This window comes from Cibotium barometz, chromosome 36, assembly GCF_041138505.1.
Source record: "Cibotium barometz isolate CiBa-2024 chromosome 36, ASM4113850v1, whole genome shotgun sequence".
Taxonomy (NCBI): domain Eukaryota; kingdom Viridiplantae; phylum Streptophyta; class Polypodiopsida; order Cyatheales; family Cibotiaceae; genus Cibotium; species Cibotium barometz.
In genome coordinates, this window is record NC_141081.1 from 51,007,998 (window position 1) to 51,080,086 (window position 72,089).

Consider the following 72,089-nt stretch of genomic DNA (forward strand, 5'->3'; position numbering starts at 1 on the left):
ATGCGAATACTCCACCCAACCCCCTATATATAGGCCCTTGGCACCTTCTATATATAGCCCCTATACATGCATGGAGGGCTCCTAGCCCTAGGACTCTTGTCCTCACATTACCCCCCCTTGAAGAAATGTTTTTGTCCTCGAAAACAAAGGTAGGGAACCACTTCTTAAGCATGGAGACATTCTCCCAAGTGGAACCATCCTCAGGTCTATCTTTCCACTTAACTACTAACATCTGTTGTCTAACCTGGTGTCTAGTGCAAAGCTCATGAAAATCCAAAACTCTTTCGGGTTCATGAGGAACGCTTGGTGGTTAAATAAAATCGATCAACACACCTGTGTCTTGACTCTATACCACTCTCTACGTTGTCTGCTAACCACCCTGCATTAAGCATAGTATACTCTCCCTCTTTGTTAAGCTTTCCATGTTGAAATGCTATAGGATCTACCAAGTATGCTTGCTAGGACTCTGTTGTCACCTCAATGCATGCTATAGGATCTACCAAGTATGCTTGCTAGGACTCTGTTGTCACCTCAATGCATGCTATAGGATCTACCAAGTATGCTTGCTAGGGCTCTGTTGTCACCTCAATGCATGGGCCCATGTCCATGCCACACGTGTCTTCTTTAACACTCTCAATAGCTTCGCAATCCTTAAAACTAGATTCACTCTCTTCAATATAAAACAAGTGTATCTTTCTAGGTAGTGCCCCATCAACTAAGACAAAATCAAGGTACCAAGACACAGGTTCCTCTCCAGTACCATTGATGAGAGGAGTGGCTTGCTAGAGGACTTTCTCTTGGAAGACATTTCCACACTTGCAACAAGAGCCACTATTTAGACATTATTCATAGTTTTTTTTGTCCAAAAGATAAGTACATAAGCTACACATTTTTAGTTAGGAAGATATTGATGTTAGGATAAAAAGCCTTGAGAGGGGGAGCCTATGGCCCTATGGCCATAGGGGGATCCTTGGTGAATAGGTGGGGGTGATGCATCTTATGAAGATATGAACCTTTTCAAAAGCCTCCACAAATGCTGTGGTTGTGTACTATATATACCACTCTCTACGTTGTCTGCTACTAAAACCACCCTCCATTAAGCATAGTATACTATCCCTCTTTGCTAAGTTTTCCATGTTGAAATGTTGCATGATCTACCAAGTATGCTTGCTTGGACTCTATTGTCACCTCAATGCATGGGACCATGTCACCTCAATGCATGGGACCATGTCCATGCTACACGTGTCTTCTTTAACAATCTCAATAGCTCCGCAATCCTTAAAACTAGATTCACTGTCTTCACCATAAAACAAGTGTATCTTTCTAGGTAGTGCCCCATCAACCAAGACAAAATCAAGGTACCAAGACACAGGTTCCTCTCCAATACCATTGATGGGGAGTGGTTTGCTAGAGGACTTTCTCTTGGAAGACATTTCCACACCTGCAACAAGAGCCACTATTTAGACATTATTCATAGTTTTTTTTGGTCCAAAAGATAAGTACATAAGCTACAAATTTTTGTTGGATAGGTGTCATCTCCAGATGGTCTCACACTAGTGGCACACTCTTTAGCCTCTAGGCATTTTTGGGATTTATAACATTCATTTCTATTTTTTCCTATTTACACACATTTTTGGGTGGAGGAAAGGGAGGAGGAACTTTCCTATATATATGAGGCATTGTAGTTCATTTCTAATAAAGTTGGCTAGTGGTTCATTGATGAGTTCTTGAGTACATTGTCTCTTCTCTCATCTCTTCTTTCTCACATGGTATTAGAGCAAGGTGGTGGCGCACATAGAGCCTCCTTATCCTTCTTCCTCTCTACCTCTAGCCCTCTTCAACAACCCCGCTTTCAATTGCATTTTTTCATTCTTGATTATCTGCTAAACGGATGCATTTTTGAGGATTGTGCTCGTGAAACCTACTGGAATCATCGTGGTCTACAACTTTGCAGAAAAAAGTTTTCACAAATTCCTCACCGTTTTTGAGTTATTCTTCGCAGACTGCCTGCATGCAGAATTTCTGCTTGTATTTTTTGTAGAAGCCCTTACATGCTTGATTATCTGCTAAACGGATGCGTTTTTGAGGATTGTGCTTGCTAGACCTACTGGAATCATCGTGGTCTATAACTTTGCAGAAGAAAGTTTTCACAAATTCCTCACCATTTTTGAGTTATTCTTCGTAGACTGCCTGCATGCAGAATTTCTGCTTGCGTTTTTTGCAGAAGCCCTTACTCATCATCCTTGCACTCATTCAATGATGCAAGAGGCTTCAAACCAGCCCGTTACCATCCTCTACAAGTGTGTTTTTAAAGCACTTCAATCCGAGTCCTATAACTCTACTTGCGGTGAAAACATTGCCAACTAGTTTTCCCTACATGCGGTAGCGTTTTTTTGGAGGCTTCTTGTGGAGAGATTTCTTGGCTGCATTTTCATCATCAACTTTAGCTCTCTTCATGGTGTTTTGAGGTACATATTCATCCTCTTTTCTACACCTTTCTATCGGCTGAAAATTCCACTTTGCTACACACTTTGTGTTTGCGTTTTTGTGGACAATCAACTCCTCCATACTCCTTCTACCTAAGGCTACATTCTCAGTCCTCTTTTGGTGGTTTCTACGAAGTCTATTGGTTCATATATCGGCTGCGTTTTGCGGCTGCATTTTTGCACTATCTTTGTGCATATTTTGGAGATACTTCCTTGGTGGACAACCCATCTATTGGCTGCGTTTTTTGGAGGTACAACACTTCTTCCCTTGTGTTTTCCCACCCTCCACTCCCTATGGGATCTCGGAAGTCCTCTACTCCAAAAGACAAAGGCAAACTTGAAGATACTATGGATCCTACATCTCCTACGATGGTTGGGGACCGGCAACTACTACAACGGAAGTTGGTGCAATTCCTTCTTCAGTAGGTGCTTCTACTTTCTCTTTTCCGTCGTATCCATTACCTTCTACGGATCCATACACTCTTTCTTCTTTGTCCTTTATGCCTTCCTATCCACATACTTCTATGCCCTCTATGGTATATCCCCCTACATCATCTATGCCTTTTATGGCAACTTCATCTACTATGATTCCTTCTTCTACTACTTCCACTACTACTCCTCTCCCCACTCAATCATATCAGCCCTTTAACCCATTCACTCAATCTTTGAGCCTTCCAAGTCTTTCCGATTCACAAAAGCTTACCCTAAACAACTACCACACTTGGTCCTTGTTTATGCAACTTCTTTTGGAAAGCGCTGGGGTGTGGTCTATAATCACTTCTCCTCATATGGTGCCTTCTCAATATCAAACCTATATGGATGCACAGGCCAAAGCTTTACTTGTGCATGGCATGTCTACATCGGTTGTCTACATCGGTTGTGTCTCAATTTCTCTCTACAAGGAGTACGGCTCAACAATTATGGCACGCTATACAAATGCAATATGAAAGACTTTCAACGGTTAAGATGGCTAAGTTGGAAGAAGATTTGGATAAGCTTTCTATCTCCAAATCCGACAACATAGTGGAGAAGCTTGGAGAATTCAATCGAATCAAGCGGCAATCATAGAGTTTGGTACATTGGTAATCAATCCGGTCCACAAGCTACTTGGTAAATTGCCTTCTTCTTTTGAATCGTTCAAAGATAACATCTTTCTTCGAGTTCCTTTCCCTTCCTTTGAAGAGACTATGGGTCTTCTTCATGATAAGTGCATTACTCGCCCCGCAAGCAAAACAAAAAGGACTCGGCTTTTGTAAGCCAAGGCAAGGGCAAAGGCAAAGGCAAAGGCAAAGGCAAGGGGAATGATCAACGCAAAGGCTCTAATTTCAATGCTAAAGATTCTTCAACCAAAGGCGCCAAGGACAAATCAAAGGATTCTTCCAAGGAGTGCACTTTCTGTGGTCGTAGTGGCTATACAGAGGATCGTTGTTTTGCTAAGAAGGTGGCATCCAAGAAGGTAAAAGCTGAACTTGAATCCAAATCTAAGGGTTCTTCTACATCAACATCTTCTCACGACAAAAACAAAGACAAGACGGAAGACGGTAATGCCAAGATTGCATATGTTGCTATGTCTTCTACTTCTTCATGTGACACATCACTTGTGGTAATCAAAGATCTTGATACGCATACTGCGGATGAGTGGATTGCCGATAGTGGTGCTACCTCTCACATGACGAATAGTTCTTCCTTATTGGAAAACTATAAGTCTATCTCTTCATCAGTACACATTGGTGATGCTTCGTCTCTCCCTGTGATTGGTATTGGTGATGTTTCTTTTGGAGATGCTATCTTACATGATGTTTTGCATGTGCCTAAGATGTCTGCCAACTTATTTTGCATATGCCTAAGATGTCTGCCAACTTATTTTCTATCTCTAAGGCTACTTCTAAAGGTCTTGGGGTTTACTTTGATGATGAAGTGATTGAAATCATTGATAGACAATCACTTTCTTGTCTGGCACATGGTTCTCAAAATGCTGGGCTTTATCATATAAGCTCTTTTACAGCACAGTTGTTGCCACCACATGAGTCTCATCTTCATCAATTATTTGCTTCTCCTAAAGCACTTGTTTCTAATGAAGATAGTGATCTATGGCATTTCCGCTTTGGCCATGTTCCTCTTGCTACTTTGCAACATCTTGTCTCACATGACATGGTTACAGGTCTACCAAAGCTTCAGAAACCTCGCCATCATATTTGTTCTTCTTGTGCTCAAGGAAAGCAACATCGGGCTTCTTTTCTAGAGGAGGCTACTCATAGGGCCACACGCATACTTGAGCTTATTCATGCTGATCTTGTAGGACCTATGGAAGTACAATCGCTTGGTGGATCCAAGTATTATATGCTTCTTGTGGATGACTTCTCTCGTAAATCACGGGTTATTTCTTACCTGAGAAGTCTGATGCTCTTTCTCAAATTCTGAATCACCTTGGATGTTCAGATGTCTCTTCTCTCATCTCTTCTTTCTCACAATTTTTAGTTAGGAAGATATTGATGTTAGGATAAAAAGCCTTGAGAGGGGAAGCCTATGGCGCTATGGCCATAGGGGGATCCTTGGTGAATAGGTGGGGGTGATGCATCTTATGAAGATATGCACATCTAGCTAGAAAAATACTTGTGAGGGAGAGTCTATTGCCCTTTGGCCATAGGGTGCATCTCAAGCATCTCTATGTATTGAATATATGCATATTTAGCTAAAATATTGCTTCTACAAGGAAGCTTATTGCCCATTGTCCATTGTCCATAGGGTACATCTCAAGCATCTCTATGTATTGAATATATGCATATTTAGCTAAAAGATTGCTTCTACAAGGAAGCTTATTGCCCATTGTCCATTGTCCATAGGGTACCTCTCAAGAGATAAAGGAGCCCCATGTTAAGTGCAAAAATCTAGCTAAAATAATATTTGAGAGGGGATTCTATGGTCCTCTAGGCATAGGGTACCCCTCTAGAGTGACTATTGAGTGTATGTAGCTAGAACAATGCATGAGAGGGGTAGCCTTTAGGCTTCAAGTAATAGGGTGCCTGTGAAGAGTTACTATGGAGTGGTGAAGCACCATGTCAAGAGATACAAATCTAGGTAGACAAATGCTAGAGAGCGGGACGTGATGCCTCTCAAGACTTTACTATAAAGAATCTATGAGACTGGCTAGAAAAAAGCTTGAGAGGGGGAGCCTATGGCCCTCTGGCCATAGGGTGCTTGTCAAGAATGAAAATGTAGGGGTGATACACCCTATGAATGGATGAATAGTGAGGGGATCTTATGGCTCCTTGGCCATAGGGTTCCTCTCATAGAGTGACTATGGAGAGGTGAATCACCATGTTAATAAATGCAAATCTAGTGGGAAGATTGATTGGCCCAAGGTGCTTACTAAATAGGGTGTCTCTCAAGAGTTATAATAAAAATGTGATGCACCATGTAAATAGAAGAAGATCCAAGAGGAAGAATAGTTGTGAAGGGGATTCTATGTCCCTTTTACCCTAAGGTATCTCCAAATAGTGAATATGGGGAGGTGATATACCATATAAAGAGTGAATATGGGGAGGTGATATACCATATAAAGAGTGAATATGGGGAGGGAATGCCCATGAACCTAGCTATAGTGGGGGACCCTATGGCTCTCTAGCCATAGGGTGCCTCCCAAGAGTTAATTGGAGTGGTGAAGCACCATGTAGATGGATTAAAATATAGGTAATAAAATCTTGGAGATGGGGACCCTATGGCCTTGTGGCCATATGATACCTCTTAAGAATTACCATGAAGAGATTATGAGGCTAGCTAGAAGAATGCTTGAGAGGGGTGGCCTATTGTTGTTTGGCCATAGGGTGCCTCTCATGAAGGACTATGTAGGGGTGATGCACCATGTGAAGGGATGCACATATATCTAGAAGCATGGTTGAAAAGGAGAGCCTATTGACCTATGTCCATAGGGTTCCTCTAAATGTATATGTGGGTGATGACCCTACAAAGGGATGGAAGAGTGAGCATGGGGAGGCGATTATGCAAGAGTGATTGTGGGGAGGTGATTCACCATGTAAAGAGAGCTTGAAATGTTGGACTTTATGGATGTCTTTTCATAGGCTACCTCTCAAGAGTGACCAAGAAGAGACTATAGCTAGAAGAACTCTTGAGAGTGGGACCCTATGGCAATGTGGCCATAGGGTGCCTCCCAAGAGTTACTATGAATTGGTTAAGCACCATGTCAAGGTATGCAAGTCTAGGTGGAGGAATGCTTTGAGAAGAGGAACCTATGGCCATAATACCATAGGGTGCCTCTTAAGGCTTACCCATGAAGAGGCAATGGACCTAGCTAGAGAATGATAGAGAGGGCCCTCCAACCATAGAGTTCCTCTCAAAAATTACTATGTAGGGTTGATGGCCCATATAAAGGGATGCACAACTAGCTAGCTAGAATCATTTTCAAAAGGTAGATCATATGGCCTTGTCGCCATAGGGTGCTTATAGAGTGATAATGGAGAAGTGAGGCACCTAGTAAAGGGATGTAAATGTAGTTGGAAGAATGGATTTTAGGGGGAGCATATGGCCCTTTGGCCGTAGCGTACCTCTAAGAGTGACTACAAAGAGCCTTTAGATCTAGTTAGGAAAATTCTTGAGACGAGTAGCCTATGGCCCTATGGCCATAGGGTCTTTTTGAGAGTTACTATTATGTAGGGGTGCTGCAACCTCTAAAGGATGCACATCTACTTTAAAGAACGCTTTAGAGGTGGAGCCTATGCCCAAAGCATGCTTCGCAAACATAGCTATGGTGGGATGATGCACCCTATGTTTGAATGCAAATCTTTGAGAATAGATTGCCTCATATAGGAATGATTATGGAAAGTTGAGTGCTTGGTTGCGAGGGGATTGTTGGAAGAAGACTTGTGAGGGGATCTCATGGCTCCTTGGCCATTGTAAGATCCCTGTTCCCACCGAGCAACAGATTCGGGATACTAGCAGCGGAAGTAGCACTTCTCGCGCGGGACAGGGGTCCCACATTCGGGGCCTCACCCACGGATATCCGGATAAGAGACTAATCCGTCGGTTGTTCCAAAACCGAACCCGGAAAAACTTCCTTTACCGGAAAGCACCGACGATTCCACCAGGATAACTTTTTACTCTAACGTAGTCAAGATCATTTCTGATCGAACTGATCCAATTACGTCTATAAGATACTTGGTCAGATCAAGGGAGAAACTTGCACTTGGATCATTGGGATCAACGCTTTTTTCCCCATTCAAGAGGCACAGCCGTTGATTCCTATCTATAGAACAGTTACTGTCCGGGATTTATTTTATCTATCGTAAAAACAAAAGTTTGAGTCTCGATTTACGGATCCATCAGTCCAGCCTAACCCCATCCGATCCCATGGGTTAGCCAACCGCCCAACCACTGTAGTGATGGGATCCAATTAAGAATTTGGTTAGGTTTTGTCCCGGGTACCAAGGAAAAGAGTTCCAAGGCCCCCTAGCCGGATGTTCATGCAAAAATAAAACTAGTCACACCACTCACACACCCAATATGAAATTGTCTTTTCACAGATTCAACCAGTTTAAAACAATCCTTTAATAAAACCATAGTATCACTGATCACAATCTTCCAATTTATCTAATTGATTCTTAATTTCCCATCATTCCTTCATCAGAGTATATATGGCATCATTGGCAACTAGAACGCTCAGGGGCCGTTTCGATAGTTCCTAGCCCTTAATACTTGGCAATATAATCACTTATCAAGATGGACTCTCGTTGAAGATCAGCAAGATCAACCAACAGATCCATATAAGGAGCCATGGACTCATCCATTGAAGACCAGCAAGGTCAATCAACCAGATCCATGCCCGATTTCAAAAAACAACTCCTACTCTTGTTCCAATATCTTCCTCGACGCACGCGTGGGTATCCTAGGCGACCCAGAGCCCGAGCACCGTATGGTCAGCACCCTCTAGGATCCTTCGCAGGTGACCTAGCGCTTCACTCATAGGCCGCTTCCTTGGCCCCTCATCCACCGTACCGGAAGCTCACCATTTTAATCGCACCGAGGCTGGTCAAGACCTCGGCCGACCTTGCTACGCGAGACATCCTTCATTGACTCTCCGTCAGCAGTTGCAACTTTATCATCACGACCTTAATCACAAGACGGTCAAAATGCTCCCCCCAGCATTCTTGACATAAAACAATCATTTACAAACAGCATTTACAAACAGCATTTACAAACAGTTTACAATACAATTTCTATTTTAACTTTCATTTTTCCACATTATCCCTCATCAATCTACATTACTTATTCCATATTCCATTTATATGTATACTCATCCCCTCACATCATTTCCATCTCACCACTTCAGATTCCTTCACATCACATATCGTATATTCACATCCATACATCCACATCTATATGCGTACATTCATATCTACATGTATACATCTACATCTCTATGCATACATCCACATCTCCATTCACATCTACATCTATACATCTACATCTACATGCATCCATCCACCTCCACATCCACATCTACATCTATACATCTACATCTACATGCATACATCCATATCTCCATTCCCATCTACATCTATACATCTACATCTACATGCATCCATCCACCTCCACATCCACATCTACATCTATACATCTACATCTACATGTATACATCCACATCTCCATTCCCATCTACATCTATACATCTACATCTACATGTATACATCCACATCTCCATTCCCATCTACATCTATACATCTACATCTACATGCATCTATCCACCTCCACATCCACATCTACATCTATACATCTACATCTACATGTATACATCCACATCTCTATTCACATCTACATCTATACATCTACATCTACATGTATACATCCACATCTCCATTCTCATCTACATCTATACATCTACATCTACATGCATCCACCCACCTCCACATCCACATCTACATCTATACATCTACATCTACATGTATACATCCACATCTCCATTCACATCTACATCTATACATCTACATCTACATGCATCCATCCACATCTCCATTTACATTCTCATCTACACATCTATTTCTACATGCATACATCCACATCTCCATGCATACATCCACCTCCACATTCACACTCACATCCATACCTCTACATCTACATGCAAAAATCCATATCTCCATGCATAATAATATTCTTTTAATTAATCTAGGATGATAGTTCCTAGAATATGGTAGGAAATTATTTTATGCGTAATTTCTATAAAAATTTTGCCATAGCTCCGCTACTATGACTGATAAGTCTCAATTTTTTCTAAGGGATAAGGTTTATCATTAAGGAAATAATTAGAATGGTCTCTAATTGGATCATCAATCTATAATGGATTGAATCATCGATATACATAAACTAAAAGTATAGAAAAAAGCCATTAATTTGGCCTCAAGCATAGCTTAATCTTGGATTAAGGAAAAGCCTTATGAAAAGCTTCATTTGGATTGAAAAGGGTCATGAGTATGACCATTTCTTAAGTGAGAGAGAGAAAGACCATTAGAATTAAATAGAATTTTATGTAATTCTTTACTATCATTAATTAATTAACTTCAATAGCATTTCAAAAACCATATCAATTAAGCTTCTCAAGCTTGAGAGGGGTTGAGAAGAGAGAATCATTGAGAAATTATAGAAAAGATCAAAATTCACTATACTTATCTTATAATTTGCTTGATTCTTTGATCACGGTAGAGGCCCCCAACCAATCAATTGGTTTAGTATGTTGATGGAGCCACCAATGGGGATTAAAGAAAGAGAGAAGTATCAAAAACTAGTGAATTATTAAAGAATTCACAGTTCTTGGCTTAGATAGAGTAGAGTAACAATGCATAAGACACTATATCTTTTTCAACAAGGGAAGGCTTCTATTTATAGGAAAAATTGAGCTCCTAACCAAACAAACTGATTCTAGAATTTTCCAAGTCAGTTTGGTTGAATTTGGACTAGATTTGGACCTAGTTTGGTTACTTTTTGATTTGATTTGGTTCCATTTTGATTTGGTTTGGTTCAAGAGAGATGAAAGATAAAAATATCACATTATTTTTGAGTTTAAAACTCATTCAAGCATTCTTGAGCAATCAAGGAGATTTTCAATTCTTCCAAGAGGATTATTACAAAAAAGTACAAGGTACTATTCATTGTTTATGTTTCAATTTCTTGGTAATTATCCTTTTTGAATTACTCCATTGATATGATATTAGTGCATGGATTAGTGCATTAATAAGAATGCTAATTATTGTGTAGGTAATTAGTGCATTTAAATGAATATTTCTTGGTATTAGTGTATTAATGTGAAGGTTAAGTTGTGTGTAGTTAGATTGATTAGCAATCAATGACTTCATTAGTAAACAGACACATCAACATAACCTTGAAGTGCGACGGGAGATTAGTGGTTTGAGGATGATGATGAGAGTACACGCCAAGAAGACAAATCTGCACGATTGAATGACACTGATATGTGTGTGTGTGTGTGTGTGTGTGTGTGTATGTGTGAGTTTATGTGTGTGTTTGATGTGTGGGTGCGCAAGGAGGAGAGAGGGAGAGAGGCAAGAAAGGTGTCTGTGTGCACAATTGGAGAAAGGGATGAAGAGGGTGACAGGGAAGTAAAGAGAATGGGATAGAGGCGGCTAAAATCGACAAGATCAGGACGCGAGTGAGAAAAGGGGGCCCGATTGACGGTGGCGTCAATGGGTGCACAACAGAACATGGGAAGGGAGCACGACAACGGTAGGGACAAAGGCGGCTCAAATTGATAAGTTCAGGTCACGAGGACGTACACACATCTCACGTGATATGTAATCTTTGCAGCTGTACCTAGGTCGCGAGGACATCACATTTGGTGCCTAGGGAGGTGTATGTATTGCTATTGGGGAGACCTTGTGCTTTGTGATTAAGGACAAAGGCATCATAGTGCCCTAGAGAGCAGAGTGGATGATTATGTGCATAGGAGAGGACAAGGTTGGATTTCTTAATGTATATGCTCCTAATGTGCCGGTCGGTGGCCAAATTAACATTTGGATGCTGATTGGAGACTCCTTACCCACAGCTGAGTGTTGGTGCATGGGACGAGACTTCAACGTGCTACAGGATAGGCGGGGTGGTAGCTTAGCCACCATTTAGGGTGCTAAGCCAGCAACTTGGGAGATACTATGCTTTGCCTTAAGGATTTTAGATGCTTGGCATGTGGAAGGATTTAGCGAGACCTTTCGGAGTTTCTCCTTCTCATGTTTGGACAAGAGGGTGGGGGATGCTAATCTCTCTCACATTGATTGTTGGTATGTAGATGGGTGGGCATGCAATTGGGGTGGGAGACTATTCGGATCCTAGCAAGGGGTCAATCTTGGTAAACCACCAACATGAAGAAGATTAATTTAAAGTTTTTCCCTGTGTAATATCCTTGATCTTGAAGCAATGTTTTGTACAGGTTCATGGAAGTGAGATTTGGCACGTTTTGTGTTCAAATCTCACCTCTCGTCGGATAGATCATTGTGGTCTCTTGGGATTGTTCCTACGACGTTAAAAGCCTCTCTCTCTCTCTCTCTCTCTCTCTCTCTCTCTCTCCACATAAGTATGCCTCTAATACGTGCTTGCTTTTGTCTTCCACCTTGATGTCGGACCACAACTCCTTTAGCTCATCTATTCGATTATAGATACACATCTATAAGCGATTGTAGATACACATCCATATTCTTTACCTTGTAACGACCTTGTAACGACCAAGCACTAGCAAGCTGAATATCAAATGCCCCTTCTTTGTCGTCAACCATGGTGGAATGTTGTAGTTCACAAACAACTACGGGGGGCCACACACTATATGTTGTCGAGTGCTGACCAAACGGATTAACTCCATCCATTGCCAAAGCAAGCCGCAAATACCGAGGGCTCTTTTGCAAAATCTAGCCAAGTCTCTTTGATGTGTTTCCATGCCATGCAAACTGCAAGAATGCGTTGCACACCATCCGTGGAGTGGTTTTGGGAGTGCCAAGACATAAGGCTTGCAATTGATTTGCACCTGAACATGTGTTGAATGCGTGGTATTAGTGGAAAATGCCTCAAGACCTTCTCCGGCATAGTTTCCCCTCAAAGATCTTTACGATATCTGTAAGCACCACACTTTGGACATTTTTCCAAGTCCTTGTACTCACTTTGAAAGAGGACACAGTCGTTGGGGCAAGCATGTGTGGAATTATAGTCTACGCCCAACTTTCGGAGTATCTTTCTTGCATCATCTCTGGAGCTCGGCATTGTATTCTGAGACGGCAATATGTGATTCTTCAAAAGCCTACATGTCACACCACGTTGAACATCGAGCAAGCATTGCAACAGTCGTTTGTTTAAAACATGCACACACATTACCTGAATAGCTATGTGACGCTTTTATCACTCCAACCAAATGACCCTTGAAGGTTTAGCAACGTAAAAACTGTCTTCAGGATGGGAAATCCTCAAGCCTTCATATAAGGGTGTACGAGCCTCTTGCTTCATACCCTCGGCCACAGGATCACTTGCCTCAAAAACTGCCTGGAGCATGTCATCCATCTCTTGTTCGAGCATCTCCACGTGTGGATATTTATTGGCATTCACATCAGGAGCCATAGGCATAGCATTTTGCAAACCTTTAGTGCCCGCCACTTGCTTGGACCGCATGCAAACCCACCTAACTGGTTGCAGGACTCTTGTCGCTTCCCCAATGTTGGAGTCCTATGAGAAGCATAGCCCACATATAAATTTAAAGATACACAAAGTCTTTAGACATCCACGTACTACGATCAATTTACCGATGAAATATATTGTGCAACCACTTGATCAATAATGGTGGGATCAAACTGTCCGTATTCCTCCACATGCTGCATCATTACACGACGTTGTCGTAGCACTGCCCATTTGCACTGGTTGCAAGGACATAACACTTGGTCCAGCTCTAAGGTGCACACATGTATGCCCTACATGAGGCCTTCCCGTCATCTCATATCCCCTCGAATCCATATAAAGTACCGAGGGCCTTCTCAAAGCTGGCTGCTGAGGGGCCCAACCTTAATCTACTGTAAGGATTTGGCGCTGAGTCAGCTGCCAACTAGGCGTGCAAAAGGCGGGAGCTTTTGGCGGTGTCAGGTGTGTATCCTAAACTGCCCAAATCCGACGTGGGTTCAATTTATTGGTTTGGGCACAATGGCGGTCTGTAACCGGCCTAAACCCTAGGTTGTTTTCAACTGCAGAGATTCTCATTCTCCATTGATGAGGCGGATTCTAACGTCCAGTGCCCGTATCCAGTTTCGGCTTCTCTCATCCTCGGCCCGCCACACCTATGCTTCACCACAGGGGGGTGGCTTCCGGGATGCGCCCCACGTCACCACAGGCATGCTTCACCACAGGGATGCCTTCTCTCTCCGTCGACTTCTCACATCTTCCTCTACCCCATCCTCCTCCGCAGGCCTTCCTCTCTCATCTTCCCCTTCCCCTACCGACCCACCCCAAGGGTCCTCCGCAGGCCGAGGGGAAGGAGGGAAGCCTCAGGATCTAGTACGTTTTTTGAAGTATCTGTTGAGGTTGAAGTTCTGGTGTTCAGTTCTGGGCCTTGTTTTCACGGTGGTGGTTGCGAATGAGGGTTACTGTGTATATCTGGCATGCCGGGGAGATGCCCCAAGCATGATTCATCGGGAAGACCGTGTGTGGATCCCTTCTACAAATATGGATACTAAAGCTCTGCTGGACGAAGACCCAGATGGAGTTTTCTATATGATGGTTGGATGGCCTGGAATCGGTAAGACTACACAGTTATGTGATGCTGCAAGGGATAGGGGAGCAGCAATTTATCTTGACGGGGCTGCACAACAGTCTTTCAAAGCCATACAGGCGACTATCAATCAAAGGTACAAAAGTCTTCGTCTCAGTTTTATGTCATGGATGCGTCCTGAGTCAGGACTGGAAATCCTTGGCGAATTGGCTTTCTGGGTCAAACTATTTAGACGAAAGCAGCTGGTCTTCATAGTTGACCATATTGATAAGCTGGCTGAAGCAGATGTTTTACAGCTAGTTTCATGGGCGAAGACGCAAGCTGATGGTAAGCGCGTCACGGTAATCTTGGTGGGGTCTGAGCAGAGTACCAGGCTAATTTCCAACTCTGATACCAGAACCAGAGGTCAACTTGTGATGTGTTATCCTCCAAGCGCTCAGGAGGTAAGGGAGGCTCTGAGAAAGTTCATGAGTACCCACCCAGATAAGTATAACCTGGATGTTGAGAAGTGTCTCTACCTCCGAGGGACATGCCCAACTGAGTATCGGCATGGCAACCTCCTCGCCACAGAAGAGTATTTAATGAAGCAGTTCAGAGAAAAGCATGCCAGATTTGAGAGGCAACGCAGGGATTTCCGTGATGTAGGTTTTTGGTTCACGCTTTTAGTGGCAGGGTCTAATGGCGTGTCATTGGTGGAAGACAGGTCATTGGTGGCTCTCCAGGAGTACTATGTCCCTGACGTAGACAAGGTACTGTCTGAACCCTGCATTCTGTCTTATAATGAAAAGGTGTACTTTATCTCCGGCCGCAGCCGGGAAATGCATGCCGCTTTGGTGCTTCAGGCCTATGGAAAGGAGGTCCTGGAAATCTCTGCAGAAGTCGAAAGGCTCTCTGCAGAAGTCGCAAGGCGCTCTGCAGGAGTCGCAAGGCTGTGGTTTTGGCAACGTTCAGATATGTCACAGAAACTGGTGACAGAAAAAGAAAAGCTGGTGATGGCAAAGGAGAGGGTTGCGAAAATTCAAGAGTGCATGTCTAATAAGTCATATGAGGCTTATGGCCCTTTATATCAGACAGCATGACCAGTTAAGGCTGAGCCGGTGTGAGTGGTGTAAGTGAGACACCAGCAGAGGAGAAAGGGAACAAGAGTGCATGAAGTGGAAGAGCACATATAGTTCAATCTGTGATGCATGTAAGTTTGCCCTGGCACATGTTTTTTTTTGGGATAGATATCTCAGTGTCTCCTTGGGTTGCACATGTTTTTTTTTTTGGGACAGATATTTCAATGAGATATCCTTGGGACAATCAAGCTTGACATCTTTCTTGGATGTTTGGTATAATGTTAAACGTGGTGCAATTTGATGGCTTCACTTGTTATAGGCTTATTTAATCATTCATATGTATGACTTGGCTTTCATTTTGGGATGTTGGCAGTGTTTTCTACATCATCATGATTGATTTCAACTTTTGGAATGTTTAAAATGATAAAAAGTAAGTTCATCTTTGGTATTTCAGCTTTTGGAATGTTTAGAATGATACAAAGTAAGTTTTTGGGGAGCTGAAAAACCCACTTAATTCTTAGTTCAAGGCTCTTTTTGTAAATGTGGCTGGTTCCATCTTAAAGTAGGGGTTGATGTTCTAACTCAAAGTAAACTTTGTTTAGTCTTTTAAGTTTGATCTGTAACTCTTTCTTGCTCCAACTGATTATAGAGTTAGTTTAGTTCTTTCCTATGTTTGTGTTTCTTTGTTGACATAGAGTAGTCTTGGAGTGCTAGACTCTATCATGACTAAGTATGCCCATCACCTTTGGAGAGTGATAGAAACTCAGCTCGTTGGTTTTATAAAGTATATTCTTTTGAAATAACCTTATACAAACCTGCACCTACTCTTGGGCACTGATGACGTGAGTGGGGATGTCGTAGCTTATTGTCCACGCTATGCATGATAGAGTTGATGAACCTACACTTCATGTCTGGACAAACATTGGAGTTAAAGGTTGCACTTTCGAGTCCTATTCTCTTTAAAGTTTAGCTTAATGTTTTGTTCTTGTTTGTAAGTGCTCTAGGACTAGAGTTTATAGTTCTTTGTTTTGCTATTTTGCGTTATTGATTAGTATCTCAGTAGAGTAGTTTTAAGTTCTTATTAATGATCAAGTCTTTGTATGATTGTGTGTGTGTGTTTATGTTTATTTTTGGAAGGTTTCTTCAATTAGGTAATTGTTTTGTAAAAAATTTTCTTTTTCTAGTTTTTGTTGTTTTGTTTGTTTTGTTTTGTTTTTGTTTTCCAACAACTACTACTCTCTCCCTCGTGCTTGCGTTCTCTTTTTTCATAGGCAAAAGCAAAGCACAGTCCTCTTGCTTTGTGTGTTTGTGCCCCCTCCCTCTTGTTGCCTTCTTTCATAGGCGGCACAAACAATAGAGAGTTTGCATTGTAGAGGCAACAGGCGCAATGGTTGTTTTTGTTCGTAGTATTTCGTTAGTCAAGCTCGTCTTGCTGAGCCCTTGACGCCCCTCTCATGCTTTATCTCTCTTTCTCACTCTCTACGCAAGGGGCATGCTTGACGGAGAAGCTCAACATGATTGGATACCTTAGTCTAGACTATAAGGTATGGTCAGGAGGCTAATACTTTTTGCAATAGCACAATTAAAGAGTATGTGGTAGGTTCTTTAGGTTTTGTCTTTTGCTATACATCTCCCCTTCAACATCCCAAAGGATTTATAATGGTAACACTTCTTTTGCAGTTGCACAAAAAAAGTTGTGGTAGATTTATGTAAGACGAAGGTCCACTCAAGGTCATGCTTTATGCTAACTAATTAGCCTAGGCTTGTTTATACGGACTGCTTGGTGGAATAAGGTCGTACACATGTGATTCAGGCCATGGTTTTTTCAAAAGATCGAAAAACATCATGTATGCGATTGTTATATGAAGTCTAGCTTATATCCAACTGGATACAATTTAAACCTTGGAAATCGTTCATGATGATACAATTTAAACCTTGGAAATATTGAAATTTAGTTTTTCTTTTTGGTAAAAAACTGTTCTTACAGGAGGGAAAAAAGGCAAACTAAGCCCAAAGTCAATACTTGGCATACTTTTCACTTAAGAAGTAAATAAAAAATCAATCTCTCCGATTGGAGAAATTAATACAAGTTCCTTTCGAGGGGGGGCGACCTCATAAATGCAACCCTCAGTACTGTGTTCTTGTTGCAATCTTTTCTTTTACGTGAATCATTAGCTTTTCTTTCACAGTTATTGATTAAATTAAGTCTTTGCCAAGAAATACGATTACATTGGTATCAGAGCTTAGGCTTTCTTTCTTTTTGGAGAAAGGAACAGTTCAGGTATTCCATGAAAGGTTAGGTCTGTACATAACCTAAAGTAAGAGGAATTGGGAGCTATTACCCTTCTTCCTGTTGTGCTAGAGATTGGGGGGAGCTCCTATCTTAATACTGCACCTCTTTGGAGGGTACCTATGGTTTTAGCAGTATTGGGAGTTATTACCCTTCTTCCTGTTGTGCTAGAGATTGGGGGGAGCTCCTATCTTAATACTGCACCTCTTTGGAGGGTACCTATGGTTTCAGCAGTATTGAGCTTGTAGAAAGTCTCCAAAGACTAGCCATCTGGGAAGTCGCACTGTTACGCCCCACTCCTCTATTTTAGCTTATAGACGGAACTCTCGCCAACTGGTGTGGGTATCGAAAAGGACTATATTTCTTGATTCCTGAAGTGAGAGAACTATGGGATTTGAGGATCAATAGGCTAATAACATGGAATGGCAAAGAACTAATCTTCTTAATGACGATGAAGCTAATGAGAGTATAAGGACAATTAGGTATTATGCACGTCGGTTGCAAGAAGCACAGGATAATCCAAATCTACGAGCAACTGTGCAAGCCCAATTACAAGTCAATGAGTTGATTCCTCCTACTCGAGAAGAGAGAGCTCGCTCTCTAGAGCGGTGGGAATCACCACAAGATGGGCATCTCATACTGAAAGGAGACGAAGACATGCCTCTGGAAGAAGCCAAGAACCACAACCAAGAGAAGAGAAGGCTAGTGATAACCATGATGAGCAACATGAAGGGGACAACTCGGAACGTCGTGAGCACTCTGATGAAGAGTTGCCACCAAGACGACGGCGTCCGAAGCGCTCCCCTCCTCGTACCACGAAGCGAAGACGTCACAGCCCAAGATCTAGCTCTTCCAGACACAGAGAAGCGATGAGAGGAGGCATCCTCCTCATAGAAGAAGGAAATCACCTTCTCCTCCTTCTCCATCCAATTCTTCCAACTCTTTTTTTAGAGCACACGAAGCAAGTTCTTCTTTTAGAAGAAGAGGGCGTAGACATTTATATCCCACCTGGAAGAGATCTGCCCGCCTCCAAAAGTTCAAGGAAGGAGGGAAAAGCATCACCTTCCTTTCTTACGATGGAACTTACGAAAATACGGATAAAGTACTCAGCTTTATCCACCAATTTGATGCGGCCTTTGGAGGTGAGCACTTTACAAATCAATCTAAGCGCTCAGAAATGTTGCTATGAATTTCCACAAGTCTGTTAGACAATGGTGGGCTAGTCTATGAGCTCAAGGTCAAGCACCAAAGTCTTGGAGAGAGTGCAAGATTGCTATCCTGAAGCAATTCCTCACCGATGATGCAAAGGAAGTTGTCCTCACAGCATGAGGAGCTTCAAGGTGGAGCAAGGGGAAACTATCCAAAAGTATGTGGACAAGTTTTGGGATTTGCATCTCAAAGCCACTATCTTCAAGCAGATAGATTTCTCTGAGCAGAAGCAGCAATTCTGTGCGGGGCTTCCTGAAGATATGCACACTTATGTCAACGCCCAGAAGCCCAAATCTACCTCTGAGCTTATACACCACACGATGGTAGCAACTAAGACCTATAAAGGTCAAAACCGCCTCTCTCTCGAAGAGATGGAACGTTACCGAAGCGAGAATCGATGCTTTAGATATGGGGAACAAGGTCACTCTTATCGAGCCTGTCCTTCGAGATCGGCTAAAAAGGATAAGCCCTAAGCATCCATGATTCTCACTCGGGAGAACCAAGAGGCCAAAGAAGACGAAGTATCACGCCAATGCTATGCATGGGCAAAGTATGTGATCAAGATTGTCTCATCATGTTTGACCCAGGCTCAAATCGCAACTTCATATCAAGGGAGTTAGCGGAGAAGTTGGGCATCCACACACATGAAATGGGTCTTACTATGGATGTTGATGGTGCTTTTGATAGTCCAGTAGTCCTAGTCACTCCCTTGATTGGAAAGCTCCGACTGCATGTGCAGGGCTATGTTGATCAAGGGGATTTCTTCATTTCCCCTCTTAAGAACCAAGATGTTTTGTTGGGTGTGCCATGGTTTCATAGGATGGCAGCTCATCTTAAGTTCCCAAAAAGAGTAATTGCTATTAAGCATAAAGGTAGAGAGACTAACTTAGAAGTTAACGACAAGGGACATACGATTCCTATTCTATCTATCTAAGGAAGCTTTACATAAATCAATAAAGTTTGCTATTTCTGTGTATATGATTTTTGTCAAAGATTCTTCTAAAGTTGATAACTCTCTCTTGTCGGAAACAAGTGATTCATCAAAAGTAGATACAAATTTAAAGTTGTTTCTAGATGAATATTCAGACCGTTTTACTGACTCTATTCCAAGTGAACTACCTCCCTCATGAGGGGTAGATGATCATAAGATAGAGCTTATTCCAATAAGCGCACCACCCAACAATACTATCAAGAACAGGTTCCCGGTTCCAAGGATTGAGGATCTATTTGATAAGCTTCAAGGGTCTTTCGACTATAGTAGGATAGATCTCAAGAGCGGTTATCATCAGATCTGCATCGTACCGGAAGATATTCATAAGATCGTGTTTCGCACGACGTTTGGTCTTTATGAGTTTCTTGTGATGCCATTTGGACTCACAAATGCACCAGCCACATTCAATCGAATGACGGAACATATTTTTCGAAAGCATCGAGGTTACCTGGGGGTATTCTTTGATGATATCATAGTCTACTCCAAATCTTTAGAAGAGCACAAGGAACATCTCAAAGTAGTTTTTCAAGAACTGTGAGATAATAAGATTTACATAAATAGCAAAAAGAGTGAATTCTTTTTGCAAGAAATAAGGTATTTGGGCCATATTATCTCTAAAGAAGGGATCTGCATGGATCTCGAGAAGCTTAAGGTAATAGAAGAATGGCCTCAACCTATGAATCTTCCTGAGCTAAGAAGCTTTATTGGCATGTGCTCTTACTATCGAAGATTTATAGAGAAGTTCTCTTTGATAGCAGGTCCTCTCCATGATTTAACAAAGAAAAAGGTTAAATTTCAATGGATTGCTAAGGAAACAAAGCCTGTTCTAGTGCTTCTGGATCTCTCCAAGCCATTTGAGGTCCACTGTGATGCATGTGGTAAATGCTTAGGGGTTGTTCTTTTACAAGAGGGACATGCTGTTGTAGTCGAAAGTCGCCACTTGCATCTTGAAGAAAGAATCCTAGGCATCTATGAAAAGGAATTACTTCCAGTAATTCATGCCTTGGAAGCATTATCTTCTGGGTACGCCCTTTATTATCCGGATAGACCATCAAAGTATCACGTACTTTATGACACATACCAAATTGTCAGATAAACAAATGAGGTGGGCTAATTTTCTTTCTAAATTTTATTTTTATATATCTCACATTCTAGGTAAGCATAACATGTAGTGGATGCTCTCTCATGATGACGACCAAGAGCAAATGTTGTATCTGTAGCATATCACCAGGATCTAACAAGCATGTTAGATCATGACGACCAAGAGCGAATGCTGTATCTATAGGATATCACTAGGATCTAACAAGCATGTTAGATGCGTACGCTACTGATTTAGACTTTGTTGATGTAATGTCTAAACTAACTAGTGGGCAGAGCCAAGATCCATATATAATAAAAGATGGATTTCTCTTACATGCTCACAGTTATGTGTGACAAAGAAGCTCTGAGAGAAGGTTATGAATGAATCCCATGCTCCTCCTTATGCGGGACATCGCGGAATTCAAGCTACCATAAGTGCTATGGATACATATTTCTACTGGCCTTCAATGAAAAGGACATTCAAGAACATGTTTCCCAATGCTTGATATGTTAGAAGATCAAGTACGATACAGGCAAGCAACAAGGGTTGCTACAACCATTGCCAATACATGAAGCTCCTTGGGAGAGTATTTCAATGGACTTTATTTTTGGTCTTCCTAAGTCCAGACAAGGAAATACAGGTATTTGGACAATAGTTGACAGGTTTAGTAAACAAGCACATTTCATACTTGTCAAAAAGAGCATTAAGTCCCATCATGTGGCTAACCTCTTCATTGCTCAAATCTTTAAGTATCATGGGCTACCTAGCTCTATAGTTTTAGATAGAGACCCATGCATTCTGGAAGGGGCTCTTTGATAATTTGGGAACTAAGCTTAACTTCTCCTCTGCTTATCACCCTCAAACGGATGGGCCGCCATTGTACCTTTAGTGTCCAGTCTGGCCGCCCATCACTAACACTAACTAATATTGTATAGTGTATATCATTCTTGATTATTATTTAGTGTGGATAAGGAATAAGCAGGCTACTTCTCCTGCACCTACATCTGTGTGTGCATCTCTCCTCTCTCTTGCTCTATGCTCTCCCTAGCTCCACAGTATATTGATGACATGTTGATCATAGATCCAAATGAGGAACATATTGTTGTATTTTAGTCCCAATTGTGATTAGCTTTTGAGATGTTTGTTGCACTATTACTTGGGCATTGAGTTTAAGTCACATGTTGATGGGGATATGACTTTGGTGTGAAGATTTGGACTTGAAGACTGCTGTTAGCTTGTCGCCACTCCAATGGAGCTAGGCTTACGTCTTAGTCTTCATGATGTTGGGGACCCTTTTGATGCTAGTCTCTATCAGTAGGCTGATGGATATCTTTTTAATGTGTATAATAGTCGGCTTGACATTCAGTTTGTAGTTGATTAGATTTATGCATAGCCTAAATACAATGCATTGATAGGCTATTAAGCAAATCTTGTTGCTATTTACATGGCACAAAACACCTTGGCTTGTTTTTCCCAAGGGGGGATCATCAAAGGAGCGAGGATTGCATGCTTTTACAGATTCTGACTAGGCTGGTTGTTAGGACACACGCGTGTCCACTAGTAGATTTTGCTTTTTATCTTGATCATTCATGTATCTTAATTCTCATGACTCAGCAAGAAGCAACCCATTGTGGCCACATTTCGTTGCGAAGTTGAGTATAAGGTAACATTCACAAACTACCGTTGAGTGTCTTTGGCTCATACACCTTATGGACTAATTTGGGTGTTGGACAATCCTCGTCCACTATCATCTTCACTGACAATCAGAGCACATTGGCAGTTTTGAGAAACCTAGCTTTTCATGCTCACACAAAGCACATTGATGTGCACTATCATTATGCTGTTAGGGAGAGACTCTTAACAGGAGAGATCGGCATGGCTTATGTGCCAATGTAGAACAACATTGGGGATCTTTTCATAAAGGCTCTATGTCATGGGAACTTTCAAGCTTTTCACAAAGCTTTAGGCTTACTCTCCTTTGTGGACTAAATGTTTGAGTTGGCACCTACCCTATACATACCAACATCCTTTCTCTTAGGTTGTTGCCCCTTGGTTTCCTATGCTCTTTGCTCCCTACTCCCTAAGAAAGTCTTCGGCATTTGAGTCTACTTTTGGTCCCCCTTTTTGATTTCATGAGGGTAGTTACTGCTTTCCAGAAACTTGCACCTACTCTTGGGCACTGGAGGCAAGTATGTAGTAGCTTTTGTCTAGGCTATGCATGATAAGGTATTACTTCATGTTTTGTCTAGGCTATGCACGATCAGGTATTACTTCATGTTTGGACAAGTAGTGAAGTTAAGGCTGTACTATGTTGGGTTTTGAAGATGCAGGCTTATAATTCATCATTCAATGCTTTGTTTTTGGAGTGCTTTAATTTGTAGTTTGGCATTTAATTTAGGAATTAAGATAATGTAAAATTCTTTGTTTTTCCAGAATAATTTTAGTTAAATGCTTTAGTGTTTCTTCTTTTGATATTTTTTGTTTGAGTTCCCCTCTCTTCGTTAGTTGCTATGTTCTCTCTCTCATCTTCTAATTAGTAAGTTGAATTATTTTAAAACCTTATGAAGGTGCACACACACACACACACACACACACACACACACACACACACACACACACATTGACATTGATACATACAATTTGTGTGTACTACATGTGTTTTAGCATTGACATGCATGCATATAGACATACACGAGTGTTTAGTAAATAACATGCACACACACACACACACAAACACACATATATTTATTTTTATATTGACACATACACATTTTGTTATAGCATACATACATGAGTGTTTATTTTTATATTGACACATACACATTTTGTTATAACATACATAATACATGAGCATTTAGTAAATACGTACATGTCTACTCAGGCTGTAAACCTAAATGAAGTAAGAGGATTGGTTGTAGCAGAGCGAGGAGGAGGGATTGCAGGCGCCATCTCCTCCCCACCATGGTATGTTTTCTTTTGATGTAGCTCTCTTGCGTTTCAGGTGTGTGTACGAGGGAGCAACTGGGTCAATTGTGTTTGTGTTTTTGTGTGTGTAAGAAGGATTTGTGTGTGTGTGTGTGTGTGAGAGAGAGAGAGAGAGAGAGAGAGAGAGAGAGAGAGAGAGAGAGAGAAATTTGCTAAGGCTTTGGACTTGTTTTCATGATTTGTAGCCCTAGTCTAGGGTTTCTGGAGCTGCCCACCTGTGAGATGATATTAACATTCACACTGAAATGGTGTATGACGTGTTTTACCTTTTCAATAATAATAGCTATTGTGTGTGCATGTACGCATGTTTGTTAGACTCCTTGCGGCAATCTCATTCGTGTGACTACACAATGTTAAATCTGAAAGGCCAACAAAACAATGTTGTAGGAGTGAAATTCAACCTTAATGGTTGAACTGGGCAAAACAATTGCACCTACGAGTGTTTGGAGGTTTCTAAAAACCATTTTGTAATACTGGAGCTTCAAGCTTTCAGATATGGGGTCTTTTGGTGATGAGCTTGTCTGAGGCTCAGAGCATGAAATGATAGATTATGCTTTCACATGTGTTTTTCACTGTTGTGAGCGACAAGCTCAAAGCATACTCTTGAGAAATGCATGCAGCTTATCCGTGTATGATGTCCAACTAACATGCTCATAGTACATGATCTCTTATGTGATGGGTTTGAGTGCATACTGGAACGCATGTGGCTTATTAATGTATGATGTCCAACTAACATGGTCATAGTATATGATCGCTTGTGTGATGGGTTTGAGTGCATACAGGCTTTCCATGGCCACCACAGCTTGTGGCACGTCAGAATGATAATAACGCGGTTGTGATGGCGGCTCGTATGTGTGATAGGCCTATGGAAGTTAACCTTTCGATTTTGGAAAGAACATAAGTAATCAATAACTCTGTGTGAAATATAATACAAACTATACTCACATGGCATTCTTATCCATATTGTTTTCAAAGATTGACATCGTGTTGTGCATGCATCCTCTAGAGGTGGACCAATGTTTAGAGTGTTTTTAGCTATTAGAGACAGGCTGTTACATCAATGCGATTAATTGTCTGTGGCTTTGTTCCTGAATACCACCATTTTGGATAGTCAAATAACTTTGATCAGGACGTGCTTGCCCAGCATGGCTAGGGGTTCATGTTGTGATTGTCACTATGTGTGGAGCTATTCATCAATAATAAAAAAGCTACATCTTAAACAAAAGCAAACTACTTGCTTGACAACCTTGCAAGAATAATAACCTATCTACCACTTAATTGTTGAGGTTTACCAGAATGCAGGAGACCACTTTTGTAAGAGCCTTTTACTATATTTTATGGCTGGTGTGGATACGTTGGCAGGCACCTGCAGGCTGCAAATAGACATGCTCTTAACTATTGTAAGGCAAGACAACACAGACTAGCACAAGGCCAACCTTTGCCACTCTACAACCCGATCGTATCATGTGTACTAGTTATGTATAGGGATGGCTTGTGTCGAAGGGGACATGCAAAGTACATCTTGTGTGTCCTATTTCTTGACTTAATTTGCTCATGATCTCGGGAAGTGATGATGGGAGTACCTTGTCCATGTCATGGATGATCTCATATTTCATATTGTAGTTTTCTTGTATGAAGCAATTAGTCTTGTAAATATAGAAGCCTGTGTCATTTCCTTTTTAGGTTTGCCATTTTGTCTTGTGTCTGAGTGGTGAATTATGTTCGGTTAGATTTAGAGCCTGTCATTCATATTACATAAGAAGTTTTGGGCATTTTCTCATGCCAGATAACATGTACAGTCTTGGTTTTTTTGGGCTACGTAGACAATTTGATGAATCAAAATGTTAAGGTATGTGATGAACTAGAGCTTGAGTTGCTTTCAAGTTGTATGAACATGGTAGACTTACGCACTATCTGCTTGTTGCACGATAGTTGATCTCCAAGAAAAATCGGGTGGAAGTCTACAAGAACCTTTTCAAAGGTACAAATATCGGCTATTGATGATAATGGACCAGCGTCTCTTGTCGTATTGAGTTTTTGGTCTTTTCAAGAATACATTTGGTTTTGTGACGTACCCAACTCTCTAATCGTATGCGTGTCCAGAGGGGGTACTCTATGGGAAGAAGGACTTCAATCTACCCAAGCATTCTGACATTGATGTTCCGAACTTGCAAGTTATAAAGCTTATGCAGAGCTTCAAGTCCAAGGAGTATGTGAAAGAGAATTTTGCGTGGATGCACTATTACTGGTACTTGACTAATGATGGCATTGAGTACCTTTGAACCTACCTCAACCTGCCTTCAGAAATCGTTCCTGCTACTCTGAAGAAGTCTGCCAGGCCCCCAGGCAGGCCTATGGGTGGACCTCCGGGTGACCAACCAAGGTGTGTGACTGGGTTTTTACTTGTTTTATTCGCTTGTATATAAAATTGTGCTAATTTTCTTTCACCAATCTTTGGGTTTTGATGTTACTCTCTCTCTCTCTCTCTCTCTCTCTCTCATACACACACACACACACACACACACACACACACTCTCTCTCTCTCTCTCTCTCTCTCTCTCTCTCACTCTCCAGCACATCTTGAACTCGTGTTTTGGGCAGAGGGCCTCCCCATGAAGGTGGTGACAGGCCAAGGGGATGGGTATCGCGGTGGCCCTCCACGCGGTCCAGGTGGATTTGGTGACAAGGGGGGAGCACCCGCGGGGTTCCAACCTTCATTCAGGGTATAAGTATTGCACATGCCTTGTTTTGGTTCAGTTGTTGGTTCCTTGTTTGGCATTCTTTCCTTCATAATCGTCTTATCGCGCGTGCGTGTGTGTGTGACTGCATTCATTTCTTTCTCACTTCTGGTTGATCGTCTCTCTGCGTTGTGTAAGGGTGGTTGCTACGACATTTTGTTTTTGTTTCGTAGTGTTTTTCGTGCAAAGAAGTGCACTCATTCCACAGGTGCTTTTTGTGTTTTCCAGGGTGGTCCTAGTGGACGACCAGGTTTTGGACGTGGAGGAGGAGGATTTGGTGCAGCACCTTCTACTCTTACGGAGTGAAATGAAAATAAAATTATGTATCATGCTACTATCGTTAATGTAGAGCTTAGCTTAAGAGTCGGCTATTATTTTCAATGATGAGTAAGCAACACAGTGTTTTGGTTTTGTTATTAAAGAGTAATCAATTTTGCTCTTTCAACATAATGGCATTGTACAATTGCACTTAGTGGCTAGTAATTTTGAAGTTAATATTTTGGGAAGTAAGCATTTGTAGAGCTTAGCTTAAGAGTCGGCTATTATTTTCAATGATGAGTAAGCAACACAGTGTTTTGGTTTTGTTATTAAAGAGTAATCAATTTTGCTCTTTCAACATAATGGCATTGTACAATTGCACTTAGTGGCTAGTAATTTTGGAGTTAATATTTTGGGAAGTAAGCATTTGTGTCTAGGAATTTTGGGAGCTCGTCTCTGCAGAGAAGAGCAAGATGAAGGTTTTCGTGCTCGTCTCTGCGGATGAAGGTGTTGGTTGTTGACGTAGAGCTGTTTACTCAATGGAAGTTAGCGCCTATGGTAAAGAATTTTGTTTTTTTGTTTGGGGGGGGGAGTTCGGTTATAGCAGGGTGCTCTAATAGGTTGGTGTGGTGTGCACATTCACACGTGTAGAAGTCTTATCATCATATCATATCTGTTTCTTTTAAGTTGCTTTTACTACTGTTGGTTATATGAGAAGTTATATATATCCGTGATTGGTAATTTTTTGGTAAAACAAACCTCAAAAACAGAGAGAGAACAATAGTATGGAATATATATGTGGGGAAGATCTTGACGAGTAGATTTCAAAAGTATAATTGATGAGATTAGACTGATTCTAGAGAGATTAAATAGCATCCTTTGTGAGGTTTCCACCTCACTATTGAGGTTATGCATATACAACTTTTTCCTATGCTCTTGTACAACCAATCTTATGTTTTTATTCTTACTTTGGCTTTCTTCTCGAGCAACCAATTTTCTTTTCTTTGTTTTCATGAAGTTATCTAGCATGGGAGTGTATTTTGGGTAGAGAAAGTGGGGGTGGGGAGAGAGGGTGCATGGTCTTTGCATGTGTGTGTATGAGTGGCTTAGAGTGTGTGTGTATGAGAAGGGGAAGGAGATGGATCTGGAAAGAGGAGCTTGTGTATGTGTCATTGGGGTCTGATACAGAGGAGCATAAAGGCGATGGTGGTTTAGGAGAAGAGTGGTATGCGTATCAAGGCGCAATGCAGAGGAGCACAAAGGCGATGGCTTAGGAGAATAGTGGTAGTTGTATCAAGGTGAGTTGCTTATAGTAGAAGGGGAAGGAGATGGATCTGGAAAGAGGAGCTTGCATGTGTATCTTTGCAGTGTGATGCAGAGAAGTACAGAGGAGCAGAAAGACGATGGTGGCTTGGGAGAGGAGTTTTCGTTGTATCAAGGTAAGTCCGGAAGGGCGGAGAGCTGTGTGGTTGGGATGTGATGCAGAGGAGCACAAAGGACTGGTGGCTTAGGAGAAGTAGTTGTATCAAGGTAAATAAGGCAGGAGAGCTTTGATTTCATGATGTGAGTAGTCGGGTGTGACCTCTCTTCCTCTCCCTCTCCCTCTCAATCTTGTTCTCTTTTCTCTATCTTGGCACCCTTATTTTCTCAATGCCTTCGTATGTTATGACAACCTCCCACCCTGCAGAGTAGGGTCTTGAGTTCGATTTCTCTTTTTTCATGGCAATCTTTTTTTTAGTGCATATATGTCACCAAGCAGCGCACGATCTGTTGAGAGCATGCGAGGGCAGCATGGTGTTGAAAGCAGAAGCATGTGGGCAAAGTCGCAAGGGGAAAAGTGTGAAGGAAATGTGAAGATTGACACGTGGGTTAAAAGAAGTGTACGGCTGCTTGACGTGTGGGCAGATAGAAGTATCGCACGCATCTTCAAAGTTGAATCTCACGATTTATTAAAAAGCTATTCTTTGAAGTTAGAGAGAGAAAGAAAGTAAGAGAGAGAGAGAGAGAGAGTTAAAATAAAAAAGCAAAATAAAGCTTAGAGCTTTATTTTGAAGTCCTATTATTATGTAACAAAGCGGATCTCTTTTAAAAAAGCACAAGGGTGGCCTTATAAAGGGAAAAAGCCCCTAGTCTTGTAATTAGGCATCTCTAGTGATCGCGGAGATCAAGTGGTCATGGAGATTGAGGGTCATGAAGACCAATTGATCGTGGAGATCAAAGGCCAAGCTAGTGCAAGGTCATGTGGCTGTGATTGTAGTCGAGCTTGTGGAAAGTAAAGAAATGCCGAGAATCTCTCTGTGTAGGAGCATTCTAGCTCCCTTCTCTCAACTTTTTCTCTTCGTGTTTGTGTTTTTGAAGGTTAAGTCTTTTATTTAAGTGAAGGCGAGTTACATTCGTATCAGAGCAGAGCTTGGGATCGTCTTCCATCGAGATCCCTGATCCAAGTACAGAGCATGACAGGAACGCAAGAATAACAAGTAGAGATTGAAGAGATCGCGAGATCTTTGAAGCGAGGCGGTGAAGGATAAAGACTTTCGACTTGTTTGTTATCTCACGCAAAGACTACAGAAGATCCATGAAAATTCCCTCTTGAGAAAGGGGTTTTCTACGAGAAATCTCGATCCAAGAGAGAGAAACCTTCTTCATGGATCAAAACCTTGAGTTTCCGCATTAAGAGGAGGAGGAGAAGAAGAAAAAGCAACATAATTCATTGTTTGACCAGATTTGACTAGGTTTGACCAAAGTCAAAAGCGATAGAAAGTGGTCTCCTAGTATGGAGAAGAGGAAGTTTCTATATATATAGAGGCTAAAAAGCAAGCTTTTTGCATCCAAAAGCAAGATTTTGATCGCTTTTTGGGAGAGAGAAAAGATCTTGAAAATCTCTTAGACCGTTGGGAATTTGAAGATGAGGCAGAAGGGAAAGTTGCTTCTTTTTGCAATATCTACCTTATGACGTGAACAAATTTTATCTCTGACGGTTTGCAAAATTAGGAATTTCAGCTCGCTACATGTTTTGCAGTGGTGATTGTGGTCAAGTGGTGGCTTGGAAATAAACTTCTAAAAAGGTACTCTGAAGACCAAGGAAAACTTGATGGAATCAAAGGATCCAAGGAAAGGAATTTCAGTGGGATGTAAGTGAAAAAGATGGGCAATCTCAAGCGGCCTCGAAGAGGACGAGATCAGACAATTTCAAATAACTTGACACTAAAAAGGAGAGAAAGGGGAAGACTTCCTTGTCCGTAGAGGAACTGCAGCGTTAAAATAAAAAAAAAGAGATGGATTACAAGAGTGTAAGAGTGGTTACATAAAGTTCTCTCTCTTTGAAGACCCTCAACAGTTTTACTGACAAAGCCACAGTCGAGGATGACTGTGATGTCAAGAGGGGGTTAATGTCACCAAGCAACGCAAGATCTGCTGAGAGCATATGAGGGTAGCATGGTGTTGAAAGTAGAAAAATGTGGGTAGAGTCGCAAGGGAAAAACCATGAGAAGGAAATGTGAAGACTGGCCCGCGCGTGAGAAGAAAACGTGAAGACTGGCACGTGGGTTGAAAGAAGCGTACGCCTACTTGACGTGTGGGCAGAAAGAAGTATCACACGCATCTTCAAAGTTGAATCGTGCCACGGTTTTTGGGGCCCGAGAATCTCTCTGTGTAGGAGCGTTCTAGCTCCCTTCTCTCAACTTTTTCTCTTCGTGTTTGTGTTTTTGAAGGTTAAGTCTTTTATTTAAGTGAAGGCGAGTAGTTCTCTCTCTATTTGGGCGTCGACCTCCAACGCTCTCTCTCTCTCTCTCTCTCTCTCTCTCTCTCTCTCTCTCTCTCTATGCGGTCTTCTATGTTAGGTGGGGAAACGACCATCGTGCATGGGGTGGGCACTTGTAGGGGTGTGTGAAGAGATAGAAGGGGTCCCAAAAAGGGTGGGCGACAGGAGTGTGTAGAATGGATAGAAAGAGGAGAGAGAAGATGTAGACTTTAACCTTTTTAAAATAATGCCAGGGGGTTTAGTATGTGAATGGGGGTATAGTATGTGAATATTCTTAACTTTCAATAGTGCTCGTTCAATGTCCTTGTCAATGCAAACATTCTATTTTTTCTTGAAGTTGACAATAATAATTGCCTCTTTTCTCATTAGAGGAGAGCCTATTTCCAAAACCCCAAAGAGTGCCCTCCCCCCCCAAACCAAAACCCCTTCCACCTCCTTCTCGTGAATTATGTTAATGATATGTGATTTGGTTGATTGTGTGCCCTCCCCCCCCCAAACCAAAACCCCTTCCGCCTCCTTCGAATTACGTTAATGATATGTGATTTGGTTGATTGTGTTCATGTTGTTGTTGGTTTTCTTATAGCCAATATAATTGTGACTCTCTCTCTCTCTCTCTCTCTCTCTCTATATATATATATATATATATATATATATATAAAAGAGTAGTTAGGATCTTCATGTATGAGAGAAAACAAAGAGAACATAGAGATCTTTTTATTTAAATTGCCGCAAACAAGTCAATAGACAATAGTTCTTTTCCAACCATGTGCTTTGGTAAGAAGCTTTGATAGCCAATTGGAAACAACTAAAGAGTGAAGGTTGTATGCTAAATACAAGGGTTGTAAAACTATCTCCACGTGAAGCCCGGAGTATAGGCTAGCATCATTGATACATATGTGCTTTTTATGACCCTCTTTTAGTCAAGGGTGAAGGGGCTATCCTGTGATATGCTTCTCCTTCTGATGATGAGTGTCTGTCAGAATGGGGATAGATGAGAGTGAGTTCATTGTAATTGTTCTTCTCTATGGCGTAGCATCTCCCTATCTACATGGAAGAAGTTTGTTCTAGTTCAAAAGCACTTTCTTGCAAACTTTGCCATAAGGCTTTTTTGGAATCCAAAGCTCTACCCATTTAAATTATGGGCACAAAGCAAGTCGTGCAATACCTCATCAACAACTACCATGGCATACACTCCCATGCATCACATAGGAGGAAAGTTGCAAGCTACAAAAAACCTACAAGAGTAAGATCTTGAGTGCTGGTTGGCAAGCCATAAAGAAGTGGTTTGCGTGATGGGATGCAATACACTTCCCTAGATCCCATAGCCAATGAAGCCTTCCTCCAATGACAATGTATCACTGAATGGGATTACGAAGGGACTCCCATCACACCACCCACATTGACCCTACCTATAGGACCACCTTTTGCTTTGAGAGAGGATCTCATGCCCCTGCCTACATGGAAGATCTTGTACCTATCTCAATGATCTATGTCATTGTGGCTATGTGCCTTAATTCACATACACTTCATTGTGAAACTAGGTGCAAGAGAAGAAGCACACCATTTATGTATGCTATGCCCCATGATTACACACCCTCTTGAAGTGTCCCACCTTAGAGCACATTCATGAACGCTTCCCTTACCTACTTCAAGTGGCTCACACCATTGACACATCCCTTTTCCCAAAACAATCCAATTGCCTCTCCCTTGCCACCTTCATTTACAGCCATAATAGCTCATAGAGAGAGATTCCAACTCAAAAAATGACACATGTTTTTCTTTTGTCCCATGTATTCGACCTCCAAGAGAGAGAGACAGAGAGGAGATCTATCTATCATCTATCCATCTATGTATTTGTCTATCTATCTCCCCATCCTTTGCCTCTTTTATTATCAACCCTTTTTTTGAGTTGAATTGGAATGGGCATAATCTAAGGGATGGAAGAGTGCCAAGGTAGGAGCTATTTGAATTGCTCTTAAGTTTCTCTTCTATATAGGTTGGTTTACCACTAAAGATAAGAAATGTAGCCATTTAAGTGGATGTTTAAATTGATCTTCAACAAAAATTAACAGTGAAATTTATCTCCTCTCTCTCTCTCTATCTCTCTCTCTCTCTCTCTCTCTCTGTGTGTGTGTGTGTGTGTGTGTGTGTGTGTGCATACATAAGACTAAAAGGTGCACAAGTTGCCTTGTATGCTATAAGCCCTCTTTCTTATACTAGGAGGAGGCTCCCCATTGTATTTATGGCTTTCCCTTTCTTTCATTTGTAGTTTAGTTGTTGTTTAAATGGATGTCCCTATCTTATCAGTCCCTATAGAACCAATCATAGTTCATCTCACTTTGGATTAAGCTCTCATTGGAGAGTGTCCTAAGAGGTGGTAATTGGAGAAGAATGATGGCCATTACCTATATCGTGCAATTTTAGTTTTTGTAATGCTTGTACTTTACACTTACGTTTTTTTCAATAGCCTACACCGCCATGAGTAGCAAACAAACATTGAGTATCAAACAATGATCTCTCTCTCTCTCTCTCTCTCTCTCTCTCTCTCTCTCACTCACTCACACACACACACACACACACACACACACACACACACACACACACAAAAACACACACATTCATTTTGCCTCACACTTGTTTAGGTTTGCCTTTCCCTCTATTGCCTCCCTCTCCTCTCTCTCTCTCTCTCTCTATCTCTCTCACCTTTTGTGCTTTTGTGTCTTGTCAACAGCTTGTGTGTCTCTTTTGGTTCTTGTGGAGGCCCCCTTGGCATGTCTTGCTTGCACTTTTGCAAACCTGAAAGTGCTACCTTGAAGGACAGGGAGAGAGAGAGAGAGAGAGACAGAGAGATGACACATATTATGTGAGGCAACGCTAGAGAGAGAGAGAGAGAGAGAGAGAGAGAGAGAGAGAGAGAGAGAGAGAGAGAGAGAGAGAGAGAGAGAGAGAGTATCTCTCTCTATGATATTTCTTGCAAATAACAAAAAAGGGTGAGAGAGAAGAGAGAGAGTTGATAGAGAAATAATTATGAAGATTCCAAAGATTCTCTTGGACCTTTCCATCACCCTTTGGGTGTTAGAATTATCTTGGATACTAATTAAATCATCTTTTCCATTAAAAAAGAAAAACATAAAGTTTTAACTTCACTCCACTAGGATGTGTTAGCTATAAAATTAGAGATGTACCCATACAAGGCTACAATAGGGTGTCTAGTGAGGGATCCAACTTGGAACCTTTAGGTAACAAGCAACCCCCCTTATAGCCACTAGAACAAGCACACTTTGCCTATCATATTCTAAGCTGTTTTTTTTTTTTTACTTTGAACTATTTTCTTCCCTTTACCAATCTTTCACTTGGATTCTCTACTATGAATACCTTTCTAGGATATTGTGAATCAAAGTGTTCCCAAGCTCAAAGTGTCTAAAATTTACATAGTTAAGTATGTACACTCAACTCTCATTAGCTTTAAAATGGTGCTAGTGCTCAAAAAAACTCGCGTTACATATAAAATTATTGGTTCAAATTCTAAAAAACCAGCTAGAGTTCTAGTGCACCCTTACATGTATGCGCTTAATTTTTGCATTTCACTAAAAAATGTCATAACGTAAGAGGTGGATTCAAGGGTTGCCTTTAATTTTAAGGGTTCGCAAAAAAGCTTTTTGTTGAGCCTTGTTGTGTACACTAAAGTCTTAGAAGCTTTAGAGTGTACACTCTGAGTATCTAAACTTTACACTATAATATGTACTCTCAACTCTGAATGCTTATCTCTTTTGAACTAATAGTTGTCCTTTGGAAATCTATCTCAAGGCTGTCTTGTCCTTTGCAAATTGGACCTTACCTTTGTGGGACTTGAGTGGTGAAGTGGGATATTCTCTTCGTCAAAGGCTTTCTTTCTAAGAAAAAGAGAATCCAATGGTTTACAATATATGGCTTATAAGGTCATCACTCAAATTTAATCCATAATTTTAAAAAAATAAAAAAGAAAGAAAAATTACTTCTTATGAAAGAATGCGTAAGGACATGGGAAAAGAACCATTTCAGAATGCTTTTCAAAATAGTAATAAATTATGCCTTACTTTAAGACAAAAGAAAGAGAGTCTTTTGCTGCTATTAAAATATTTTCTTATGATTGGACTAGGCACCTTTTACTTTCTATCTAAAAATAATCACATGAGTTTTTTTTATACTGTAGTCTTGTAGTCTTGTAGTATGTAACATACAATGGAATCTTCTATTAATGAAATCGATGAGAATCATTACAATTTCCCAAGTTCATATTTGTGAAAGTTTGATAGTACCTTGGAGATTCTTTTATATAAAGACCAAAATTACAAAATATATGATACTATAATATAAGGATTATGCACTTTAAGAACACTAAACATATTTTGTTATTAATTAGAATAATTATAATATATAATTTGAAAGTCAAATAATTATAAAAATATATTTAAAATTTTATGCACTACTATACACACGCACACGCACATTCACACTCAAGAAACTCAACAAATAGACCAAAAATTTTATGCACTACTATACACACGCACACGCACATTCACACTCAAGAAACTCAACAAATAGACCAAAAATTATATGCATGTACTAGTACATTAATAGATGCATGGTTAGTAAATTAATAATATTGAACAACAAAAATAACACACACACACACACACACACATACACAAATAAAGTATCAGCAGTTAAATGAAGCCATCAAAATCAATTTAGCACATTACAATCCACTTTAGCATACATAATTCAATCAAATTCATATACATCATAGTTTATTAAAATAAACTCAATTCATTTGATTAAATTCATGTGATATGTGGCCAATTAAATGATATCTTAATATAATTCCACAGTAAAATGCCATGACTAGTTGATTTTTTTTTTTGCATGTGTGCAATAAATGCGTATCGGCCATGACCTGATTTTTTGTAAATCCAGGCCCTGTAGTGGGACCAAGCCTCACAAAATTCTTGCAAAACAAAGCCTCCAAGCCTCAAGGGCATGCACTATAGGATGCCTAATCTAATTAACACATGGCCAAAACATTTAAAGCCGGATGCCAAGATTTAATCCACCCCTGGCCAAAATAGATCTTCTTTATTTCTATACAGATACATAGAAAATTTAGAGAGTGAGTGAGCGAGAGAGAGAGAGAGAGAGAGAGAGAGAGAGAGAGAGAGAAAGAGAGAGAGAGAGAGAGAGAGAGAGAGAGAGAGAGAGAGAGAGAGAGAGAGAGAGAGAGAGAGACTATTAAATATTTACTAGAAAAAAATGGCTTTTAATCAATTTTATTTTCAAGGAAAAAAGAAATATTATCTCTTAAGATTAGATAGAAATAAAAGAAAACTATAAAATGCCCATTTATATATATAAAATTTGTAGGGGGGGAGAGAGAGAGATAGAGATAGATAGATAGATAGAGAGAGAGAGAGAGAGAGAGAGAGAGAGAGAGAGAGAGAGAGAGAGAGAGCCTTGTCAATCAATTTGGATTTTGGCTATTAAGAGATTAAAAAATAATACCTTTTATTGAATGACCTTTTACTCATAAAATAAAAAATAGGCAGGCCATCGTGAGAATTAGTTCTCACCTTGTTTTATTATTTTGGAAGCCTTATAAGTTGCATAAAAAATTAAGGCTATGTAAGTTGATAGAGAGAGATAGAAATAAAGAGAGAGGGAGAGAGATATAGAAAGCAAGAGATATCTTAGTGTTAGTTTCTTAAAATGGCACCGTACATTGTCATAGTACTATCTATTTGTAAGTTAGATCCATCACCCAAAAATGTTTATTTCTTTTAAAAAATATTTGCATCTTTTTCAATTAATGGGGCCTTGTCTAGGAGTAGAAGGTGGTTCAACTAGTTGAGTTGTGGGAGCTCTAGTTCTGGCTCAACTACCCTTCTTTTGACTCTCCTTGGAGATCCAAGTCTTTTAACGTTGAGTAGCTAAATCAATGGATGAAAGTACCCTTTAGAGCTCAATGCATCAAAGAAAAAAATTTTAGAGTGTGTGCAAGATCATTTTATCATAGCAACCCTCTCTCAACCCTTGACTTGTCCAAGTCTTCCTACACTATAAGGAAGCTTGGGTCCTTTAAATCTTGACTATACTGTACCTTTTCTTAATCCATTTTTCTATTTCGTGTCGGAATGCCATGAAAATTTGCATGCATCTCCATGATGATGGGATGGACCCATGTGAAAAGTCTCATCCCCATCATCCGACACTGAACGTAGAATCGCATGCACCCAAATCGCCAATTTCTATTTAGGGAACCTACATATTTGTATCGTAAAACGGTGATTTGGGTGCATGCGATCTCACATTTCGTGTTGGATAGCCATGAAACTTTGCATGGACCTCTGTGATGGTGGGATGGATCCATGTACAAAGTTTCATCCCCATCCGACATCAAATGTATAATTGTGTGCACCCAAATCGCCAATTTCTATGTAGCGAACCTACATATTTGTAGTAAAAAACGACGATTTGGGTGCACACGATCTCACACATTTGGTGTCGGATGGCCATGAAACTTTGTATGGGACTCTATGATAATGGTATAGATCCATGTGCAAAGTTTTGTCCCCATCTGACACTGAACGTATAATCGAGTACGCCCAAATTGATAATTTCTATGTAGGGGACCTACATATTTGTATAGTAAAAAATGGCGATTTGGGCATACGCGATCTGTCTCGGCGGATGGCCATAAAACTTTACAATCAAATCTTCCTAGGTCCTTTGCTACTACTTTCCAAGTTTCATTGCCATTGGACACCGAACAATCGAGATGGGACCTTACCCTGACGTATTTTTCCCTAAGGACGCATGTTAAAAATATGCCAGGGTAAGCCCCCATCTCGACCATTCAGTGTCCGATGGAAATGAAACTTTGCAAGCATATATTTCTAGGTCCCTGCCCCTACTTGCTAATTTTCATCTCCATTGGAGACCGAATTAATGAGACGGGGCCTTACCTGATGTATTTTTCCATGTCGACACGTGGTAAGAATACACTAGGGTAACGCCCTGTCCCAACCATTCGGTGTCCGATGCAAATGAAACTTTGCAAGCATATCTTGCTAGGTCCCCTACCTCTTCTTGGCAAGTTTCATCCTTGTCAGACACCGAATTGATGAGACGGGGCCTTACCTTGACGTATTTTTCCATGTCGACGCGTGGTAAAAATACGGTAGGGTAGCACCCCGTCCCGACCATTTGATGTCTGATGGCAATGAAACTTTGCAAGCATATCTTGCTAGGTCTCCTACCCCTACTTTCCAAGTTTCATCCCTATCAAACACCAAATTGATGAGATGGGACCTTACCCTGATGTATTTTTTCATGTCAACACGTGGTAAAAATACGTTAGGGTAACGCCCGTCACGACCATTCGGTGTCTGATGGTAATAAAACTTTCCAATCATGTATTGCTAGGTCCCGTGTCCCTACTTACCAAGTTTCATCCCCATCGGACAATGAATTGATGATACAAGGCCTTACCCTGATGTATTTTTTCATGTCGACACGTGGTAAAAATACGCTAGGGTAACACCCCGTCCCGACCATTCGGTGTCTGATGGCAATGAAACTTTGCAAGCATATTTTGATAGGTCTCTTTCCCCTACTTGCTATGTCTTATCCCCATCAAATACCGAATTGATGAGACGAGGCCTTACCCTAACGTATTTTTCCATGACACATGGTAGAAATACACTAGGGTAATGCCCCATCCTGACCATTCGGTGTCCGATGGCAATGAAACTTTACAAGCATGTCTTCCTCTACTTGCCAAGTTTTATCCCCATCGGACACTGAATTGATTTTACGGGGCCTTACCCTGATGTATTTTTCCATGTCGACATAGTAAAAATACGCTAAGGTAATGCCCGTCCCGATGGCAATGAAACTTTGCAAGCATGTCTTGTTAGAGTCCCCTATTTTCCAAGTTTCATCCCCATCGGACATAGAATTGATGAGACGGGGCCTTACCCTAATGTATTTTCCATGTCGACACGTGGTAAACTAGGGTAACACCCCTCCCGACCATTCGATATCCGATGGCAATGAAATTTTGCAAGCATACCTTGCTAGTTCCCTTGTCCCTACTTGCCAAGTTTCATCCCCATCGGACACCAAATCGATGAGACGAAACCTTACCCTGATGTATTTTTCCATGTCAACACGTGGTAAAAATACGCTAGGATAATGCCCCGTCCTGACCATTCGATGTCCGATGGCAATGAGACTTTGTAAGCATATCTTCCTAGGTCCCCTACCCCTACTTGCCAAGTTTCATCCCCATCAGATGCCGAATTGATGAGACGGGGCCTTACCCTGATGTATTTGTTGGGCTAGTTGGGATTTTCGTTATATAGAAGTTGCATTCCGAACGCACGCGTACACATGTTCGACATCGAAAGGGGGTGAAACTTGGTACGCATGTTGGTTCCATCACCATGGAGGCTTGTGCTAATCATTATCCCCATCCCATACCAAACGTATGTACGTGTGCCCCGAATTCTTAAATTTTCAATGTGGGCTAGTTGGGATTTTCGTTTGTAAAGAAATTGCATTCCGGATGCACATGTATATATGTTCGACATCAAAAGGGGATAAAACTTGGTAAGCGTGTTAGTCCCATCACCATGGAGGCCTGTGCCAAATTTTATCACCATCCGACACCGAACTTGTATACAGGGTCCATAGTGATAGGTTGGACCATAACCATAACCACCATGACCATGACCATTTTCGACCATAAGAATCAAGACCATAACCATAACCAAGACCATAATAGTCATAACCATAACAATCACATACACATAAATTACACCATTACTATAACCAACATACTTTGCAATAACAATGAAAGAGATGCAACCATAACCATGACCATTCCCGACCATAAGATTCAAGACCATGCACATAACTTACACCATTACCATAACCATAACCAAGACTATAACAGTCACCTAAATCATAACCATAACAATCACATACACATAAATTACACCACTACCATAACCAACATACTTTGCAATAACAATGAAAGAGATGCAACCATAACCATGACCATTCCCAGCCATAAGAATCAAGACCATACACATAACTTACACCATTCCCAGCCATAAGAATTAAGACATACTTTGCAATAACAATGAAAGAGATGCAACCACCATTCCCAGCCATAAGAATCAAGACCATACACATAACTTACACCATTCCCAGCCATAAGAATCAAGACCATACATATAACTTACACCATTACCATAACCATAACCAAGACCATAATAGTCACCTAAACCATAACAATAACATACACATAAATTACACCATTACCATAACCAACATACTTTGCAATAACATTGAAAGAGATGCAACCATAACCATGACCGTTCATGGCCATAAGAATCAAGACCATAGACATAACTTACACCATAACCATAACCATAACTAAGACCATAACAATCACCTAAATCATAACCATAACAATCACATACACATAAATTACTCTGCATACAACTGCATCGCAAAATAGAGCGGGATCACTCTATTATGGGGAGTGGCCCCATACTCAGCAATGTAGCATGGATAGATATGTGGTGCAATAGATGGCTCCACACACCACTCGACCTTCAATGGCAATCCTTGACGAAGGGGATTGCCATCAGGTCATCAAAAGAACTGCTTGGTTCCAGCACTAATGCCTGAAATGGAGCTAAGCTCAGGCCATGTCAAGTCGTGTCGTGGGCACATGGCACGCTGTTGTTCCATGTGAAAAGGGACACCTCAGAATTGAGATGTCGCAAGGTGAATAGCATGGACTTGAGGCTATCCACGAGTCCCTGGGCTATAGGTGCATTGGCCACTACTACGAAAGATGTGCTCACAGCTGTAGAAGGTGTGAAACTCATACAAACTGTAATGAGATTCCTCTCTAGCAAGGCAATAAGCTCAACAATGGTAGTGGACGGTGGTTCGCATTCGCGAGCCATATGTGGGAACCAGGGTAAAAAATAAGAACCCTTTAAGAATTTGTAAGTGTAGATGGGTTGGCGATTATATCTTCCCCATAAACCTAGGAGCATAGAATTTTGGGTGAATGTTATTAAAAAATTCCCTAAAAAGTCCAAAATTGGGCAAATATTCTCTAAAAGCCTTCAAAACGGCAAAAAATTGGGTGAATGTTTTAAGATATCGAGCAAATTAGTTTTGGGAAAAGTGCAAAAAAATAGCCAATTGGCGAATATAAGCCTCTATTTTTTTCCTTCATGGGAACTAGCTCTCATCTAAAGGGAGCTCTAACCCAAAAGCTACTATTAGTGCTAAATAACCCCTAATCACACATTAGAGAGAGAAGCAATGAGAGGAGGCATCCTCGTCATAGAAGAAGGAAATCACCTTCACCTCCTTCTCCATCCAATTCTTCCAGCTCTTTTTTTAGAGCACACGAAGCAAGTTCTTCTTCTAGAAGAAGAGGGCATAGGCATTCATATCCCACCTGGAAGAGATCTCCCCGCCTCCAAAAGTTCAAGGAAGGAGGGAAAAGCATCACCTTCCTTTCTTACGATGGAACTTATGAAAATACAGATAAAGTACTCAGCTTTATCCACCAATTTTATGTGACCTTTGGAGGTGAGCACTTTACAGAGCAATCTAAGCGCTCAGAAATGTTGCTATGAATTTCCACAAGTGGGCTAATCTAAGAGCTCAAGGTCAAGCACCAAAGTCCTGGAGAGAGTGCAAGATTGCTATCCTGAAGCAATTCCTCACCGATGATGCAAAGGAAGTTCAAGCTAGAGCAAGGGGAAACTATCCAAAAGTATGTGGACAAGTTTTGGGATTTGCATCTCAAAGCCACTATCTTCAAGCAGATAGATTTCTCTGAGTAGAAGCAACAATTTTGTGCGGGGCTTCCTGAAGATATGCGCACTTATGTCAACGCCCAGAAGCCCAAATCTACCTCTGAGCTTATACACCACACGATGGTAGCAACCAAGATTTTTCTTCCTGCTACAAAGTCGGGGTCTAAGCACAAGGACAAAGGAGATAGATTTCAATCAAGAGATAAAGCTCCTAATGGCAACCGTAACAAAGGCAACAAAAAGAAAGACAAAGGCCCCTATAAAGGTCAAAACCGCCTCTCTCGAAGAGATGGAACGTTACCGAAGCGAGAATCGATGCTTTAGATGTGGGGAACAAGGTCACTCTTATCGAGCCTGTCCTTCGAGATCGGCTAAAAAGGATAAGCCCTAAGCATCCATGATTCTCACTCGGGAGAACCAAGAGGCCAAAGAAGACGAAGTATCACGCCAATGCTATGCATGGGCAAAGTACGTGATCAAGATTGTCTCATCATGTTTGAATCAGGCTCAAATCGCAACTTCATATCAAGGGAGTTAGCGGAGAAGTTGGGCATCCAAACACATGAAATGGGTCTTACTATGGATGTTGATGGTGCTTTTGATAGTCCAATAGTCCTAGTCACTCCCTTGATTGGAAAGCTCCGACTGCATGTGCAGGGCTATGTTATGCAGTAATTCATGCCTTAGATTCTTGGAAGCATTATCTTCTGGGTACGCCTTTTATTATCCGGATAGACCATCAAAGTATCACGTACTTTATGACACATACCAAATTGTCTGATAAACAAATGAGGTGGGCTAATTTTCTTTCTCAATTTTATTTTTATATATCTCATATTCCAGGTAAGCATAATCAGGTAGCGGATGCTCTCTCATGAGACGACCAAGAGCAAATGTTATATCTGTAGCATATCACCAGGATCTAACAAGCATGTTAGATCATGACGACCAAGAGCGAATGCTGTATCTGTAGCATATCACCAGGATCTAACAAGCATGTTAGATGCGTACGTTACTGATCTAGACTTTGTTGATGTAATGTCTAAACTAACCAGTGGGCAGAGCCAAGATCCATATATAATAAAAGATGGATTTCTCTTACATGCTCACGGTTATGTGTGACAAAGAAGCTCCGAGAGAAGGTTATGAATGAATCCCATGCTCCTCCTTATGCAGGACATCGCGGAATTCAAGCTACCATAAGTGCTATGGATACATATTTCTACTGGCCTTCAATGAAAAGGACATTCAAGAACATGTTTCCCAATGCTTGGTATGTTAGAAGATCAAGTACGATACAAGCAAGCAACAAGGGCTGCTACAACCATTGCCAATACCAGAAGCTCCTTGGGAGAGTATTTCAATGGACTTTATTTTTGGTCTTCCTAAGTCCAGACAAGGAAATACAGGTATTTTGACAATAGTTGATAGGTTTAGTAGACAAGCACATTTCATACTTGTCAAAAAGAGCATTAAGTCCCATCATGTGGCTAACCTCTTCATTGCTCAAATCTTTAAGTATCATGGGCTACCTAGCTCTATAGTTTCAGATAGAGACCCACACATGACAAGTCTCTTCTGGAAGGGGCTCTTTGATAATTTGGGAACTAAGCTTAACTTCTCCTCTGCTTATCACCCTCAAACGGATGGGCAAAGCGAGATAGTTAACTCCACGATTCTTGATCTTGTCAAATGTTATGTGAATGAAGTCACAGAGAAGAATCAATGGGATAAGTATATTCCTTTAGTCGAGTATGTGTATAACAATACTATTCACTCTTCTACAGGAAAAACTCCATTTGAGGTGGTGGAAGGCCGCCCCCATTTGAGGTGGTGGAAGGCCACCCCCCATTCTATGAATGAAGGAAAAGATTTTTGCTGCTGCTCTACCGATGAGTATGTAAGGGACATCAAGATAGCATTTTAGAAGATAAAAGATGCTATCTGTGCCTTGCAGCAAAAGCAAAAGCAAGCAACTCATAAGCATCGAAAAGCTATTGCTTTTAAGGATGATGAATGGGTACTCCTTAAATCCCAAAGGCCCGTCTAAGGCAAACCTCGGGCAAGAATTGGCAAGGTGAGTCTACGGGTCATCAAAAGTTTTATGCTAAGCTGGCCAAAAGGTATTATGGGCCATTCCAAATTCAGGGAAAGATCAATGAAACGGCTTATAGGCTTAAGCTGCCAGCCCATTGGCAGATTCACAATGCCTTTCATGTTAGCCTCTTGAAGCCTTTGAAAGGTGTTCTGCCTACGAAACCAATCGATGAAGATCCTCTTGAATTAGATGAGCTTGAGGAGATATTGCAGCCTGAAGCAATCCTTAGGCACAAGGACAAGTTGTTGCGAAATGGTAAGGTGCTCCGTAAGTATTTAATTAAGTTTAAAAATTATCATTTTGAAGATTCTAAATGGACGATGGAGCCGCAGCTCATTCCCAGGGGTTGAGTGCCTCTCAAGACATCGATGTATAAAAATGTTAATGAAGAAATATTTTTTTTCTCGTCTCTCTTGTCTTCATTATGTTTTAATGTGCATGCATGAAGGACATGCATGCATGAGCGCGACAGACTCTGTCTCTCAAGCACCGACGACTAGACTAGCAATCTACTACGGGATGGTGTCATGGCTACATAAGAAAGAACAAGCTTGCAGCAGACTGTGTCTCTCAAGCACCGAGTAGATTAGCCATCTACTGCAGAAAGTGTTTTGCTTAAATGTGGATCCTAAGCAAGATGGGCTAAGGCACCTTTACGAAGCATAGTTGAGGACGACTATGATTTAAGGGTGGGGTAATGTCATCAAATTATCATTTTGATACATTACCAATGTTTTTATGACCTCAGCACTTTATTTTGCTGGACACACAATGCATACGTATCATCAAAATAAAGTCACTCATAAAAGATGACTTTCTCTCTAACAAAGTAAGGCAACTAACAAGAATGTAATTCTGGTCTATGGAAGGCCATAAGAGTAGAAGTACATTCATAAGTTGTTAGATGAAGCTAAAACAATGATTTTCTCTCTCTATACTTAGAGAGATAAAATGCTCCATAAGACCTTAAGGGGAGCTAGGATGCAACGGAAATGACAATGGAGCACTAGATCAGCTCAAAGACATTCATAAGCTGCTAGCAAGAGTGCTTGGAGCCAAGCTTGGCTTAGAGAAGAGAGAGTGATAGAGAGCTCTATTGCTAAAGCTCACAATAGAATACAACCCAAAGAGCCTTATTTCCTTAGCTAAGCCCTCCTTTATAGCTAAGCCCTCCTTTATAGCTAAGCCCTCCTTTATAGCTAAGCTTCTATCTTTGAACACTTCCACACATGGGCGGACAAACTAATAACTTGGGTTTGCATAATTACAAGTTGGAACTCTTTCGAGCCCACATTCGGCTAAAATATATTACAATGCAATTTGACGTAAAGGATTAATTACGAGATTTAAATATGTTGACCCATTTCTCGCTTCCACCTTTACCGCTCCCGCCAGTCCGTCCATTCTCTTCTCCTCTTCTATTTATCTTCTTTAATCTATCTTTTTCGCTTCGTCACTCAAGAAAGCATTGTATGGGTTTAAACAAGTTACCAGAGCATCATATGAAAAGATTCGTGCATACTTGGCTACACAAGGCTTGAAAAACAATCCTATTAGAGTACCCTGTATGTAAATAGGAGTGGAGATGTATTTCTAGTCATTGTGTTGTATGTGTTGGGACTAAAGGCCATTGTACCTTTAGTGTCCAGTTTGTTGGACGCCCATCACTAACACTAACTAATATTGTATAGTGTATATCATTCTTGATTATTATTTAGTGTGGATAAGGAATAAGCGGGCTACCTCTCCTGCACCTACATTTGTCTCCTCTCTCACTTTGTGCTCTCCCTAGGTCTACAACTGGTATCAGAGCAAAACGTTACTGATTAGGGAATTTTTTTTGTAGAAATTGATTTTCGCAAAACTGCTCACATTGTCTGAAGGACATCGTCGTTCAGACTCAGCACATTTCTGTGTCTCATAGACAGAGTGAGATTCTGCTCCAGATGGGGGATAATTCAAATTTTCTATGCCTTGGCGCCTCTTATGGTTGACTCCACGTGTGCAGGTGTAGGCGTTCATCTTGGACTGCTTTTGAGATTGCATTGATTTTTGCAAAATTGCTCACATTGTCTGAAGGACATCGTCATTCAGACTCAGCACATTTCTGTGTCTCATAGACAGAGTGAGATTCTGCACCAGATGGGGGATAATTCAAATTTTCTATGCCTTGGTGCCTCTTATGGTTGACTCCAGGTGTGCAGGTGTAGGCGTTCGTCTTGGACTGCTTTGAGATTGCACTCATTGAGAATGCATGTCGCTAGTATGTGGCGTGTATGAGCTCTATATGCTCTATGTCTTGCTGATGCATCTATGCATTGTTGGTGCATGAGTGGGACACACATTTCGATACGTTTGATGCTTCTAGTGTGGTACACACTTCATTTGGGAGATACCTTCAGTCCAGGTGGGAGCATAAATACTCTTGGTTTTATATCTACGTATACATGAGTGTGTGCTCGTTCGGTGAGCACACACACAGTGAGTCTTCTACGTCTCGGCGGTTCCACACCCGCGTGGCACTATTCCCCATTTCTTGACGAGCTCACCCGCGAGGTTTCCCTCAGACACACAGTGGTTTGTAGGAAGACATTGATTGACAGCTTATGTATGTTCATTGTGGGTTCCTAGTGAACCACTGGGCGGTATTACATCAGCATTTTCTCATTGTGGTTTAAATGTATATCTTATGTGGTGACCATGTATCTGATCTTAATGTGCATCCATCTGTGAGGACCGAGTGAGGTTTTTGTGAAGCTCCTCTGGGGTGGATTAGGTACTAGAGTGTGCCCTTGACTAGCCTCGCCAAAGACCTCATACGCCTTATGGCTATGGGATGATGGATGTATGTATTATGTGGATAGGACAACGTATGGTATGCATTTACTCAGTTTGCTGTGTGGCATTGATATCATACAACTTATGCGTTCACTGATCAAAGTTGTTTCCCACAGATAGTGAGTTTATGCATTTGATTTCATGATGCGTTGATAATAGTCAGTTTGGCAGTCATTCTTAGTTTGGCATTGACCGTTTTATGGTTTGTATTGTCGATATACTGCCAAAATTCTGTTGAATTTTGCTTAGACATCTTGTTTTCTGAGCAGTAGTTATGGCCTCTTCTTCATCAGAGAACACTTTGGTCAACATAGAAAAGTTAGATGGCACCAACTTTTCATATTGGAAGAAGCAAATTTGGGATGTTCTAGTGCAGAAAAGGCAGATTAAGCCGATAAAGTTGCAAGGAGCAAAGCCCGAAGATATATCTGAAGATAATTGGGATGAGCTGGCAAAGTCTACCATTAGACTTTCTTTGTCAAAAATCAGTCTATTTCAATGTCGAAGAAGTAGATGGCGGTGCATATGATTTAAGGAACAAGTTGTGCGATCTTTATGAGAAGCAGAGTGCTGCATCTGAAGTCTATTGGCTAAAGAAACTTGTGGATTGTCGAATGAAGGAAGGGACGATAGTCTCAGATCATTTGAATGATCACATTGAATGAATTCAATGCGATCTTTAGTCACTTACATGCACAGAAGGTTCCAATTTTAGATCCGTTGAAAGCTATGTTTCTACTTACTACTTTGCCAGAGAGTTGGGACACTTTCAGGACGACAATTAGTAATAGTGTAGCCATGAATGGACTGAAAATGCAAGATGTTGCCAGTGCTTTACTCACTGAGGAAGTTAACCACAAGAATGTTCATGCTTCAAAAGGTGGCAATGCTCTTAGTGTTAGAGGAAGATCTAATGCAAGGTGGCAATGCTCTTAGTGTTAGAGGAAGATCTAATGCAAGGGGGAAATCTGTTGAGAGAGGCAGATGTCATAGCAAGTCTCGTGGTCACAAAGACATTGAGCGTAATCATTGCGGCAAGAAAGGCCATGTTAAAAAGGATTGCTACAAGTGGAAAAGAGAGCAAAAGAAGTTGGGTGGAAAGAATGATGATGCCAAGAAGGATGACAAAGGCAAGGCAAAGGTTGAAGAGGCAAACACTATTGTCCATGGGAGTGATGATGGTGACATTTGCTATGCCTCTACACTTGACTATGCATTTCTTGTTGCCACAAACAATGTGTTGTCACAAAATTGGATCATTGATTCCTATGCATCTTTTCATGTTACTCCACATAGAGAGTGGTTTGTTTCGTATGATGCAAGTAGGAAAGGATGCGTACGACTGGGCAATGACTATGCTTATGAGATTGTTGGAGTGGGAGATGTGCATCTTAGATTTGCCAATGGTTCTTCGTTTATGCTCAAGAAAGTGAGACATGTGCCACAGCTTGGTTAGCACTAGACAGCTTGATGATGGTTGATATCATGTTACTTTTGGTGATTGTTCATGGAAGATAACCAAAGGTTCTTTTGTTGTAGCTTGTGGTTCTAATTCTAGAACACTTTATATGGTACATGTGTCTAGTGTTAAAAATCATGTCATTGCAAAGCAGCCGTCTACTTCTTTGTGGCATCTCTGGTTAGGCCATATGAGCCAAAAGGGAATGAAAATCTTGTCTCGTTTCCGCTATATTCTTGAGTTTAATTTTTCAGATTTTTCTATTTATGATCATTGTTTGTTTGGCAAACAAACCACATCAGCACACAAAAGAAGTGGCAAGAGGAAAAGTGAGCCTCTAAATTTGGTTCATATTGATGTGTGTGGGCCTATGCCTACTATGTCTTTGGGAGATGCTTCATATTTTGCTACGTTTATAGATGATTACACAAGGATGAAGCCTTTCAGAAGTTTGTTGCACTAGTGGAGAATTACTGTATCCAAAAGATTAAGTGCTTACACACAGATAATAGTGGAGAGTATGTCTTTAAAGCCTTTCAGGACTTTTGTGACTTGAAGGGCATTAAGAGAGAGTTGACTGCTCCATATAATCCTCCACAGAATGGCGTAGCTAAGAGGATGAATCGTACAATTCAAGAGAGGATTCGTAGCATGTTGTCCAATGCTAGATTACCTAATGGTTTTTGGGCAGATGCTGTCAATACAGCTGTTCATCTTATTAAAATCGGTCACCTAATAAGGCTTTAGATGAGAAGGTTCCAAAGGAGCTATGGTCTGGGAAAACTCTGTCTTATGGGCATCTTCGTGTTTTTGGCTGTGAAGCATATTGCCATGTCCCTAAAGAGATGGGGAATAAGCTTGACCCGAAGTCAAGGAAGTGCATATTCCTTGGATATGGCAAATCTGGCGAAATGGGATATCTTTTGTGGGATCTGAAAGCCAGAAAGATTGTACACAGCCATGATGTTGTGTTCAACGAAGAGAAGATGCGCAAGAAGCCTATACCTACTGTTGAGATATGTAGAGTGGTGATTCAAGAAGATGGACTTGTGCATAATAGAGTGCCAAATGCACCGAATGATGGGCACCAAGCACAAGGTATGCAAGCTGAGAATCTTCCCCTTGTGAATCATGATGGAGTGGAACAAAATGGTGGCATTGTTGAGCCAGCGTTGAGGAGGTCTACAAGGGTGACACATCCTCCAGATAGATATGTTCCATCATCGGATTATGTCATGCTGACAGATTGTGGTGAGCCTTCGTGTTATAAAGAAGCATGTTACGTGATGACAAGCTTAAGTGGGAGAAGTCTATGCATTCAAAGATGGATTCTTTACATAAGAATGCAACTTGGGACTTGGTACCTTTGCCAAAAGGAAAACATGCTTTGCCGTGCACATGGGTCTATAAGTTGAAGGTCACACACCGAGTGATGGAAGGCCTACGTACAAGGCTAGACTAGTTGTCAAAGGGTTCAAGCAAGAGAAGGGTGTTGACTTTGATGAGATTTTCTCTCCTGTAGTAGTCAAGATGACCACTCTTTGGTGTGTTCTTGCTTTGGTTGCCAGAGAGGTCATGGAACTTGTCCAAATGGATGTCAAGACAGTGTTCTTGCATGGTGATCTTCATGAGGACATTTATATGCAGCAGCCATAGGGTTTTTGTTGTGAATGGCAAAGAGAACTTGGTGTGTAAGATCAAGAAGAGTCTTTATGGTTTGAAGCAAGCGCCAAGGGAATGGTATCAAAAGTTTGATGCATTCATGAAGTCTCAAGGTTATAGAAGGAGTGAGGTGGATCATTGACTCTATACGAAGAAGGCCGTCGATGGTAGTCTTTTGATCTTGATTCTTTATGTGGATGATATGCTCATAGCTAGGAAGAACACCTATGAAGTAGATGCTTTACAAACAAAGTTGCATGAGAACTTTGACATGAAGGATTTGGGAGAAGCCAGTCATATTCTCGGCATGAGTATCATGTGAGATAGGGATAAAAGGATGCTTTACTTGTCTCAAACTGAGTATGTATCTAGAATACTCAAGCATTTCAATATGGAGAGTCTTCATGATATTGGGGACCCTTTTGATGCTAGTCTCTATCAGTAGGCTGATGGATATCTTTTTAATGTGTATAATAGTCTTTTTAATGTGTATAATAGTCGGCTTGACATTCAGTTTTTGTAGTTGATTAGATTTATGCATAGCCTAAATACAATGCATTGATAGGCTATTAAGCAAATCTTGTTGAGGGCACAAAACACCTTGGCTTGTTTTTCCCAAGGGGGGATCATCAAAGGAGCCAGGATTGCATGCTTTTACAGATTCTGACTTGGCTGGTTGTTAGGACACATGCGTGTCTACTAGTAGATTTTGCTTTTTGTCTTGGTCATTCATGTATCTTAATTCTCATGATTCAGCAAGAAGCAACCCATTATGGCCACATTTCGTTGTTGCGAAGTTGAGTATAAGGTAACATTCACAACTACCGTTGAGTGTCTTTGGCTCATACACCTTATGGACTAATTTGGGTGTTGGACAATCCTCGTCCACTATCATCTTCATTGACAATTAGAGCGCATTGACAGTTTTGAGAAACCCAGCTTTTCAGGCTCGCACAAAGCACATTGATGTGCACTATCATTATGCTGTTAGGGAGAGACTCTCAACAGGAGAGATCGGCATGGCTTATGTGCCAATGTAGAACAACATTGGGGATCTTTTCATAAAGGCTCTATGTCATGGGAGCTTTCAAGCTTTTCACAAAGCTTTAGGCTTACTCCCCTTTGTGGATTGAATGTCCTCCTTGAGTTGGCACCTACCCTATACATTTGGTGTCAGCTCTCGTCATTTACATCATCACTCTCAAGGGGGATTTGTTGCCATACACTTATGATAGTGAAGTGTGAACACACTTAGGACTGTCAAGGCACTTTTTCCCTCGTTAGGAGGTTTTTTTACCCAAGCATGTACATATAGCTAGTATGTACTAGTCTAGGGTTATCACTTCTTGGTACACTTATTACAATACATTATCTTCTTGTTGTGTTCTCTCAAGCTTCTTCTTCCTTTTGTGTGAGGTGTTCATTGTTGAAACCCTACGCCTAGATCAAACAATAAAGGTAGTTGTAAAGAACCAAATTTCTTTTCTCACATTGACAATTTGCTTCATGGTTGATATTGTAATCAACCACAACTATCAACTTAACACTACCTTATGTGTAAAAGAAGAAGCCTATTTGTCAATTGGCTAGATATAAAGCACGTCAATAGCCAAGATACAAGCCCCAAATGTGGCAAGTACTCCCCCCAATTGGATTTCTTAAAAAAAAAACTCGCATATGCATGAAGCATATCCTTTAGAATCAGGTTAACATTTTGGTTGACCATGAGTTTGCAAATGTTCTGTCATACTCATACTAAAAAAATATTCAATGTTTGAAGATTTCCCTCTCGTTTTTTTCAATTATCAAACCTCTTATCTCTATCTGATAATATATTAGTGAGCAGGCCATACCATTGTAGGTGCTTGGAACTACATCCACATAGGCTAAAAATGTCACTACCTTTGAGCGCCTAGTTGCACCTCTCCTAGTGATGCTCATTTTGACTCACATGACGAGCTACTAGGTCTTTGTGATATACCCCCTTCCTTCAATAATAGTTTTTGTTATCCTTGAGAACTTTAGTGAAGTGCACTTGAAACTTTCTCCATGAAATTTTCTACAAAAGCAAGCTACATGCTAGCGTCGAAGGCCCAAGATTTTGGCATCTCTTCTCTTTGAATGTTTAAAGTGATAAGTAGTAAAAGAGGGGAGCTCAAAAGCCGAATTATCTTTTAGTTGAATGCCTTACTTAATTGTAATTTTCTTGTTGTTCAATCTTAGAGCTATTCTACATTGTTTTTTAAAGTGCTAGCCTTTATCATGACCGAGTTTGCCCTTCACCTTTGGAGTGTAATAGAAAAATAAAATTGTTGGTCACATAAAGAAAGTTCCAATTTGGGACTAGCTTTCCATAAACTTTTATAAAAAAATGCAAAAAGATGTTTTATTGGTATCAATAAAAAGATACATCACTTGAGGGTAAAACACGGCGTACTACAGCCGTTCCAATCTTACAAATCACTTCTAATTTTCTCTTACCAGCTAATAAGGTGAAAACAAAGCTCTAATTGCCGACTGTCAACGGATTTTCCAACCACTCTATCCACATTCAACCTGCGCCGCATAGTCTACCTTAGCCACATCAAGTCCCACACTTTCTAGCAAACCAACATTGAGCAATGCACTGAATTGTTTACCTCTGCTTCTTGCTTCCCTCTTGATATTTAATTTCCTATTGGCCTTCAATGGTGCTTTTTGATTTTTTTTGTTTTGTGGGAGTGGTCCCACCATTAAGGCTCTTGCCCCATTGCTAACATTAATAGAGGCATAATTTTTGTCTGCTATGGTTTACTCCTTTCCCTTCCCCTTATCTTTATGCATCTGCTTACCAACATCCTTTCTCTTAGGTTATTGCCCCTTGGTTTCCTGTGCTCTTTGCTCCCTTCTCCCTAAGAAAGTCTTCGGCATTTGAGTCTACTTTTGGTCCCCCTTTCTGATTTCATGAGGGTAGTTACTGCTTTCCAAAAACTTGCACCTACTCTTGGGCACTGATGAGGCAAGTATGTAGTAGCTTTTGTCTAGGCTATGCATGATAAGGTATTACTTCATGTTTTGTCTAGGCTATGCACGATAAGGTATTACTTCATGTTTGGACAAGTAGTGAAGTTAAGGCTGTACTATGTTGGGTTTTGAAGATGCAGGCTTATAATTCATCATTCAATGCTTTGTTTTTGGAGTGCTTTAATTTGTAGTTTGGCATTTAATTTAGGAATTAAGATAATGCAAAATTCTTTGTTTTTTTAGAATAATTTTAGTTAAATGCTTTAGTGTTTCTTCTTTTGATATTTTTTGTTTGAGTTCCCCTCTCTTCGTTAGTTGCTATGTTCTCTCTCTCATCTTCTAATTAGTAAGTTGAATTTTTTTAAAACCTTATGAAGGTGCACACACACACACACACACACACACACGCACGCACACACACACACATTGACATTGATACATACAATTTGTGTACATGTGTTTTAGCATTGACATGCATGTATATAGACATACACAAGTGTTTAGTAAATAACGTGCGTGTGCACACACACACACAAACACACATATATTTATTTTTATATTGACACATACACATTTTGTTATAGCATACATACATGAGTATTTTTATATTGACACATACACATTTTGTTATAACATACATAATACATGAGTGTTTAGTAAATACGTACATGTCTACTCAGGCTGTAAACCTAAATGAAGTAAGAGGATTGGTTGTAGCAGAGCGAGGAGGAGGGATTTGCAGCAGGCGCCATCTCCACCTCGCCACCATGGTATGTTTTCTTTCGCTCTAACTCTCTTGCGTTTCAGGTGTGTGTAAGAGGGAGAAACTGGGTCAATTGTGTTTGTGTTTTTGTGTGCGTAAGAAGGATTTGTGTGTGTGTGAGTGTGTGTGTGTGTGTGTGTGTGTGTGTGTGTGTGAGAGAGAGAGAGAGAGAGAGAGAGAGAGAGAGTAGTTTGCTGAGGTTTTGGACTTGTTTTCATGATTTGTAGCCCTAGTCTAGGGTTTCTGGAGCTGCCCACCCATTAGGAAAAAAGGGAGCTCATTTCGGGGCCTTTTAGAAGAGAGAGAAAATAGGCTCTCAACCAATTAGGGGTGGGCCAACGTTACGTTGAAAATTCAACAAAAGAAGATGAAAATAAGAAAAAGAAATAGTACTGTATGTTCGTAGAAGCGTGTCACATTAATAAGGTGATCCAATTTCAATCTTTAAAAAAATTATTTTCTGTGCAGAATTTGGTGATTCTGACACCGTAGACGCGTCTGAAACGGCCCAAAACCCCAAAAAATGGCACTGGAAACGTTGGAATCGGACATCTAGAGGCCCGAAAACGGCCAAAAAAGGCCCCAAAAGTGGATTTGATGAAAAACGCGATTTGGTACCTTCTTCCTTCCCGGGAAGAAGGTACCAAATCGCGTTTTTCATCAAATCCACTTTTGGGGCCTTTTTTGGCCGTTTCTGGGCCTCCGGTCGGGAAGAAGGTACCAAATCGCGTTTTTCAGCAAATCCACTTTTGCGACCTTTTTTGGCCGTTTTCGGGCCTCCGGATGTCCGATTCTAGCATTTCCAGTGCCGTTTTTGTGGTATTGGGCCGTTCCAGACGCGTCTGCGGTGTCAGAATCACCAAATTCTGCACTGAAAAGTGTTGCTCTTATATGAACATTGAATGTAAAGCATGTGAAAGAATATATTTATTCCTTTTCACACTGACATTTCTCACGCAAGTATCCTTATTTTCTTGCTTTTGTAGAGAGAGAAAAGAGAAAATAGTGAATTTCTTACAGGGCCCCAAAATGAGCTTCCATTTTTCCTAATGTGTGATGATATTAACATTCACACTGAAATGGTGTATGACAAGTGTTTTACCTTTTCAATAATAATAGCTATTGTGTGTGCATGTACGCATGTTTGTTAGACTCCTTGCGGCAATCTCATTTGTGTGACTACACAATGTTAAATCTGAAAGGCCAACAAAACAATGTCGTAGGAGTGAAATTCAACCTTAATGGTTGAACTGGGCAAAACAATTGCACCTACGAGTGTTTGGAGGTTTCTAAAAACCATTTTGTAGTACTGGAGCTTCAAGCTTTCAAATATGGGGTCTTTTGGTGATGAGCTTGTCTGAGGCTCAGAGCATGAAATGATAGATTATGCTTTCACATGTGTTTTCCACTGCGACAAGCTGAAAGCATACTCTTGAGGAATGTTGTCTACTGGAGTGCATACAGCTTATCCGTGTATGATGTCCAACTAACATGCTCATAGTACATGATCGCTTATGTGATGGGTTTGAGTGCATACTGGAGCGCATGTGGCTTATCATATGATGTCCAACTAACATGGTCATAGTACATGATCGCTTGTGTGATGGGTTTGAGTGCATACAGGCCTTCCATGGCCACCACAGCTTGTGGCACATCAGAATTATAATAACGTGATTGTGATGTCGGCTCGTATGTGTGATAGGCCTATGGAAGTTAACCTTTCGATTTTGGACAGAACATAAGTAATCAGTAACTCTATGTGAAATATAATACAAACTATACTCACATGGCATTCTTATCCATATTGTTTTCAAAGATTGACATCGTGTTGTGCATGCATCCTCTAGAGGTGGACCAATGTTTAGATTGTTTTTAGCTGTTAGAGACAGGTTGTTACATCAATGCGATTAGTTGTCTGTGGCTTTGTTCTTGAATACCACCATTTTGGATAGTCAAATAACTTTGATCAGGACATCCTTGCCCAGCATGGCTAGGGGTTCATGTTGTGATTGTCACTATGTGTGGAGCTGTTCAAGAATAAAAAAGCTACATCTTAAACAAAAGCAAACTACTTGCTTGACAACCTTGCAAGAATAATAACCTATCTACCACTTAATTATTGAGGTTTACCAGAACGCGGGAGACCACTTTTGTAAGAGCCTTTTACTACTCTATTTTATGGCTGGTGGATACGTTGGTAGGCACCTGCTGGCAGGCTGCAAATAGACATGCTCTTAACTATTGTAAGGCAGGACAAAACAGACTAGCACAAGGCCAACCTTTGCCACTCTACAACCCGATCGTATCATGTGTAATAGTTCTGTATAGGGATGGCTTGTGTCGAAAGGGACATGCAAAGTACATCTTGTGTGTCCTATTTCTTGACTTAATTTGCTCTTGATCTCGGGAAGTGATGATGGGAGTACCTTGTCCATGTCATGGATGATCTTATATTTCATATTGTAGTTTTCTTGTATGAAGCAATTAGTCTTGTAAATATAGAAGCCTGTGTCATTTCCTTTTTAGGTTTGCCGTTTTGTTTTGTGTCTGAGTGGTGAATTATGTTCGGTTAGATTTAGAGCCTGTCATTCATATTACATAAGAAGTTTTGGGCATTTTCTCATGCCGGATAACATGTACAGTCTTGGTTTTTTTGGGCTACGTAGACAATTTGATGAATCAAAATGTTAAGGTATGTGATGAACTGGAGCTTGAGTTGCTTTCAAGTTGTATGAACATGGTAGACTTACGCACTATCTGCTTGTTGCACGACAGTCGATCTCCAAGAAAAATCGGGTGGAAGTCTACAAGTACCTTTTCAAAGGTACAAATATTGTCGTATTGAGTTTTTGGTCTTTTCAAGAATACATTTGGTTTTGTGATGTACCCAACTCTCTAATCGCATGCGTGTCCAGAGGGGGTACTCTATGCGAAGAAGGACTTCAATCTGCCCAAGCATCCTGACATTGATGTTCCGAACTTGCAAGTTATAAAGCTTATGCAGAGCTTCAAGTCCAAGGAGTATGTGAAAGAGAATTTTGTGTGGATGCACTATTACTGGTACTTGACTAATGATGGCATTGAGTACCTTCAAACCTACCTCAACCTGCCTTTAGAAATCGTTCCTGCTACTCTGAAGAAGTCTGCCAGGCCCCCAGGCAAGCCTATGGGTGGACCTCCGGGTGATCGACCAAGGTGTGTGACTAGGTTTTTACTTGTTTTATTCACTTGAATATATCATTGTGCTAATTTTCTTTCACCAATCTTTGGGTTTTGATGTTACTCTCTCTCTCTCTCTCTCTTTCTCTCTCTCTCTCTCTCTCTCTCTCTCTCTCTCTCTCTCTCTCACATACACACACACACTCTCTCTCTCTCTCTCCAGCACATCTTGAACTCTTGTGTTCTGGGCAGAGGGCCTCCCCGTGAAGGTGGTGACAGGCCAAGGTATGGAGACCGGGATGGGTATCGCAGTGACCTCCATGCGGTCCAGGTGGATTTGGTGAGACAAGGGGGGAGCACCCAAGGGGTTCCAACCTTCATTCAGGGTATAAGTATTGCACATGCCTTGTTTGGTTCAGTTGTTGGTTCCTTGTTTGGCGTTCTTTCCTTCATAATCGTCTTACCGCACGCGCGTGCGTGCGTGTGTGATTGCATTCATTTCTTTCTCACTTTTGGTTGATCGTCTCTCTCCGTTGTGTAAGGGTGGTTGCTACGACATTTTGTTTTTGTTTCGCAGTGTTTTTCGTGCAAAGAAGTGCACTCATTCCACGTGCTTTTTGTGTTTTCCAGGGTGGTCCTGGTGGACGACCAAGTTTTGGACGTGGAGGAGGAGGATTTGGTGCAGCACCTTCTACTCTTACGGAGTGAAATGGAAGTAAAATTATGTATCATGCTAGTATCATTGTTGTAGAGCTTAGCGTAAGAGTCGGCTATTATTTTCAATGATGAGTAAGCAACACAGTGTTTTGGTTTTGTTATTAAAGAGTAATCAATTTTGCTCTTTCAACATAATGGCATTGTACAATTGCACTTAGTGGCTAGTAATTTTGGAGTTAATATTTTGGGAAGTAAGCATTTGTGTCCAGGAATTTTGGGAGCTCGTCTCTGCAGAGAAGAGCAAGATGAAGGTTTTCGTGCTTGTCTCTGCGGATGAAGGTTTTGGTTGTTGAAGTAGAGCTGTTTACTCAATGGAAGTTAGCGCCTATGGTAAAGAATTTTGTTTTTATGTTTTGGGGGGGGGGAGTTCAGTTATAGTAGGGCGCTCTAATAGGTTAGTGTGGTGTGCACATTCACACGTGTAGAAGTCTTATCATCATATCATATCTGTTTCTTTTAAGTTGCTTTTACTGCTGTTGGTTATATGAGAAGTTATATATATCTGTGATTGGTAATTTTTTGGTAAAACAAACCTCAAAAACAGAGAGAGAACAATAGTATGGAATATATATGTGGGGAAGATCTTGACGAGTAGATTTCAAAAGTACAATTGATGAGATTAGACTGATTCTAGAGAGATTAAATAGCATCCTTTGTGAGGTTTCCACCTCACTATTGAGGTTATGCATATACAACTTTTTCCTATGCTCTTGTACGACCAATCTTATGTTTTTATTCTTACTTTGGCTTTCTTCTCGAGCAACCAATTTTCTTTTGCTTGTTTTCATCTGGCATGGGAGTGTATTTTGGGTAGAGAAAGTGGGGGTGGGGAGAGAGGGTGCATTGTCTTTGCATGTGTGTGTATGAGTGGCTTAGAGTGTGTGTATGAGAAGGGGAAGGAGATGGATCTGGAAAGAGGATCTTGTGTATGTGTCATTGGGGTCTGATACAGAGGAGCACGAAGGCGATGGTGGTTTAGGAGAAGAGTGGTATGCGTATCAAGGCACAATGCAGAGGAGCACAAAGGCGATGGCTTAGGAGAATAGTGGTAGTTGTATCAAGGTGAGTTGCTTATAGTAGAAGGGGAAGGAGACGGATCTGGAAAGAGGAGCTTGCGTGTGTATCTTTGCGGTGTGATGTAGAGTACAGAGGAGCAGAAAGACGATGGTGGCTTGGGAGAGGAGTTTTCGTCGTATCAAGGTAAGTTCGGAAGGGCGGAGAGCTATGTGGTTGGGATGTGATGCAGAGGAGCACAAAGGACTGGTGGCTTAGGAGAAGTAGTTGTATCAAGGTAAATAAGGTAGGAGAGCTTTGATTTCACGATGTGAGTTGTAAGATCCCTGTTCCCACCGAGCAACGGATTCGGGGTACTGGCAGGCGGAAGTAGCACTTCTCGTGCGGGACAGGGGTCCCACATTCGGAGCCTCGCCCACGGATATCCGGACAAGAGACTAATCCGTCGGTTGTTCCAAAACCGAACTCGGAAAAACTTCCTTTACCGGAAAGCACGGGCGATTCTACCAGGATAACTTTTTACTCTAACGTAGTCAAGATCATTTCTGATCGAGCTGATCCAATTACATCTATAAGATACTTGGTCAGATCAAGGGAGAAACTTGCACTTGGATCATTAGGATCAACGCTTTTTTCCCCATTCAAGAGCCACAGCCGTTGATTCCTATCCATAGAACAATTACTATCCGGGATTTATTTTATCTATCGTAAAAACAAAAGTTTGAGTCTCGATTTATGGATCCATCAGTCCAGCCTAACCCCATCCAATCCCATGGGTTAGCCAACCGCCCAACCACTGTAGTGATGGGATCCAATTAAGAATTTGGTTAGGTTTTGTCCCGGGTACCAAGGAAAAGAGTTCCAAGGCCCCCTAGCCGGATGTTCATGCAAAATAAAACTAGTCACACCACTCACACACCCAATATGAAATTGCCTTTTTCAACTAGATTCAACCAGTTTAAAACAATCCTTTAGTAAAACCATAGTATCACTGATCACAATCTTCCAATTTATCCAATTGATTCTTAATTTCCCATCATTCCTTCATCAGAGTATCTATGGCATCATTGGCAACTAGAATGCTCAGGGGCCGTTTCGATAGTTCCTAGCCCTTAATACTCGGCAATATAATCACTTATCAAGATGGACTCTCGTTGAAGATCAGCAAGATCAACCAACAGATCCATATAAAGGGCCATGGACTCATCCATTGAAGACCAGCAAGGTCAATCAACCAGATCCATGCCCGATTTCAGAAAACAACTCCAACTCTGTTCCAATATCTTCCTCGACGCACGCGTGGGTATCCTAGGCGACCCAGAGCCCGAGCACCGTATGGTCAGCACCCTCTAGGATCCTTCGCAGGTGACCTAGCGCTTCACGCATAGGCCGCTTCCTTGGCCCCTCATCCACCGTACCGGAAGCTCACCATTTTAATCGCACCGAGGCTGGTCAAGACCTCGGCCGACCTTGCTACGCGAGACGTCCTTCATTGACTCCCCGTCAGCAGTTGCAACTTTACCATCACGACTTTAATCACAAGACGGTCAAAATGCTCCCCCCAGCATTCTTGACATAAAACAATCATTTACAAACAGCATTTACAAACAATTTACAATACAATTTCTATTTTAACTTTCATTTTTCCACATTATCCCTCATCAATCTACATTACTTATTCCATATTCCATTTAAATGTATACTCATCCCATCACATCGTTTCCATCTCATCACTTCAGATTCCCTCACATCACATATCGTATATTCACATCCATACATCCACATCTATATGCATACATTCACATCTACATGCATACATCTACATCTCTATGCATACATCCACATCCACATTCACATTCACCTCCATACATCTACATCTATATGCATACATCCACCTCCACATTCACATCCACATCTATACATCTACATCTACATGCATACATCCACCTCTACATCCACATCTACATCTATACACCTACATCTACATGCATACATCCACATCTCCATTCACATCTACATTTATACATCTACATCTACATGTATACATCCACATCTCCATTCACATCTACATCTATACATCTACATCTACATGCATACATCCATATCTCCATTCCAATCTACATCTATACATCTACATCTACATGCATCCATCCACCTCCACATCCACATCTACATCTATACATCTACATCTACATGTATACATCCACATCTACATGTATACATCCACATCTCCATTCACATCTACATCTATACATCTATATCTACATACATCCATCCACATCTCCATTCACATCTCATCTACACATCTATTTCTATATGCATACATCCACCTCCACATTCACATCCACATCTATACATCTACATCTACATGCATACATCCACCTCTACATCCACATCTACATGTATACACCTACATCTACATGCATACATCCACATCTCCCTTCACATCTACGTTTATACATCTACATCTACATGTATACATCCACATCTCCATTCACATCTCATCTACACATCTATTTCTATATGCATACATCCACATCTCCATGCATACATCCACTTCCACATTCACACTCACATCCATACCTGTACATCTACATGTAAACATCCATATCTCCATGCATAATAATATTCTTTTAATTAATCTAGGATGATAGTTCCTAGAATATGGTAGGAAGTCCTCTTTTTATGCTTTGAATGAAATTATTTTATGCGTAATTTCTATAAAAATTTTGCCATAGCTCCGCTACTATGACTGATAAGTCTCAATTTTTTCTAAGGGATAAGGTTTATCATTAAGGAAATAATTAGAATGGTCTCTAATTGGATCATCAATCCATAATGGATTGAATCATCAATGTGCATAAACTAAAAGTATAGAAAAAAGCCATTAATTTGGCCTCAAGCATAGCTTAATCTTGGATTAAGGAAAAGCCTTATGAAAAGCTTCATTTGGATTGAAAAGGGTCATGAGTATGACCATTTCTTAAGTGAGAGAGAGAAATTACATAAAAACCATTAGAATTTAAACATAAATGAAAATTAACTTCAATAGCATTTATTAAATTATGTAACTCTTCACTACTATTCACCACTACTATTCACCAATTAACTTCAATAGCATTTAAAAAAACCATACCAATTATGCTTCTCAAGCTTGAGAGGGGTTGAGAAGAGAATCATTGAGAAATTATAGAAAAGATCAAAATTCAATATACTTACCTTATAATTTGCTTGATTCTTTATTCATGGTAGAGGCCCCCAACCAATCAATTGGTTTAGTATGTTGATGGAGCCACCAATGGGGATTGAAGAAAGAGAGAAGTATCAAAAACTAGTGAATTATTAAAGAATTCACAGTTCTTGGCTTAAGTAGAGTAGAGTAACAATGCATAAGATACTCTATATTTTGGCTTAGGTGGAGTAGAGTAACAAGGCATAAGACACTCTATATTTTGGCTTAGGTGGAGTAGAGTAACAAGGCATAAGACACTATATATTTTGGCTTAGGTGGAGTAGAGTAACAAGGCATAAGACACTATATATTTTGGCTTAGGTGGAGTAGAGTAACAATGCATAAGACACTATATATTTTGGCTTAGGTGGAGTAGAGTAACAAAGCATAAGACACTATATATTTTGGCTTAGGTGGAGTAGAGTAACAATGCATAAGACACTATATATTTTTCAACAAGGGGAGGCTTCTATTTATAGGAAAATTTGAGCTCCTAACCAAACAAACTGATTCTAGAATTTTCCAAGTCAGTTTGGTCACTTTTTGACCATTTTTAGGTCAGTTAAGCTAACTTTTTGGAACTAGACTTGAATGAGGAGAGAGGAGAGATGAAATATCTCAATTTTTATGAGTTTAAAACTCATTCAAGCATGTGAAATATGCACCTCCTTTAAAGAACTCCCCTTCCTTACATAAGTGTCATAATGGAATCATTTTAATATTGCTCATAGTTTTTTATTAATAAACCTTGTACATTTTCAACTCTTCATCTTATGTGAAATATGCACCTCCTTTAAAGAACTCCCCTTCCTTACATATGTGTCATAATGGAATCATTTTAATATTGCTCATAGTTTTTTATTAATAAACCTTGTACATTTTTAACTCTTCATCTTATGTGAAATATGCACCTCCTTTAAAGAACTCCCCTTCCTTACATATGTGTCATAATGGAATCATTTTAATATTGCTCATAGTTTTTTACTAATAAACCTTGTACATTTTCAACTCTTCATCTTATGTGAGCATTTACTCATTTTTTGGGTATCTTCTTTTTACAATTTGGATTTATCTCCTCCCTACACATGGATTGATGCTATTGGTCCATAGGAACCTTAATTGGACTATAGTCTAAAGATTTCTGAAAATCTAGACCCTTAGACTAAGGTTCTTTATACCTATTTCCAATTAATTCCAATTGCACATTGGAAAATTCTTTTTGAATTTTTGTTTCAGGGGAACTTATTTTAATAAGATGAGTTATTTTTCTATCCAAAAATATTCAAAATCTGAATATTCTCTCTCTAGAATAATTTTCTCTCTCTAGGTTAAAACAGCCACAAACAAGATCTCTTATATTTCAGAAAAGGAATTGATTATACAGGGGAGTATGCTAGACATCAAAAAGGGGGTGGGGGAGGAATCTTACATTCTACCCCACTTAAAAAACGCGAGATGTCCTCATCTCGCAACTTGGGATAATTTTGCAAGATGCACGAATATGAGACTTAGAGAAAAATTTTAATCAAGATTAACCACCAAGAAAAGTCTTAAAGAGAGCAAGATTCAAAATAAGAACAAGATTTAAACTTTATTCATTCTCGGAACTTATACAGTAAAGATAGAAGAACTCTTTACACTTCCATAAGCCCGTCCATCATATGGTCACAAAAGCAGTCCTCACAAGCTGCACAAGTATAGGGTAACTCATCTATGGGAATGATTCTGTTGGTTATTGCCGCACCTATCTCAGTGGTATGAGGTGATCTAACAAAAGGACCTCTGAGAGGCAAGCCAAAAACGGGGTAAAGGCATATCTTCTCATGAGGAAGAAAACACGCCAGTAAGAAGACCCGCTCAGAAAACCCAAGATGCCTTGATCTCATGACGCAGTAGTATCGGGGACCCAAACCCAAAGCTTCAATAACCATGGCCAAGCGGACATTGTTACGAAAGTGCTGCTGTCCCCAGGGTGTTACCCTAGTTATGTTTTGATAGGTCCGCCATTTGGTCTGCGCTACAGAAGTTCCTAGGTGAGGAAAAAGTGAGCGCTCATACTGTTCTATAAAGTCTTTCTTCACAGACTCTCTTGCGTCTTGAAGGTGAGAAATCATCATGGATAAAACTAGTTCTTGTTGCCAAGCCATGAAGGAGATTAAAAAAGAAAGGAGATTGATGGGAGTAAGATTACTGTGAGCGACAAGTAAAAGTTACGACTTATATAAAGGAAGGAGCTAGCGTAACCTAGAAGCCAACGGTAACTTGCCACTGAAGTTTTACCGTCTTTCCATGATTTGAGTTTGACACATTTTTCTATAGAAGGCATTAAGAATTTTGAGATGAGGAGATAAAAGAAACTTGTAGGTTAAGTCACCTACTTTCATTCAATTCAGATATAAGGGTCACAATATCTGGGGAATAACTTCTTATACTCCCCAAGAGATAAAGAACTTCTTTTGGGCCGTACTCGAATGAAAACCAAAACCTTGGTATCCAAAAACACCGATTTTCACTTCTGAACTCATTGTTCTGAATCCTTAAAATAGGCGTGACTCCTGAGAAGTATTCTAGGAAAAGGGTCTTCCTTTTTTAAACAGAAACTTTCTTTTATTTTAGAGAGGGAATAATTATAAGATCAAAAAGGGAGATTCTTACTCCTGTATACCTCGAAGGCTGGGGAGGAATCTTACATTCTACCCCACTTAAAAAGTGCGAGATGTCCTCATCTCGCAAGGTAGAGGACAACTCTTTTTCTTAAAATCCAATTTATTCTGGGGTTCCTTATATTTTGGTCAACCCAACAGAACACTGGGATAAATATCCCTTATATAGAACTCATAATTAAATAACAATTCATTCAGATCTTATCATTCATATCTTTAACATGATAATGGTCCATTAGATCGAAAAATTTCCTTCTGAACATTCCTTCACGAGAATTTCAGTTAAGCTAGTCCTCAATTTGACATCCCTTAACTTGATCTACCGATCAAGTATTAACAATAGCAATCTGACAGCACAACCCACTAATCTCATAGTGATTTGCTGAATTCATTATCATCATTCTAGTTATGAATATCATCACAGGGACTCGTCCCATTCCCCCTCATTGTGGTTTCATTATATTTCAACTAATTTTTAAAAATCATCGTTTTTCAATCAGAATTTTCAATCAGAATCCAAATCAATTCATCCATTCTCAAACAGAATTAAAAATCATATCAATCACATTCGAAATCATCATCTAGATAGCATTAACGCTTATAATTTCAAGTCTTAGATTTACTCGTATATACTGTCAGTAAAGAGCTACAGTAAACTCTCGGTATATACGGGTAGTCACGGCCCTTGGAATTATAAGGTAAATACTATCATGTCTAGGCCTCAAGCAAGTCAGGGATTCTATATAATTGCGGTACTTCCATCTGAAGACCCAATTACCAAATTACGAGTTTCAGTTTGAATATCAAATTGTATGAATTATCTCACACAATTATAACCTTTTTGTGTTTCTTGATAAATTTTTGACATATTTGTCTTCTCAGTTGATCTTTCTTAACCAAATGCTCTGATACCAACTGTAAGATCCCTGTTCCCACCGAGCAACGGATTCGGGGTACTGGCAGCGGAAGTAGCACTTCTCGTGCGGGACAGGGGTCCCACATTCGGAGCCTCGCCCACGGATATCCGGACAAGAGACTAATCCGTCGGTTGTTCCAAAACCGAACTCGGAAAAACTTCCTTTACCGGAAAGCACGGGCGATTCTACCAGGATAACTTTTTACTCTAACGTAGTCAAGATCATTTCTGATCGAGCTGATCCAATTACATCTATAAGATACTTGGTCAGATCAAGGGAGAAACTTGCACTTGGATCATTAGGATCAACGCTTTTTTCCCCATTCAAGAGCCACAGCCGTTGATTCCTATCCATGGAACAATTACTATCCGGGATTTATTTTATCTATCGTAAAAACAAAAGTTTGAGTCTCGATTTATGGATCCATCAGTCCAGCCTAACCCCATCCAATCCCATGGGTTAGCCAACCGCCCAACCACTGTAGTGATGGGATCCAATTAAGAATTTGGTTAGGTTTTGTCCCGGGTACCAAGGAAAAGAGTTCCAAGGCCCCCTAGCCGGATGTTCATGCAAAATAAAACTAGTCACACCACTCACACACCCAATATGAAATTGCCTTTTTCAACTAGATTCAACCAGTTTAAAACAATCCTTTAGTAAAACCATAGTATCACTGATCACAATCTTCCAATTTATCCAATTGATTCTTAATTTCCCATCATTCCTTCATCAGAGTATCTATGGCATCATTGGCAACTAGAATGCTCAGGGGCCGTTTCGATAGTTCCTAGCCCTTAATACTCGGCAATATAATCACTTATCAAGATGGACTCTCGTTGAAGATCAGCAAGATCAACCAACAGATCCATATAAAGGGCCATGGACTCATCCATTGAAGACCAGCAAGGTCAATCAACCAGATCCATGCCCGATTTCAGAAAACAACTCCAACTCTGTTCCAATATCTTCCTCGACGCACGCGTGGGTATCCTAGGCGACCCAGAGCCCGAGCACCGTATGGTCAGCACCCTCTAGGATCCTTCGCAGGTGACCTAGCGCTTCACGCATAGGCCGCTTCCTTGGCCCCTCATCCACCGTACCGGAAGCTCACCATTTTAATCGCACCGAGGCTGGTCAAGACCTCGGCCGACCTTGCTACGCGAGACGTCCTTCATTGACTCCCCGTCAGCAGTTGCAACTTTACCATCACGACTTTAATCACAAGACGGTCAAAATGCTCCCCCCAGCATTCTTGACATAAAACAATCATTTACAAACAGCATTTACAAACAATTTACAATACAATTTCTATTTTAACTTTCATTTTTCCTCATTATCCCTCATCAATCTACATTACTTATTCCATATTCCATTTAAATGTATACTCATCCCATCACATCGTTTCCATCTCATCACTTCAGATTCCCTCACATCACATATCGTATATTCACATCCATACATCCACATCTATATGCATACATTCACATCTACATGCATACATCTACATCTCTATGCATACATCCACATCCACATTCACATTCACCTCCATACATCTACATCTATATGCATACATCCACCTCCACATCTATACATCTACATCTACATGCATACATCCACCTCTACATCCACATCTACATCTATACACCTACATCTACATGCATACATCCACATCTCCATTCACATCTACGTTTATACATCTACATCTACATGTATACATCCACATCTCCATTCACATCTACATCTATACATCTACATCTACATGCATACATCCATATCTCCATTCCAATCTACATCTATACATCTACATCTACATGCATCCATCCACCTCCACATCCACATCTACATCTATACATCTACATCTACATGTATACATCCACATCTCCATTCACATCTACATCTATACATCTATATCTACATACATCCATCCACATCTCCATTCACATCTCATCTACACATCTATTTCTATATGCATACATCCACATCCACATTCACATCCACATCTATACATCTACATCTACATGCATACATCCACCTCTACATCCACATCTACATCTATACACCTACATCTACATGCATACATCCACATCTCCCTTCACATCTACGTTTATACATCTACATCTACATGTATACATCCACATCTCCATTCACATCTCATCTACACATCTATTTCTATATGCATACATCCACATCTCCATGCATACATCCACTTCCACATTCACACTCACATCCATACCTCTACATCTACATGTAAACATCCATGTCTCCATGCATAATAATATTCTTTTAATTAATCTAGGATGATAGTTCCTAGAATATGGTAGGAAGTCCTCTTTTTATGCTTTGAATGAAATTATTTTATGCGTAATTTCTATAAAAATTTTGCCATAGCTCCGCTACTATGACTGATAAGTCTCAATTTTTTCTAAGGGATAAGGTTTATCATTAAGGAAATAATTAGAATGGTCTCTAATTGGATCATCAATCCATAATGGATTGAATCATCAATGTGCATAAACTAAAAGTATAGAAAAAAGCCATTAATTTGGCCTCAAGCATAGCTTAATCTTGGATTAAGGAAAAGCCTTATGAAAAGCTTCATTTGGATTGAAAAGGGTCATGAGTATGACCATTTCTTAAGTGAGAGAGAGAAATTACATAAAAACCATTAGAATTTAAACATAAATGAAAATTAACTTCAATAGCATTTATTAAATTATGTAACTCTTCACTACTATTCACCAATTAACTTCAATAGCATTTAAAAAAACCATACCAATTATGCTTCTCAAGCTTGAGAGGGGTTGAGAAGAGAGAATCATTGAGAAATTATAGAAAAGATCAAAATTCAATATACTTACCTTATAATTTGCTTGATTCTTTATTCATGGTAGAGGCCCCCAACCAATCAATTGGTTTAGTATGTTGATGGAGCCACCAATGGGGATTGAAGAAAGAGAGAAGTATCAAAAACTAGTGAATTATTAAAGAATTCACAGTTCTTGGCTTAAGTAGAGTAGAGTAACAAGGCATAAGACACTCTATATTTTGGCTTAAGTGGAGTAGAGTAACAAAGCATAAGACACTATATATTTTGGCTTAGGTGGAGTAAAGTAACAATGCATAAGACACTATATATTTTGGCTTAGGTGGAGTAGAGTAACAAGGCATAAGACACTATATATTTTGGCTTAGGTGGAGTAGAGTAACAATGCATAAGACACTATATATTTTGGCGTAGGTGGAGTAGAGTAACAAAGCATAAGACACTATATATTTTGGCTTAGGTGGAGTAGAGTAACAATGCATAAGACACTATATATTTTTCAACAAGGGGAGGCTTCTATTTATAGGAAAATTTGAGCTCCTAACCAAACAAACTGATTCTAAAATTTTCCAAGTCAGTTTGGTCACTTTTTGACCATTTTTAGGTCAGTTAAGCTAACTTTTTGGAACTAGACTTGAATGAGGAGAGAGGAGAGATAAAATATCTCAATTTTTATGAGTTTAAAACTCATTCAAGCATGTGAAATATGCACCTCCTTTAAAGAACTCCCCTTCCTTACATAAGTGTCATAATGGAATCATTTTAATATTGCTCATAGTTTTTTATTAATAAACCTTGTACATTTTCAACTCTTCATCTTATGTGAAATATGCACCTCCTTTAAAGAACTCCCCTTCCTTACATATGTGTCATAATGGAATCATTTTAATATTGCTCATAGTTTTTTATTAATAAACCTTGTACATTTTCAACTCTTCATCTTATGTGAAATATGCACCTCCTTTAAAGAACTCCCCTTCCTTACATATGTGTCATAATGGAATCATTTTAATATTGCTCATAGTTTTTTACTAATAAACCTTGTACATTTTCAACTCTTCATCTTATGTGAGCATTTACTCATTTTTTGGGTATCTTCTTTTTACAATTTGGATTTATCTCCTCCCTACACATGGATTGATGCTATTGGCCCATAGGAACCTTAATTGGACTATAGTCTAAAGATTTCTGAAAATCTAGACCCTTAGACTAAGGTTCTTTATACCTATTTCCAATTAATTCCAATTGCACATTGGAAAATTCTTTTTGAATTTTTGTTTCAGGGGAACTTATTTTAATAAGATGAGTTATTTTTCTATCCAAAAATATTCAAAATCTGAATATTCTCTCTCTAGAATAATTTTCTCTCTCTAGGTTAAAACAGCCACAAACAAGATCTCTTATATTTCAGAAAAGGAATTGATTATACAGGGGAGTATGCTAGACATCAAAAAGGGGGTGGGGGAGGAATCTTACATGAGTAGTCGGGTGTGACCTCTCTCCCTCTCCCTCTCCCTCTCAATCTTGTTCTCTTTTCTCTATCTTGGCACCCTCATTTTCTCAATGCCTTCGTATGTTATGACAACCTCCCACTCTGCAGAGTAGGGTCTTGAGTTCGATTCCTCTTTTTTCATGGCAATCTTTTTTGAATGCATATATGTCACCAAGCAGCGCACGATCTGTTGAGAGCATGCGAGGGCAGCATGGTGTTGAAAGCAGAAGCATGTGGGCAAAGTCGCAAGGGGAAAAGAGTGAAGGAAATGTGAAGACTGATGCGTGGGTTGAAAGAAGTGTACGACTACTTGACGTGTGGGGGCAGATAGAAGTATCGCACGCATCTTCAAAGTTGAATCTCACGATTTATTAAAAAGCTATTCTTTGAAGTTAGAGAGAGAAAGAAAGTAAGAGAGAGAGAGAGAGTTAAAATAAAAAAGCAAAATAAAGCGTAGAGCTTTATTTTGAAGTCCTATTATTATGTAACAAAGCGGATCTCTTTTAAAAAAGCACAAGGGTGGCCTTATAAAGGGAAGAAGCCCCCAGTCTTGTAATCAGGCATCTCTAGTGATCGCGTATGGAGATCGAGGGTCGTGATGAAGACCAATTGATCGTGGAGATCAAAGGCCAAGCCGGTGCAAGGTCACATGGCTGTGATTGTACTCGAGCTTGTGGAAAGTAAAGAAATGCCGAGAATCTCTCTGTGTAGGAGCATTCTAGCTCCCTTCTCTCAACTTTTTCTCTTCATGTTTGTGTTTTTGAAGGTTAAGTCTTTTATTTAAGTGAAGGCGAGTTACATTCGTATCAAAGCAGAGTTGGGATCATCTTCCATCGAGATCCCTGATCCAAGTACAGAGCATGACAGGAACGCAAGAATAACAAGTAGAGATTGAAGAGATCGCGGGATCTTTGAAGTGAGGCGGTGAAGGATAAAGACTTTCGACTTGTTTGTTATCTCACGCAAAGACTATAGGAGATCCATGAAAATCCCCTCTTGAGAAAGGGGTTTTCTGACCCTCTTTGAGTCAAGGGTGAAGGGGCTATCCTGTGATATGCTTCTCCTTCTGATGAGTGTCTGTCAGAATGGGGATAGATGAGAGTGAGTTCATTGTAATTGTTCTTCTCTATGGCGTAGCATCTCCCTATCTACATGGAAGAAGTTTGTTCTAGTTCAAAAGCACTTTCTTGCAAACTTTGCCATACCTTTTTTGGAATCCAAAGCTCTACCCATTCAAATTATGGGCACAAAGCAAGTCGTGCAATACCTCATCAACAACTACCATGGGATACACTCCCATGCATCACATAGGAGGAAAGTTGCAAGCTACAAAAAACCTACAAGAGTAAGATCTTGAGCGCTGGTTGGCAAGCCATAAAGAAGTGGTTTGCATGATGGGATGCAATACACTTCCCTAGATCCCATGGCCAATGAAGCCTTCCTCCAATGACAATGTATCACTGAATGGGATTACGAAGGGACTCCCATCACACCACCCACATTGCCCCTACCTATAGGACCACATTTTGCGTTGAGAGAGGATCTCATGACCCTGCCTACATGGAAGATCTTGTACCTATCTCAATGTTAAAACCCTAAGATCTCTCTAGATAATTATTATACATAAACATGCATAAATCAGGCATAAACTCAACCACCCAACCACCCCCGAGCCCAAGGGATGCACACATGAATCATAAATGAAATACATCATACCTCTACCTTGATGTCCCATACCATCAAGAGGTACAACTCCAATCCAATAGCATGTAGCTATAGTGTGAAATGGTAGATGAGTAGATATGGATCTCTACACAAGAGACCATAGCATAAGCATCAAGCTTCCTAGCCTCCAAGCCCCCTTGAGTGTGCCCCATGCCCCTATTATATAGGAGGGCCCTCAAGTGACTCTTGACTTTCCATTCCTCATGTGTGACCCTTGGATGCCTGACCCTAACCTTAAACCTTAAGATTAGTCCTAACCCATGCTCCACTAGACCTTGTTCCCATGCTCCCATGCTCACAAGTCTAATGTGGGTTAGCCTCCTAGTATATGCACACATGATGTGTATATAACATAGCACACATAATGTACATATAACAGACTTCCCCTCTCTCAAAACATTGCACTCTTGCAATGAAAAGAAGGAGAACTGCGTTGAACAATCTCAACCGACTCCCAAGTCGAATTCTCAATTTCCTTATCTTTGCACCTAATTTTAACCTCAGGGATTAGTCAACTACAAAGTTTCCTTTCCCTAAATTCAAGTACCTTATCAGGTTCATGTGTGGAACATAGAATAATTCATCGACTTCAATGAGTTCTTGAGGAGTGAATGTGTCATCCTCACCTCCCAGTTTCCCTTTCAATCTATCGATATGAAAGACTGGATGAACTCTAACAATTGGAGATAGTTTTAGTTCATACGCAACCGTGCCAATCCGATATATAACTCGAAATGGACCACAATATCTAGGAGATAAATTCGAGCATTTTCCATTGACAAAGTTTGAAAATCTTTAGGAACATTAAAATAAACCAACGCTCCTGGTTCAAAAGACCGAGATGAGCGTCCCCTATCAGCATAAAACCGTGCCCTATCATGAGCACTCCTAATAGAATCCTGAGCTTCGGTCAGAATTTCCTACATATCTCGCAAGAAATCCCTCGATGCATCAAGCTCGATGTCCTTAAGACTGACATCAATAGGTGCCCTGAGTTGATACCCATACATAAGTATGCACGGACTA

At 40.4% G+C, this 72,089-nt stretch overlaps 1 protein-coding gene and 3 pseudogenes across 1 annotated transcript; 3 read left to right on the forward strand and 1 right to left on the reverse strand.

The window, feature by feature from the left end:
* Positions 1–12,195: 12,195 nt before the first annotated feature.
* On the reverse strand, positions 12,196–13,730 carry LOC147618027 (uncharacterized; annotated as a pseudogene).
* On the forward strand, positions 13,707–15,655 carry LOC147618028 (uncharacterized). The gene has a single exon (XM_086776265.1). It carries the CDS (start codon positions 13,740–13,742, stop codon positions 15,315–15,317), a length of 1,578 nt encoding a protein of 525 aa, XP_086632391.1. The 5' UTR covers positions 13,707–13,739; the 3' UTR covers positions 15,318–15,655.
* Positions 15,656–18,911: 3,256 nt separating this feature from the next.
* LOC147618029 (small ribosomal subunit protein eS10z-like) lies at positions 18,912–26,896 on the forward strand (annotated as a pseudogene).
* A 21,841-nt stretch (positions 26,897–48,737) lies between these two features.
* LOC147618030 (small ribosomal subunit protein eS10z-like) lies at positions 48,738–57,187 on the forward strand (annotated as a pseudogene).
* The last annotated feature ends 14,902 nt before the right edge of the window (positions 57,188–72,089 follow it).

Excerpts from the sequence above, each read along its gene's own strand:
- LOC147618028 (XM_086776265.1), top strand. The coding sequence starts at position 13,740 with ATGAGGCGGATTCTAACGTCCAGTGCCCGTATCCAGTTTCGGCTTCTC.